At 33.4% G+C, this 72,089-nt stretch overlaps 4 protein-coding genes across 4 annotated transcripts; all 4 read right to left on the reverse strand.

The window, feature by feature from the left end:
- Window positions 1–2,455: 2,455 nt before the first annotated feature.
- LOC147071210 (zinc carboxypeptidase-like) lies at window positions 2,456–11,784 on the reverse strand. The gene is made up of 7 exons (XM_085948132.1): window positions 11,768–11,784; window positions 10,686–10,981; window positions 5,938–6,319; window positions 4,927–5,014; window positions 4,189–4,391; window positions 2,922–3,006; window positions 2,456–2,761 (listed from the first exon to the last, which is right to left on the reverse strand). The coding sequence occupies exons 2-7, from the start codon at window positions 10,976–10,978 to the stop codon at window positions 2,556–2,558; spliced, it is 1,257 nt and encodes a 418-aa protein (XP_085804258.1). The 5' UTR covers window positions 10,979–10,981; window positions 11,768–11,784; the 3' UTR covers window positions 2,456–2,555.
- Window positions 11,785–17,857: 6,073 nt separating this feature from the next.
- LOC147071211 (zinc carboxypeptidase-like) lies at window positions 17,858–25,328 on the reverse strand. Its single transcript, XM_085948205.1, has 5 exons — window positions 24,990–25,328; window positions 21,646–21,730; window positions 20,852–21,057; window positions 18,817–18,901; window positions 17,858–18,060 (listed from the first exon to the last, which is right to left on the reverse strand). The coding sequence occupies exons 1-5, from the start codon at window positions 25,326–25,328 to the stop codon at window positions 17,858–17,860; spliced, it is 918 nt and encodes a 305-aa protein (XP_085804331.1).
- An 8,187-nt stretch (window positions 25,329–33,515) lies between these two features.
- Window positions 33,516–42,361, reverse strand: LOC147071212 (zinc carboxypeptidase-like). The gene is made up of 7 exons (XM_085948545.1): window positions 42,284–42,361; window positions 41,690–41,985; window positions 40,131–40,515; window positions 39,567–39,651; window positions 37,937–38,142; window positions 35,501–35,585; window positions 33,516–33,718 (listed from the first exon to the last, which is right to left on the reverse strand). The coding sequence occupies exons 1-7, from the start codon at window positions 42,359–42,361 to the stop codon at window positions 33,516–33,518; spliced, it is 1,338 nt and encodes a 445-aa protein (XP_085804671.1).
- Window positions 42,362–49,091: 6,730 nt separating this feature from the next.
- Window positions 49,092–55,494, reverse strand: LOC147071213 (zinc carboxypeptidase-like). The gene is made up of 6 exons (XM_085948038.1): window positions 55,204–55,494; window positions 53,777–54,161; window positions 52,459–52,543; window positions 51,559–51,764; window positions 50,773–50,857; window positions 49,092–49,727 (listed from the first exon to the last, which is right to left on the reverse strand). Exons 1-6 carry the CDS (start codon window positions 55,401–55,403, stop codon window positions 49,525–49,527), a joined length of 1,164 nt encoding a protein of 387 aa, XP_085804164.1. The 5' UTR covers window positions 55,404–55,494; the 3' UTR covers window positions 49,092–49,524.
- Window positions 55,495–72,089: the final 16,595 nt, after the last annotated feature.

A 72,089-nucleotide genomic window follows, 5' to 3' on the forward strand; every position in this document is an offset into this window, starting at 1 on the left:
GAGCTGCTGTAGGTATTATTTACGGAGAGGTGAGCTATTTATATAACATGGCTTTGTATAAGACATGTGCTGAGATGACCGAAACACGCAACATTAATTTAATAATTAGTTAATATGATTTTTTTAAAGAATAAACAGCATACTTATGTCATTATTTGAAAATTTGGACAAAATTTACGCTTCGTATTGTGAAATGGGATATATTTATGTATGTTGAAGAAGATTTATTGACGATTATCTGAACAACGTATCGGTTGTTGTTGCAACTCGCAATCGAAACCGTATCCGGAAATTTGTACGTAAACAGTTCACCACAGGACACTTATTCGTGCGCCGCAGTGCGTGAAACATGAGTTCGTGTAACATTTAATCAAATGGCGAGTTCTTCGTTGAACATTTCACCGAGGAGTATATTTGTACGTATGCTACAATATGCGGCGAATTTTATGAGATGTCTTTACTAGGTTAAGTAAGGTTAGGGTTAATCTAATTGGAACAGTACTATTTGCAAACTATCGCCGCATTTTTTAAGATACGTACAAATGTATTCCACGGTGAAATGTTCAAATAAGTGCCCCACGATGAACTGCATACATACAAATTACATATAACCAATAGAAAAAGTGGATATACTATCATCCCCTATTTACTATGAATAACGTTTATTTGCGGTGTTTTTTTTTGTTTTAGAATTAGATAACCGTATCCTTGCTTTTTCGTACAGGGTGGTTGTTAGTAATTTTGAACAATCACAAACACCCAAGCTTTGAGAAGAATACATTAAAATTGTGTCCTCACCGGAAATCGAACCCAGAACTGTAGGGTAACTGCCATACACACTGCACCACTAGAGCCGCTCATATGCGGTGTTTGCATTAATATGCCTAACAATACACTTCAATTTATACATTACCAATTGAGAATGGCTTTTGCAATGAGCTCGAAATGTCGAGGAATGAAGAAGGAAGTCGCGATGACGACATAACGTATAACGATATTAATTTAATCGTTGAGTGGAACAACGTCACAAGTGCTAGTTAGGTTACATAAAAGGAGGAAATAAAGAGAGAAATAACGTTAATATTTCTAGATGTAAAACTATGACAAAATGACCAACATAATAAATGAAATATTATATGTTACTAGCTGAGCCAGCTAGCGGTCGCCAGTCTGTCTCGCTAGGTCTTGCAGACGGCTTGGCAGTGTTGGATATTAATATAATTGTGTAGCATGCATAGACGACGCCATAGTTTTCCCTTCGGAATCGATTTTCATTCACCTCAGACAGCTTGACATTTCGCTGATTTGTCAGTTTTACGATTTGCAAGTCGTCACTGCCAATATAAATTTGGGCTCATATGCGTAGTCTATTCTGGAGTCTGGCCTTCACAATATCGTTTGACACCACTTCAAGCTGATAGGCCTAGCAGAACAGCTGGCAATTGCCGATTGCTACCACTGACATTTTAATAGAATATAATATGTTTATATATTGCATTTTTTCGTTCATACTTATTTGTTTTCGTTGAACTAAGAATACATAATTATTACATTTGTTGGTTAGTTTTTTTTTTAATTCATTAAACTTAAAAATATGGCGATCGTATACGGTATGTAAGAAAATATCGGATATAAACATGAAATCATGGAAAATTTCGAAGTGAAGATGTAAAAAATACAATAAAATGTTCTTTAAATGAGCTGTTGGTGCGTTTTCCAAAATCTCTTAGGATAATAATATATAGCAGATGATTGACGAATTAATATAATTTTTTAACCATCACGAAACGATGGCTCGCAATACGTTTTAATTAACATATTATTATGTCTGTTTTGTTGCTTATAACTTTGTTCCAGCTGACATTTAAATAAATTATGAAATATTTATAATAAAATAGCCCAAACCGTGGTTAATGCATATTGATTTACTGTCGGGATCATTTAGTAGTGGGTTTATATTAGTTTATTTAAAAAAATTTCATTTATAGAAAATAATAAAAGTTTTATTTATTGTATAAAGACGTTTAAAACATTAAGGTAAAAATGTCATAAGTATAAAATTGATGCAATTAGAAAAGCGACAAAGGTATTTATGGATATATTACAAAACAAGTTTAATCAGATAAATCTATTTTCATAAACTTGGAAACCTATTTTTATATTAGAACATTGTAACTGAAGACATAATATAAACGAGAACTTCATTGCCATTTTTTTTTATAAATAATTATATCCAATGTATTTTAAGTGTAATAAAAAAAACAAGAAACTTTGTAGACACTCAATATGGGAGGTTTTTATATTCTCAGTAACACAATTTCTGACGGATGTGTATTTTTTTTAATAGTAATAATTTCTGAAAAATAATTGAACGAAGCTTTTTTTTAGCAGTGTATATGTATAGAAAATTGATATAGAATGATAATAGTAAAAACAAAAGAGTACGTATACCATAAACAATGAACTGTTTTTTTTCCTTCTTAATTTGATTTTTTTCAGAAAAATGGTTTTTAATGATTTTTGTCGTCTATAATTTAATTTTTTTTTCTCGCTTTTTAATTATTAAGAGTGAAGTATCCCAACTTCTCTGACTCATGGAAAATGGCGATTATCGAGTCCATCACCTCTTCACAGTTGGGGACGATCTGATCTGGTGGCAGAACGAATCCATGCTTTCCGGTATCGCGGAGTTCGTAGGTGAAAGCAATAGGAATCTTGAAGTTTGCTTTGGCCCAGTCCATGCTTCCACCGCTAGCCTTGTCTGAAAAAAGTTATTAATAGAATCGTCATTTTATGTATGTATCTATCCTTCTAGATATAATATACTGTTTTAATTACGTAATGCTTCTATATTTTGTACAACCTAAGAAAATCTCCTAAGTGTTGTATTAAACGTAAATCTAAATGATTGCAACACTTACAGATAGTTTCAGCAATGTTGCCAACTTTGTATTTAGTTCCGTATTTTGTAGAAAGGGCGTCTATCGCTGCTTTTCCGATTTTCAACTGTAAAAATATACATTAATATTCAGTATGTAAATATAATAATGAAAATACATCTTAAAACACTAAAAAAGAAAATAATAATCAACTATTTTTATAATAACTAAACAATGTTATTCACTCGTAAATTCACTAAGACAATGTTAATATACGTTGTATATTAAATTTAACCATGCAATTCCATATAGATTTTTATTTTTGATTTAGAATTTTATATTTTTTGTGAAAATCATTATAATAATATAGTCATATGGGTAGGTTAAACGCAAAAGGGTTGCTACTCTCCAATTTTTAATGCACAACTCTCTACAATGTTAAAGTTAGCTCAAATAACTTCGTTATTTTAATTTTAAACGATTGTAAAGTACCTCATTGCTAGTACCATTGACGAGGGGTGGAAGTAAACTGTTATAAATTGTGCACACTAAGCTTTGTCATTAATACTTATTTCTTTTCATTGAACTAGGCATAAAATTTGGAAGTGGTGCTGGTTAGTTTTTAAAATTCGATTAAACCTTGCCTAAACCAAAGTATGCTACTTTAAGTGTGCGATGGGTGATCTGATAGAAATAGTGCACACTTTTTCAGTCAAACTTATTAGTTTTCGTTGAATTAAGAATACATAGTACTTATAGATGATGTTGGTTAGTTTTTTTTTTTTTTTTTTAAACATAATTGATAAAAAATATTCTTCTATCTAGAAAATATCTAAAAATATGATGGATTGTTTTATGGCATAATTTTAGATATTTTATAGATAAACGAATATTTTTGTACTGTTATCATAATTCTAATATATGTTAGATTAGGCAGGGTTTAATTGAAATTTAAAAACGAACCAACACTATCCACACATTTTAGTTTTAGTTTAATGAAAACAAATACGTTTGATTGATAAAGTTTAGTGTGCATTATTTATGTCGGATCAATTCGTCAGAAAATAATATATATCTTACGAGAAACATTGGTTTTTATGATTTCTACCTCTATTCAATAACAAAAGTAGTTTATATGACAAATAAATAAACATTATGAAGTAAAGATGTATAAATCAACTCTTGAAAAAAATGGTAATATTAAAACAAAACCAGAGTTTTTGATATACATTAATAATTAATATACAAAAACAAAATTTTAAATATTCAATGACCGTGGGGTTAAAAAATTAAAAAACCAAACACTAACCACATCATCATAGTTGTCTAAATGATCAGTCGTGTGTCCATATGGCATCAGAAGAAGTTGAGAGTATGAGTGGAACGCCAAGTATACATCGATCTTATCTCCAATCGATGCAATGAACTCAGACAAGGTCTTGGTTTCGGATTCTGAGAAAGCCTTGGGTCCACCATAAGTTTGAGAGCATGCCAGACTGCTGGTTCCATGTTCTGGTGAAAGAAAAAAACATATATTATAATATTATATCAGTCATGCATATTGTTTTGGATAGTAGAAATTACATCACATAATATATTCTAAATGTATGTAGGTACATAGTGATGGGTATGATTTATACTTTTCACTTATTAAAAACACTGATTCAGGGACATTAAGTATATTTCGCTTGACAAGTAACAATTAATTACTAACAACATTTGTAAACGCACGCTTTGGCGCGAAAAAAGTAGCAAATTGTATTTTTGGAGGCGACGTTCAAGGCCCAGGGTAGGTTACCGACTGACCGTACCTACATTTGACCCTTTGTCCGCCCAGAAACAGATAACGGTACTTTCTTTTTGTTTGTTTCGCGGTGCATCCTGGTCTAGCCTTGACTCATTTACAGTTACAATAATATTATCATTATTTTCCTAACTCTGTCGATTAGAGGATTTTTGATGGGGAGTTTAGGCATTATGATATTTGGTATCAATAGGTGCCCGGTAAAGACGTGAAGAGGGATTATAAAATATATATTATATGTACCTCCCCAGTGAATATCCCAGTTCCTGTTGGGATCAGTTCCCTTACATAATATACCATGAGATGACCTTGTTTTACGCCATAGACGACTCTGTAAAATAAATTAAAGATTATGATATTATTAGATCTCACATATGCGACCGAAATCATCGTTCATACAACTGACTTGAGACATGTGAATCATTGGCTGCCCGTGAAACAGACGCACACCAGCTTTTATGCGCATAAAGTTGTGATCAAATTGAGATGCATGTCACATCACTGTCACACTGTCACGGTGACAAATTTAGTCTATGGTTTTTTTAGTGCAGAATATTTTGAACGATCACCACCTCTCTATATTCAATTATAGACAGTGTCAACTCTAATATTTAATAATTTTGAATTATTATCATTCGTGCTAATTTTAATTAATTTTAACAGCTTCTACGTGTGCGTACGTTAAAATTACTTGCAATATTTGATCCATAGATAATATTTTGAATACAACTCAATCTGCAGATCATAGATAATAGAAAATACATAGTGCCAACCACTAAAAACTAAAAACATGATTTTGACATGATTTGAAAAAGTGTTGACAATAATATGTAGAATATTATAAAAACGTTCAAAACGTCATGCAGGTATTGATGCAGTTCGGCTTAACGTAAGGTGACCTCATTGTTTTTTTGGTGATTTCTGCAGATTTTACCAACTGACGATGTTCGTTTAAAGGTTCAAAATGTGCTACGGGATAGGAGCATCATTAAACACCAAGAAAAACGACATTGCACACCTTTTCCCCATAGGCAGCTTACTGTGACGTCACGGGATAGTCCGTGACATGCACCATAATATATTTCGTCTACATTGCCTAGATCCGTAATTCACCAACCAGCATCTTTAATTTACAGTCCACTGCTAAAAGCGCCACCATTATATTGTATTGTTAATAAACGAATGCTATATTCCTAAATCTTGTAAATAATTCATTGAATAACAAATAGTTTAATTTAAAATTATAAAACTTACACTAGTGTGAGTGTATTCGAAGCCATCAGGGTTTGAAACAGGTACAATATACCAGTCAAAGCTTTCAGCAATTTTCCTGAAGATTGGATCGGTACTGGTCAAAATCTCGTTGATTAAGTAAGTTAAAGTGGCTGGTGAAATCCATTCACGGGCGTGGATACCTCCTTCCAGAAAGACAGCTCGTCTTTCTGGGCCGAAAGAAATCTTGACAGCTTTGATTTCACGTTGTTCGTAAGTTTCTCCTGCCTTCATGACTTTGATGACTGGAAATGATAGTGGGAGGCTGTCCATCCAGTCGTAAATTTCTTTGAGCTTGTAGTAGCTGGTCCATGTCATACCAGCACGACTCAGACCGTCTGATACCTTCTCTTTGGAAATGACTCTGTCAAAATATAAAATAGTTAGGTATATATTATTAACTATTATAAAATGCAGTTAAATAAATTGGATAATATTAAAGCATTTTTTGTGCATCGGTGAATGGTGGCTCGTATCGTTACGCGGTGCTCAATTTTATTCAATTTGCCTTTAAACGTCTGCCTCTTTAAGTCACACTACATACTTAATAAACATGAACTTAAAATATTTGTAATTTACCAATAGGTATAGCAAAACAATCAATGGAGCCGCAATGAAAGTAAATTGTATATGATACGAGGGTGGGTCAATAAGTCCTTAGAAAAGCCGACAGGTGGCGCGACTAGTACTGCAAGCGGTTTGTTTTCATGCAGCGGCACTACCGATTCAGTATGCTGCGAAGTTTCAATCAGATTGGTCGGGTTGTTGTGTGTTTCTCGTACATTTAAAAAAAAAATTTGCTTGTGGAAAATGGAAAAATGGAAAATGGAGAAAATTGAGTTTAGAGTTGTTATTAAACATTTTAATATAAAAGGGTTAACAGCAAAGGAAATAAAAAATGAGTTGGATTTAGTTCACGGCATATCTGATCCTTCACTTGCAACTATTTATAACTGGTTAAATGAATTTAAACGTGGTCGTACATCAACAAAGGATGAACCACGCTCAGGACGTCCTGTAGAGGTGACTACACCAGAAATGATCAATAAAATCCACGATATGGTGTTAAGTGACCGAAGATTAAAGTTGAGTGAGATAATTGAGGTTACAGGGATCTCAAAAGGTAGCGTCATTTCTATTTTACATGACAAATTGGGCATGAAAAATATTTCTGCAAGATGGGTGCCGCGTTTGCTCACAGTCGACAATAAACGCAGTAGGGTGGTGGCCTCTAAAGCCCTGTTGTCGCTCATGCAACGCAATCCGGATGAATTTTTTAGTCGCTTTGTGACTGTAGATGAAACATGGATACACCACTATACTCCCGAGACGAAAGAACAGTCAAAACAGTGGATTGCGAAGGCAAACCATGTCCCAGGAAGGCGAAAACCGTAAAATCAGCTGGTAGGGTTATGGCTACTGTATTTTGGGATGCACGTGAAATTATTTTCGTTGACTATTTGGAAAAAGGAAAAACAATAACAGGGAATTATTATGCATCTTTATTGGACCAGCTAAAAAACAAAATTGAAGAAAAACGGCCTCATTTAAACAGGAAAAAAATCCTCTTTCATCAGGACAATGCCCGTGTTCACACATGTTTACGATCAATGGCTAAAATTGAAGAATTGAAGTTCGAATTGGTCGACCACCCACCGTATTCGCCAGATTTAGCCCCCAGTGACTTTTTCCTTTTCCCAAACTTAAAAAAATGGCTAAGTGGACAACGTTTTTTTTCAAATGAAGAAGTCATCGATCGGACAAATGCTTATTTTGAGGACCTTCCGAAAACTTATTTTTCTGACGGTTTAAAAAAAATGAGAAACGTCTAACCAAGTGTATTGAGCTCCAAGGAAATTATGTTGAGAAATAAAAAAAAAATACAAAAATAAAACCTGTTTTAATGCTTTTTTCTAAGGAATTATTGACCCACCCTCGTAGCAATGGGAATATCATATTAGGTTTGAATTTAAAAAGTTGACAAAATATGTCCATGGAAATTTATGTCCATTTAAACGGAGTATAAGCCGGCTCTCACATCTAAACTCACCTCGTCTGCCGCAGATTCATAAATCAAACCGTCTAACCTAATGTAACCTCTCGAAACGTGGATATATTAGGATGCGGCAACCGGCGATCCGGAATAGGAATGACCAATTCGTAGGTGTGTGTATGCATTCTGGCGGCTTTATGATTACGGCATGCGATTTGTTACTAGCAGCAGTATATGTTTTTTTTTCAAACTAAAAATTCGCATTCCACCAATGGGCGGAGCTTCATTTTTGGCAACGTGCGTTTTTAAAAAAAATCGACACGTTGCAGATGGACGAGGCTAACTTTATAAAAATGAGTCTTAGATTGGATCAGTTATTTTGCAATACAGATGTATCTGTAACAAGTTTCACACTAATGTCTAGAGATAGGTATATTTTTTAGTGCTGTACAGTGATAAAAATGCCCCGAATTCGTATGGCAAGACTGATAAAGTTTATATGAAACATCGCGTTAGTGAATAAATAAGTCAAAACTGTATAAATCACTATAACTATAATACTAAAATCGATTTGGAATCACCACCAAAATATTGTTAAAAAACATAATTATTATACTAATCCTTCTAAGTTCGAGTATAGTACATACTCAACGAAGTTGACTTCAAAGTGTCTAAATTTTCGGTCTAATTATAGCAGCAAATTTTGGTGAAAAGCTGTTGTTACAACATGGACCTAGATATATAAACCAAGTACGTTATTAATCCTTAGCCTACAATAACCACATTTCTCATACATGCTTTTTGAGTTCAATATAATATTATATTATGAAACCTAATAATAATTGTAAACAAAATATGAGTGTTAAAATCATATTAAATTTTCTATATTGTGTACAAGGAATAATTAAATAACTTTTAATAGAAAGTTAATAATATGTATTTGGTTATATCCTCTGTCCTTTTTATCTGTTTATTTTGCATAATGAAATGCAATCACAACTTGTGGAGTTTGTGGGTTAAGGACTGAATACATTACACCCGGATTGTTAATGTTTTTCTAACAACGCAAAGTAGGTCCTACCTACATAGTATTTTACGTGACAGCCCGATTATCAAGTACATAACTGATAAATAATCGGTAAATTGTAATAGTTATTGATTAATCGATTAACCGACGTATTTTTGATAAATTAAACAAAAATACACTTGATTAACATTGATTCCAAGTAACGAGTATTGGGAAGGTATGGAGCCCGAAACGTCGAGTAAAGAAGGAAGAAGGATACACGGTAGAAACCCAAAAATCTACTACGATAAAAAACAACCGTGAAAGCCTCAAACATTATACTTAATAGCCTACCTCAAACATCGCCATATATACATACATACATACAAATGACGTGGACAAATATTTTTTTTTGTAGAACACAAAATTTTAATATTAAAGATATTATTTAAATAAGTGTTGAGGCAATTAAAAATTATTTTTATTTATATGGTAGGTTTTAAATTATCGCCCAGTATGAAGTCTCGTCACTGGGAAAGGTATGGCATCAATGAAGATATTGTATTTTATTTCTGAACTCATGCTCTTTTTGTACTCGAATAATTCCAAGCATTTTTTATTTATATTGTTTGTGAAGGATATTTCTGCCATCGATTGACATGGAAAACAAAAAGACTGCATAATGTATTTTCCTTTTTGTTTTAAATCGGATTAAATGATTCTGAGCCAAAAAGCGTTCTCGAACAAAAGTCAAGTATTTCTTTTGTTAAAAAAGTCAATAAAATATATTATTGCCATCCTTCAACCTACAGGTATCAAGCGATGTCTAAATAATAAAGAGAGCACAATCCATTGAAGACACGAATCAAAATTATTTAACATTTCGTCGCTGTAGATTGGTTTCCCGAATAGATCAAATGTTCAGGAGACGAAAAACAAATCCACAACATAAATCAACATAATCCTATATTTAAACACATGGAAATTTAAATTGTCATTTTTACAGCATATGAATGATGTTTTCATTACCATTACAAAGTAATTTAAAGAAAGGGATGGTTCTCGTCCAATTAAATACAAAAAATATTCTGCATTAAGAGCTCGATTTCGACAAAAACGGATATTCGGGAAACCAATCCTATAGCGACGATTTGTCTACCTACTTGTCGTATACTAGATAGTAAGTTATAGAGGTTCTCTCCATCACTAATTGGGCATAGCTATGCAGAAAATAGCCAGTCTACAAAAAATAAAAAAATGAGATAAGATATAGATCAGATGCGAGAAGGTTTATATAGGTACAATTTTAATATCATGTTGTTGCTAAAGTGCCATTATCTCAGCTCGCCATCATTGTGGACTGGCTACATTCTGCATAACTACGTTCAATTGCACATTGAAATATTGGCATAAAAATAATGACACAATTTTGAAGGGTTTTGAAGTACATTATAAGTTTTATAATTGACTTAATAGAGTATATTGAGCTACATTTAAATAAAAAAACAATGAAGCTATTTGGCTTCATTTGAACATTATAAAAACAGACAGTTTTATATTTCAATAGTGGAAAGTAGTCCTTTTAAATTTAATCATTACTAAGAATAATATTGTAACCAAAATTACCCATAATAAATAACTCTAATACTTGACGTATTTCAAACTAATAATTATTTTTATATACATATTATATAAACACTTATATACATAAATTCTATACTATGTACTCACTCTTGGACATCATCGATCATGACTTCAGTCTCCATATCAACGGTGGTCATCAGCCGCTTGAAATTTGGCTGATCTTTAGGAGAGACCATTACATCTACGGGAATATCGACGTTATTGGTTCCGGACCAGAAGTCAAGATCACCATCTCCACTTTCCAGCCGGTTGAGAAGGTCTGTCTGCTCTTGGGTAGTTGGCCTCATGCGGAAGACCTTGTAGCCCTCGAAGGTCTGGACCTCGGCGCTAGTGGCCGAGCACCAGGTGCCAATCAAGAGGAACACCACTAGGAACTTCATGGTCTGAAATCGAGAATATTAGAGTAATTATTCACCATAAAGTGAATACGACAAAGGATCTGATGATTTAAAAAATAAATTTGTATATCTAACTATTATGGAAATTGAAACATATTATAATGTTTAATAATAATAAATTGACGAAGGGAAATGTATGACATATAAAATTTGAAAACACTTCTGAGAAAAATATACTTAACTACAAGAAATTTGTTTTTTCTATGTTCTAAAAAAAGATTTCTATGTTTGCTATGTCATACTATATTTTCTGCTGTTTATACAATTCATTATTTGGAATATTAAGTCCAAAAGTTGGTCGTAAAACCATTATTATTTATTATTCATTTCAAACAATCATGATAATTATATATATACAAATAATAATTTTATTTGCTTAAGATAAGGGTAAATATCGTTGAAAAGTCACGTAGTTAAATTGAATTCAAATTCGAACAAACTGGATTCACTCAATTAAAAAAAAAATAAGAAAATCGATTAAAAATATGTTCAATGCTAGTCTAAATTAATTATTTGTATATTTAGGATTTTCTTTGATTAAGTCAAACAATAAAATTGTATACGCAGTGACGTCTATTTTATTATATAAGTACCCAGTTAATACTATTTATCCTCAGACGTCACCACTAAATAAAAGGTATTATAATATAACACATTCACTTTAAATATAAAAATAAACTAAATATCACTATAATCACATTGGTAAAATGTTAGGTACCAGGATACACTTTCGACAAATTTTATAGATGAGTGAGACCTCACAACACTCACCTTTATTTCAAAGAGCCAAGTAATGAACTCAGAAATTTTTGCTGTTTATATATTATATTCTACGCATTCCCCCACTTGAAAATAAAACGCACATTAAATTAAGATAAATAGATGATATGATGAATTTGCTTATTATGTACTGGTGGCATATTGAATAAATAGTTACAAACGTTAACCGATATATATTAAATATAATTATTTTATGAACTATTTCTTTTGTTCAACGAATAATTCTCAAGATTTGAGAATCTAACATTCATTATAATGAACATAATTATCTACATAATAATATGAAAACTCTTTAGATACAAACTATATATTTTTTAATAAAACTCAGGGTGTAGATAGAGTAGGTGATGTAGGTTGATTGAGGACAGCTGTAGCGTAGATATATGTAGGGTTTATTGTCTGGATACAGAGTATAAGTAAGGATATCAGTAAGTACAGTGCGATCGTGGTGACCTATGCTCAAACCGAGCCGCCATCCGATAGTGAGTAACACCGAACTCTTGATAAGATAGAAAGCTGGTGACGGAGTTCATGAGAGACTGAGATTAAGTGACCATGAGCAAGTGAGTAGTGGCTGTTTCCATCATCGTCTTTCTCTATATATACAAATGAATATTCAATACATTATAAGAGACATTTAGCAATTTAATAAATCATAATAGTCATTTTTGATCTAGGTTGTTATTGAAAAATCTGCTGACAGCTGCGTCTTGCAACTTCATGGTGTTTTGATGATAGAGCATGAGGTATTCGACCTGTAGAAAATACTAACTTGTAAGTGTGATGAATGTGGGATTGTTTAAATGACCTAATTAATTCTTACAGTGTCGAAATAATGCTGACAAGGTCTAAGGTCATTGATTGCTATACAACCCATGGCGAGACATAAACCTGTGACTATTCGCGCACAACTTCCTTTACCAATTAAGCTACGGGCGTCCTATTTAGTGGTTACAATTTGAATACATTTTCATTATAAATTATCCCAATGGTTATAAATATCTGAGGTGTTTTCAAAATATATTGAATGTTCAATATGAAGCGTTAATACAATAGAAGACCATTCACGATCAATTTGGATCATTTGATGTATTTATGGGTTATTAGCTTGTTCACAAAATTAACTAGGTGTCTACCTAGTTTGTTTATTCAAAATTCATTTTTACTATTTTTTTTGACTAACTTATTTGGGAAGCAAATAAAATACCAAGTAATTCTAAAATCAGTGCTGAAATAAATATTTTGTTTCACTTTGACTTACAGAAGTAAGCCATTTTATCTTAAATCGTGGAATGAAGTATTAATTTATTTACTCATCCACTCAATAATACCATCGAGATTACGAGGGCATCAATCAATGCTTTCCACTATCTAAAATGTTTATATTACACGATTTTTATCGCTCATTAATTTTATTAATAATTTCTGATAAAATACCATGTTAATCACATTACTATCTACAAGACAATCAATATATTCAGTACGTCTTCTTTCTTAATCTTTTCAGTAGGATTATGGATTTTCCTATATATGTTTATGTTATTGAGAGATATAATATATCTTATTATGTATAATCATTTATAATATAGAGATTATATAAATAATGTTAATCTTCTCCTTCTTCTTCGATGGCGCTACAGCTCAAGTCGAGCCCTGGCCTCCTCCACCGCCGTCCTCCAGCCGGAACGGTCCTCCGCACGTCTTTTCCAGTTCCTGATTTTTAGCAGCTGGTTGGCATCTTTTTCATATAACTTATCACCCCATTGTGTGCATGGCTTTCCCACTGGCCTTTTCCCCCTGGGTTTCCTTCGAGGATATTCTTCGGTATCTGTGACATAGGCATGCGCTGGACATGGCCTGCCCAGCTTAGCCTCTGGAGTTTTATGAAGGTGGAGAGTTTTGAATCTTGGTATAAGCGGTATAGTTCCGTGTTGTACCTTATTCTCTACTCTTCACCATCATTCATCGGTCCGTATATTCGCCTCAGAATCTTTTTTTAAAGCAGTCCACCATTTCAGCTGCTTTCATATTAAGCTTCCATGACTCGCACCCGTATGCAACGACTGTGCGTATGACGGTTTTATATATCTGGGTCTTAGTTTTTTTGTGGACATTTCTGGATTTGAATATGGGCAGCAATGAGAAGTACGATTTATTTGCAGCGGTTATTAGGGCTTTTATTTCTTCCAGTTCCCCGTTCTCTTTTGTAATATAGGAAAGGTATGTGAACCGGTTGACAACCTCAAATTGATGGTTTCCAAAACTGTAACTTTGGCCCAGCCTACTCTGATTTTGTCGGCTTTGTACCATGACTTTAGTTTTGTTTTCATTTACTCTTAAGCCAATCTATAGTGCGGCTGTTTGGAGGTGGTCAAATTCTTTCTTCACAATCTGTATGGATCTGCCCATCATGTTGATACAAGTAGATACAAGTTAATACATAATATTATTTATATATATATATATATATATATATATATATATATATATATATATATATATATATATATATATATATAAGAGAATAATACTTGATTGGTCTTAATGTGACCTACAACAATCTGTTCGTAAAAATATGTTTAAAGCAATTTGAAATTTATAATTATATTCATATAGTTTTTCGTGATCCAGGCTGGTTTTGTAAAGTAAAATTCAAAGTTTCGCGAGGGTTCTGGTTTATATAAAATAAGTACTATTTTGACATTGGGCTTAAAGAAGGTCACTTAAAACTATGCTAGACTGAGCGGTCTAAGTGTTTTGATTTAAAGTCAAACTTTATAGTTAAATGCTTCAAATTAAAATTTAAAGTGAGGATTTAGATAATACTAATTCGGTTCTGCTTTTGTAATCAAAAGTCCAGTGTAATGACAAGCTAAAGTCCTTGTTAGATGATTCAACTACGGCAAGAGTTGTTGGCATATTTTCTGTATCGTAGATTTCGATTAACAAACATTTCGTTTTTATCCAAAATTATTTAAATAAAGTACGTTTGTGTAAACAAAACAAAACGTATTTTAAAAAATTATAGAAAGAGATAACATACATAATAATATTGACTATATTCATCTAAGCTGCGGGAAAAGGGGCTAATTTGACGCAAAACTACGTTATTGTATTCGTAGGTAGGTCGTCAATCGATCTATAATGACACCCAAAAAAAGTTTTGAATAAAAATTGCTTATATCTTAGGAATAAATAACCACAGTAAAACAAACATAACACAAATTTACTGTATAGACAGAGGATTCTATCTTCTGACGGAAAATATCAGGTTTAAAACGGAAAGACGGGTCAATAAATATAGGGCACAATAACTGGGTTCCGGTTGCCATTTTATGAGAATGATTCCGTGAGACTTCAACTAATCAAAACTACAACGTTGTATTTTGTATCATAAATAAACAAAACAAATTTATTTCACTGACCTAAAGAAACTATTCCATTTCCTTGAATGAAAATTTGAATAAGTATCAAATTTGCAGGCACAACTTATATAATTTTATAAAAGAGGTCGCGGCTAATTAGTAATCGTTTTATTAAATTTATTCACATACTGTTTAGTTGAATTATTTGCCAATAATATTATGTTAACATATTTTTTTATGGTGAAAGTTTGTTTTTTTACGCATGCTAACAGTTTTAGCAAACTAAATTAGACTAATCATTATTCCATTTGCTCCGAATGTTTTATCGCTGAGTTAATTTTATTGTTATTTCTCTTTTGTTCCGTTTTTGGGTATACGGGTAATGCAAAAAAACATGTCGTGTTATAAATAATAATAGGCAATATTGTAATCTGGTATGGTGTTTTTACTTTAAATTCAAGTATTTTAAGTACTTTAAAATGACATTTTCACTCCATTGAATATTCAGAAAACCATGTAAGTTAGAACTTCAAGAAAGAATCGATTCTTTGTTAAAATTATTTTTGGTAATTCAATATTTCAAAGCACATCTATTTTCAAGGATTCAAAAAACCAGCGCTAAATTGGGATTTATCTATACTAAATCTAAAATGAAGTAAACGATTGCTGATCAAACTGACAAGCTTGTCCTCACGAGTAGGCTAATAGATTTCTTTTAACCGGTGGTCCGCGGACCCGCCGAATTCATTGCCGGTCCTCGAAAGCTTTCGCCACGCTTTCAATAGAATATACTGCTACATAGGGATTGCAATACCGAATGAATATATCGATACCGATATTTTATATTGAATACCGGTATTAATACCGGTATTCGTCAAAACATATTGTAGAAAAAATGAAGTACCTACATATCAATAAATATAAAAAAACACTATTTTATAGCAACCTTATGTACCTAACTATATTTATTATGTACACATTTATAAATAAAATAGATCGTATAAGTCCTGGCACAGGAAAATCTCTCTCAAATTCAACGTTTGTTGGATTTACTATCAACGTTGGATCAATAGTAAAGTTATAGAGTAATCGGAAATATTTGCCACGAATGTTTTCTTTTTCGAAATTGTTAATTCATCGTGGTTATTCTATAAGTATATGAGGGATTTTGTTTTATTATTATTTAACTTTTGTTAGTTTCACTCAATATATTTGTAATTTGGAAGCGTAGAACTTATACACTAAATAATATAATATAGTAGTAAGTAATGAAAAAATAACATTAAATTAATTTTCAAAAAACATAAACATAACGTGTATGCTTTCTTAATACCGAAATTACCAGTATTTTTGTTTTTTAAACCGGTTAATAATTAAATACCGGTTTTGAAATAAGTACCGGTATTGCAATCTTAACTGCTACACGATTTAGGATTTTCTACTAGATAAAATCACAAGCAAATTGCACTAAATTGATATTTAAAAAAAATATCTCTTATGGTTTCTTTCTAAGGATTTAATTAAATTTGAAAAACCAACTAGTAGTGACTGTAATATTTTTTAACGATGTGAATGTAGATTACATCTACTTTACAATACGTGATTATTTTTTTGGAAGTCAGAATCTTTTTTTCAACTATTCTTCTGTGCCCATATAATGCCCATATTATACTTTTCTGTTTGATACTTTTTTACATTTTCTCGACTCAATTCTTATGCGCACTATGGCACGTCAGCCAAATTTCACCCCACGATAGACATGTTGGATATGCCTGGTATTCAACGTTATTTACTAGATGTGGATACTTATTACCTACTCCAGAAGTCATACTAGCAACATTTACCTAATAACAATTAACAGTTAACACACTATTAAAGTTTCACGTCATGTGTTGGGACGTTCATATTTATTATTGTAATCAGAATTAAAAATAAACTTTATTAATCCTGCCTTGTTTTCATAACCAGTTAAATAACTTTCATGACAATAACTCATGGACACTCAATCATCAGGATATAACCTCACACAGACTCTGGAGGTGGATGGAAAATATTTTTAAATATGTATTCGACATTTTAAAATAATATAATTATGTACGTGTTATTATTAAATCTATATTTAACAATTTACTTACAATAATTAATAGTCAATACTAAAATAATTGTATAAACATAATATGAATAGCAGTAAAAAGAGATATTTTTTTTTGTTGATAATAATAATATAAACAATGCAAATTAAGATGAATAACGTAATAGACTAATAATTATTCGTGGGTCCTGGGTTCGAATCCTGGGTCTGGAAATTACACATATTGTTTTTCAATTTGTGTTTGGAGTCATAATATGGACCTAATAGGTTGAGCATGTGGCTAATATCCATTTCTCGTAAAAACGAAAATCTGTTGATACAAACCCACACTCTGTAGAGGTCCATATATGATCTATTAAGATCAGATATTGTCAAAAGAAGGAAAAAAAGAAAAATAATGACTGAAAAGGAACCTTTTTATATTATTATGAATTTAATTTCAGATTCTTTCACCGGTTAAATGATTTAAACTAAGATAATTGTTATGAATTTAAAAGTAATTCTCGCCAAAAACCAATAATGAATGAATCATATTTATAATAATAGGATAAAAAATAAACATTTTTTTAAAACAAAAAAAAATGAATTTTCATCGTAATAAAAAATTATTCCACCAATTAATTTTCAGTCGAGATTGAAGTAGTCCATCTTTGCTGCTTCTTGAAACATGGCAATCATTGAATCAACGACTTCTTCACAGTTGGGGATAATCTGCTCTGTTGGCAGGACAAATCCGTCCTTCCCGGTATCGCGGAATTCGTATGTGAACACAATTGGGACTTTAAAAGTTGCTTTGACCCAGTCCGCGCTGGTACCGGATGCCGGGTCTGAAAAATATATATTTTAATAACTAATTAGGTAAGCAATTAGGTTCTCAAAGAAGTAACTGAGCTACTGCATATTATGTTAATCTTTGGTGGGACTCATTCATGTTGACGAAGTGTGTAAAAAATAAATCACTAGACAATGCTATGCCTTGGTGTTTAGTTTGCTAGAGTCATGCCATAAAACTTTATTATTTCATATAAATAAATACAGTTGAAAGTAACAGAATATTTTAACCCCACTTGCATTTCTATATGGGCCAATTCCCTAACTATGTTAATTAGTTTTTAATGATTACAGATTTTTGTCAGATATCTACAATCTTTTCAGGAAATAATATAAGTACACATTTTTTTCAGGTATTTTGTATAGCCGGATACTCATTAGCGAGCCGTACCCGTTGTTCAAAATACTGTAACCAACTCTAAATGCGGAATAATTATTTGGCATCCATACTGGTTACTGTATCAGCTGCAACGGTCACAGTTACAGTTCGCTAATGAGTATTAATATGCGTATTAGTAAGTAATTAAATTTAGCAAAAAATAGCCAAAAAAAGATTAAATTAGCACTTAAAAACGAACCTAAAGAACATGAGTGAAACATCTAAGCACGGTAGTTAGTGAAATTGCTTAAATGTTCTACATGGAACAAAGAGATAAATTGTATTTTAGGTTATAGTCGCTATGACAATATCATTGGTACTCATAATCTATTGGTTACTATGTCGTTAGTGAATTCGATATGTAAATACTTACACAGAGTATCATGCCATGTCCCAAGTTTGTATTGGGTTCCATATCTCTCAGAAAGAGCATTTATAGCAGCTTTCCCAATTTGAAACTGTGAAAAAGAATTATAACTATTACAATTTATTACACAAGATTTTTCCGAACGAAGGTACACGAGAGTCGTGTTTGAGTACCTATAGGAAAATCAAAAAAAAATTGGAGGGTTGAACAGTTAAAGTTATGTAGGTGTTATCCTTCTGACGATGGAGAGGTCACCACTGTACTGTTCGGTGTCCCACTCGGGGTCACCACTGTACCTTGCTGAACTTGCCGGTAGAAGATTGCGGCAGAGATCACCACTGTAGTGTTCGACGTGTAGGTTATTATTCGTAATTTATACAGTCGAAAGTAATACCTAAACATTATATTCTAGTATATAATTATATTGAACAAGTCAGCGGTTTAAATACGAGTAGCTGTGAATTTTATTTATTATTACAGTCATACTATAATATGATACTATGGGAAAGGATATAAGACTAATTTTCCATTGCAAAATTGCCAATCAATCTGCTGACACAGGTAAACAGTTGTTTACCGGTATATGAGTCGCTGGGAATTTATTGTTGCGGTCGAATAATTTGATACATTAAAAATAGATATTTGATCAATAATATACTGACAGCTACAGTGCTTAAAAAATAATAAACGAGCTACGTAATGCATCAAATGTTGTAAAATTTATAAAAAAAAAAACCTCCATTGGGCAAGGAGCTTTAAAAGTATGGCTGATATTATATTATCATCATCGAAAGCTTTCCAAAGAAGAGGCGACATAGCTGGGAGTAATGGAAAAAGATTCACATCTGAACTCTTCTCGACTGCAACACGTCGAATATGTCAATGTGATTTTTTTGGTGTTTACAAAACACATGTACTCGTATAGACCTCCACACACTGCTGGAATGCAACAGTTTAGTTTGAAAAGAAAATGCTGTTGTCCACAGAACAGACTGAGTTTCCTGCTGTTGTCACATGCAACAAATTTTACCCAACATGCAGTGCAGGTCACACTTCGTCATTAATTTTGGGTGGGTTACTGTCCCGGTATGGCCTCGCCTATTCACGGAAAAAAGTTGCAATGTTGTGCCCAGTTTTGATTTATGACTATATCCCAGACGATACGGTTTTCAATGTCAGACGGGGCTTAGGTATAGACTCTTGCTTTGTCTAATTGACAATCAAATTGTGGATCAATATTAGCCAATGTCATCGATATTTAAGTTATTGTGAATGTATATTCCGAGTTTCTATTCAACCATCTATTGATAAAATTTAAAGATAAATCACATATCAAATTTATATAATAAGGCAAAAATACACATGACTAAAGACTTCACATGAGCGTCCCGGGTGATTTGTATTTGTTTGCGACAGGGCGCCACAGTAGCGGGGAAGATGGTCAAGTTTTGAGAATATCTTCTTAAATCCAAAATGTGCAGTATCTTGCGACAAGCGAGAACGTCTTTTCGCATGAAGACTAGATCTTAAGGCTATACTTCAGCTGGGGCACGGTCTAAAACGATCGTGACTACGCGACGCGAAGATTGTGCAAACGACGTGTGCAGAACAAAACATAATTTGTCATAAAAATTCAACATGCGTCCATTTAATATTATATTTTTTGGTCTATTAGTAATAATAATATATTCATTGACACGTTTTCTTTTTCAAGTAGGGCAACGTTTTTTAGTCATCTTTACACGATTTAAGAATTAATTCCTCCGTCGCCATCACAAAACAAATTTACGTGTTCACAGCTCGACTTTCGCTCTCCGATTGCCAGCGAGTCCAAAATTTCGTCGCACCTATAGTTGAAAATTATTTTCAGTTTCACTGAAGTATGCTCTTAATAGAAAATTCCTTAGTCAAAATGGTATTAAATACATTCTTATAAATGCACTACTTTCATAATAAGTTTTTTTGTATTTTTTTCATGAAACATTTTTACTTTTCAAACAATTATGACATAAAAATATATTTTTAATTAATTGATACTGACCACATCATCATAGTTGTCCAAATGTTCAGAAGTAAGCCCATATGGTATGAGAAGAAGTTGACCGTAAGAATGGAAAGACAAGTAGACGTCAATTTTATTTCCAAGTTTTGCAATGAACTCAGCTAAGCTCTTCGTCTCGACTTCTGAGAAAGGTTTGTATCCTCCATAATTTAAGGAGCATGGATGTTTGGTGGATCCCAATGGATCTGATTAGAAAACAATTTTATTAAGTACTTAATTCGTTTCTTATATCTTTTTATCTAAATAATTATTTGGCTCTACAATCCGAAGCGGATCTTGGCCACCTCAAATGTTTTGATACAGATTTATGTTTTACAAGAAATCAATGTTAAACCTTTACTTGACTTATTATGTCAATGCTCTGGGTACAAACGCTCGGCAATCGCGGACTCAAATATTTTTTTTCTCGCGTTACGGTCAATGTATATCGTTAGCGGACCATAATCAATTCCTTCAAGGTCGTGCAATTTAACTCCTTTGAATTATTTCCTGTGCAGCTTCGTATGCTGATAAACCAGCAACAATTTTATTGACACCGTTCAAGCCAACATTGTTCGTGTTATTCATGATATAAGACCAGCAGTGCTCGCCAGAACGCGCTTCGCTAAGAACAGCCGCGGTGGCCATATGCCCGAAATTATTTTCAAATAATAATGCCATGCATTAAATAATGAATTATTTAAAGTTAAATTTAATGCTTCATTTTTTACGATTTCAAATTATTTCATACTTTAAAAAAACTCCCTTATATTTTGATATAATATCAAATTTACCTCCCCAGCGATAGTTCCAGTTCCTGTTGGCGTCGACTCCTCTGCAGGAACCATAATAAGATCTTGTTTTACGCCAAAATCTTTCCTGCAAAATAAATACTTACCTACATTAAAAGTTATACTACATTTTTTATGTCCATATTAGTCGTTTTTGCGACAAGGTTTTCAGTATTTTTACACAAATTGTGATGATGTCTAAAAATGATAAACAACGTATATATTTTAATACTATTATTCATTTTAATCAAGTATTCTTAGTAAAAATATTTCAATACATTCATTTTGTATTAATTATTAATCTATTGGAGTACCTAACGCTAAAGTATGTAATTCATATTATAGTCTGTCTGTTCGACCACTCATCAATAGTAAATAAGTAAATTGCTCCTCAATTCAGGAAGTGTTCAGATATTAGCATTATGCGTTTTCTAATATTGATACAAAATACGTTCCAGGTTGACATCGTCAGAGACACAGATTTGTCTCTCCAGCATAACAAACTTAACCCCTTAGACAGTCATGCACAACATTTTCTTTTCAAGTGTTGTTGACTGCATCCACGGACTAGAACATACGTTAAAGTGCCCACCACCACTCGTCATATATGCACAGTCGTGGATATGCACGGCCGCTTTCCATGACGCTTTAAACGAGTCTGAAAGAAGTGATTTTAAGTGCTCATTCCGTCCCAAGACTGAGCCGCATGGAACTGATGCTACAACCATGCACCGTGGTGCTTAAAAAAGAAAGTAAAGGAAGAAATTCTTTTTGTTTTTGGACTGGCTCTGCTGTTCGCTGACATCAAGCGCCCTGTGTACCCGCATACTGAGTGTCTCGAATTGAAATGGGTGAGTCTACAGAGGATTCGGGACTATCCCGCTCCCCATACGATGCTGCAAATTTCTCGAATGCCGCAAAGTTGGCCTCGGTTGCTATCAGATCTCCATGTTCAATTGGGCCCGTATGAGGACGGATCCTGGCAAACAGCTCCGCTTGATTGAGTTCCATAAGCAGGCAATCCCAGAGGATGTGTTCAACATCTTGGTGGTCATGCCCGCAGGTACAACCCGGCCCATCTACTATCAAGCCAAACTCGTGGAGTTTGGCGGCGAAGTTGCCATGGCCGGTGAAGAACTGGCTAATTCAGTGTGAAGGTTGGAGTCTTCTAGTTTGGTGCCTGCAGAATACGTCTGGAAAAAATGATAAGTGTGCCACCCCTTGGGGGAGGCGGTCTATCTCGCCTGCCATGCCGCAAATGCGGTCTTGTACACAATGTCGCTTACAGTCTTCCTGTAAGGAACGTCCTCGGATCTCTGCGGTGGTGTCAGATGGACACCGGCGAGTGTTGTGTTGATCCCTCTCAAGAGGAGGGTGATCGATCCTCTGACTTGGACATGCAGATCGAGGGGTAGCACCCCCGCGAGTACGGCAAGCGCGTCAGTAGAAGTTGTGCGGTAGGCTTTGGTAAGCGAGATCAGCGCAAGTCGCTGCCCGCTTAGTAGTGCGCGTCTCACGTGAGCTAAGGAGTTTACTCGGAAATGCCAAATGCTGGAAGCGGAACCGGCAATTCCCATGAAAATTGCGCCGTGCAACCTTAAGGGCTTTAGGCTTAAGCCCCCAATTGCTGCCCGCCATTCGGGCCATTCTCTGATAGGCCGAATTGGCCTTAGAGACGGCCGTCTTGGCGTGGTGAACGAAAGACAGCTTGTCATCAAGAATTACTCCCAGATACGTAAAATTTCGGAAAAACGCACTGAGGTCTGGCCAAAACAATCCGTGAGTGGCCGTCGAGTTATGTTGACCCGAGAACTACCCCTGAGAAGGACATCTTCCGTTTTGCTCGGGGCAAAGGTCAGCTTGTTCAGCAACCCCCAATTTAGGATTTTGCCTAAGGCATTCGTGGCTGCACGCTCAAGTGCCGGTCGGCCCGTCGCCCCAACAAGCAGGAGCAAATCGTCGGCGTACGTATCGACCGTACAGCCCGGAGGCAGTGGCAGGGACAGAACGTCGTCAAACAGTATGTTCCACAAAAGAGGACCCAGGACGGAGCCCTGGGGAGACTCCATGGTGGTCTTCCTGTGAATCAGGCTGGGGCCGGAGTCGTACGTTATCTCCTTATTGCTGAAGTAGCTTTGAACCAACGCAAAGAGGTCCCCGGGGATCTGTCTCAGCCGAAGATTTTCCAGAGCCAAGGGCCACCACGCAGTATCAAACGCGCCCGCGATGTCGATAAACATCCTAGCAACGAGGTCCTTGCCAGAGCTCTCCACAGAATCGATCACAAAGTGAATCGCATCCTCAGTGGACTTTCCGGGTCTAAACCCAAATTGTCTTTGCGAGATTGGACAGTTTTCCGATAGGTGGGACTCAACCCTGCTGTTTATTAATCTTTCGACTATGAAATGTCGTTAGCCTTTGATGGTTGATATCACCAGGCAAGTAAAAAATTCCGCGGTTCATGTCAGAAAGTCAACTACACGCAGCATTAAGATCGTCGAATACTGGTAATACTAGTACAGTTCTAAAGAAATTGTATACTGTCACCAGATGAAGACATTAAATTACCCCTTCAGTTTTAAAAAGTCATATCAGTAAAGATACATGTTTGTGTCGAAGCATGTCTTCCAAGAACTCGGAAACGCGACGGGTTTTTCTTTTTGCTATATGAATCCTTCTTTTTGTCACCAAATACATGGGATTTTTAAGTTAATTTTAGTTGGACAAATTCCTTATTGTGGTCGAAACACCTTAATAATTAAACACAGTTATTGCCATGTGAACTTGTAAACTATAATCGTTAATGTCTCAATAAAGTGGAATATGGAATTTCTGTTTGTAATCTGACTATGTTTTTATTTCTACAAAGCCGAGTATCTCATGTTCCATTAATACTACTTTTTCGAAGAGTTTCGGAGAGGCTTAGTTAATAGTATATACTAATTTAGTACTTACTGTTATAAGTGTGTACTCAAAACCATCAGGGTTTGTAATTGGTACAATATACCAGTCAAAGCTTTCAGCAATCTGTCTAAAAGCTGGATCAGTACTAGTCAAAAGCTCGTTAATGAGGTAAGTCACAGTGGCCGATGAAATCCATTACCTCCTTCATTGAACACTTTAGTGCCGAGGTCAAGTGACAATTATTGCCATGTGTAGCCTTGGTAAATATGTAAACCATGATAATTATGAATGTCTCAATACAGTGGGCCATGGACTGATAATATTATAATCTGTCAATATTTTTATTTTTACAAGAGTCCAGTCTCTCGTGTTCTATTAATACTACTTTTTCGAAGTGTTTTGGTGAAGCTGAGTTAATAATAGAATATAAATTTACTACTTACTGTTGAATGAGTGTACTCAAAACCATCAGGGTTTGTAATCGGTACAATATACCAGTCAAAACTCTCAGCAATTTGTCGAAAAGCTTGATCAGTACTGGTCAAAAGCTCGTTAATGAGATAAGTCACAGTGGCAGATGAAATCCATTCGCGGGCATGGATACCCCCTTCAATGAACACCACGCGTTTTCCAGGCTTGAAGGAAATCTTCACGCCTTTGATTTCACGCCTTTCGTACGTCACTCCTGCTTTCACGACGGTTACTATCCTTGGGAACGAAAGTGCGAGACTGTCCATCCAATTGTAAATTTCTCTGAGCTGGTAATAGTTCGTCCAAGTCATTCCAGAGCGGCCTAAGCCATTAGAGACTATTTCCTGGGAGATACGCCTTAAAAGATAAAAATATAAAAGCTCCCGTTACGAAAAGAGACTGACTATATCACTAGTATTAAGCATCATCGTCATAGATCTGGGTTGGTTTTATAAATGACATAATCTTTTTTCATACTATTTTTTAGCCTTTTTTAAATTTCTATCTAGATGTTATTTTAGGTTTTCATCTAAGGAAGTAGATTGATGTAAGTTTTAGATATTTTATGAACAGTATTAATAATATAAGTTCGTTGGAAGAACACTGTATGAGGAAAAAAATATTAATCCCCCCCCCTCCAAGGAATTGTATATACCGGGGGGTTCATAGAAAATTTGAATGAAGTGAATTTCATAATAAAATATTTGTAAATATCACGCCAATGATAGCCGAGCGATTACAATGTCGTTTTATAATGTCAAAGGTCCCGGGCTCAGATTCCAAATCTAGAAAAACTCGTATATTGTATTTAAATGTTGTGTTTAGACCGATGGTATGGACCTAATAGATAGAGCAAGTGGCTAACATCCATTTATCGTCAATTTTTTTTAACGAAAATTGAAGGAGTGCAGTGCATTACTATAAGAAGCCGACAATAAGGATATAAGTATCAACAAAAATGTTATTAATACTATGTTGTTTGATACCAATTGATAATATCTGATAATAAATTTAATATAGTTATAATAATTATAGAAACAAGTACTTTACAATATGTAATAAGTTTATTATTTATAATTCGGAACTATTGTTATATACTAGTTAGATATATGGAAAAACCAAACTTACTCTTGTACATTTTCAATCATCACTTCTGGGTTGATATTCGTCGTGTTCATCAAACTCTTGAAATAGTTCTGATATTTAGGAGAGACCATGACATCTACAGGAAGATCGCCGTTATTGGGCCCAGACCAGAAGTCTAATTTATTATTTTCACTCTCCAGTTTCATGAGATAGTCTGTCTGCTCTTGATTGGTCGGTTTCATGCGGTAGACTTTGTAGCCTTCGAAGGATTGGACATCGGCGCTGCCAGCCGAGCAACACGCGCCGACCAGGAGAAATGCCGCGAGGATATTCATCGTCTGAAATATAACTAATCGAAAGATAATATTATTATTACCTCGACTCTGTATCATTCAAATTTATTGCCCGCACATTTATGTACTGAAATATGACTATATTCTAAAACATTAGAGCGAGAGGTTTAAAAGAATACTATTTTATGTAATAAAAATACTTTATGCAGTCATGAAATGTTTAAAATAAATATAAAGGATAATAAGGCTTCAAAATTATATAAATAGATTATCTACAACGTTTAAGGAATGTCCAGGATCATGCTTTGAAAATAGAAAAAAAGCTCCATTGTGACCCACGCTGAGCACATCCGCCCTTAAGCTGATCATGTTTATTGTGTTAATTGTTTTTTATTCGAAAGACACTTACCTTTGTTTGATAACATTCAGTAGTGTTACATATAAAAAATGGTTTTCCGTTTATATATAGAGGTAAATTTTATACAAGCCCCCCACTCAACGTAAAAACAAGGAGATAATAATAATACTTTAGAATTTAGATAATATTAATTATACTAGAATGACAATCAACATTGCCAAATTGTACAACATAAATTTTATTTAACATAGACAATTTGGATTATTTCAGCAAAACACCGACTACAAATAATTTACTACATTAATTATAAGATATCAGCCAATGTATTTTACCATTAAAGCAAACTGTGCCATACATAATTACGACAAAATAACTATGGAATCCAATCCCGGACAATTTTCGGGATTAGTAAACATAATCCCTAAACTTTCGGGATTGATTTTTTTGCCAATCACAATAATTGGTACCTATGTGTATGGTGTATATACAAAATCATTATGCTAGTGACGTGTATGTACAAGGGGAATTGCCGGATGCTCACTGGTAATATGTATCCATTTTTGCTGCTATACGCAATCGTGACAATATCAGGAAAATAATAAATCCGTTTATCCAGTTAGACGCCATATACGTGCTGTCACGCCAACGGCATCTAACCGCCAGTGCCATGGACGTGCATGCACGCACTTGTTTCTACGCAGAATTTTATGAATGTTTGTTTTAATTTTCTCATTGAATTCTATTTGAAAACACATCCACGAATGAATAGCAATTATTAGTAGGTATGTCGGAATATTTGTGAATTTTATTAAATTATGTTTTGTATTTATTGTCAACACAATATTATGTTTCTTTTTTAATTTCAATTGAACTTGTATTTGTTATCTTTTCCTAAATAAATAAATAAATAAGACTGTTTTACTTTCACATTGTTATTTATATTACAATATTATTTACTCCATTAAACCCATGTATTTCCATGATTGAACATACATACTATTAATAATTACAAGATAAAAAGAACTTTTTTATATACAACGTTTTTAAATTTTCTGTTGAATCATATAAACTTGACTTGACTAGCATTTTAGTAAAAAATTTGTACTAGATAGAAATATTATTGAATAAATATAGAATACTGAAATGTCATTTTGACATTTCATATTGATTTCCATAGTAACGCACGTATATATTGGTAATTTAGTTACTAAGACCCCAGACCCCCTAGCAACTAATAATAGTGTTTTACTTTTAACGGATTTATTCCGAAATAACTTTTCATAAAAAACAGAATTAACTGAAAATGAATTCAATTCTACTTAAAGATGGCTAAAAATATTAAAAGAATGCATTGGCATTTTGTTCTGATATATTTTAAATGATTTAAATGTCTAGCTAGTCGGGAAGTTAGTTAAAAATCGATTGCAAAATTTGTACTGGATAAACAACCACCGGACAAAATATAAGAATACGACCTAATAAAAACGTTGTAAAAATAATTAATGTCTTAAAATAGTATAAATTACTCTAGACATTTTTGACCGATTTTTTTCAATTTGTATATTATAAAAATTAAATAATAACTAACAAAAAAAATCTAATCCTGGGATCGTCAATTTTTAATCCTCAAATCCCGGGGTCAAAATTTTGGCTCAGGATTGGATTCCCTAAAAATACCTAATCACATGTTACGTAATTATTTCGTTCAACGCATACCTGTATGATATTATGATTCCTTGATGTCCTGTTACCGTGTATTTCGACGCAATTTTACTATCTCGTCGATTCACTGAATGACTAGGTGTGTCAAGTGATTACCTTTTATTTGAACTAAGTGCCGCGTCCATTGAATTTTGTCAGTAAACTCTTTAAACTAATATTTATCATTATTTTCTTTATTCGCTAAAGACGCGCCCAGCACGTAACGATTAAGGTGGCCATTCGATATAATTAGCATGCTATTTAAATGTGGTAAGTAATTGAAAAGTAATTATCTAGTCAGCAGTCAATGTGACACCATAATAGACCGTGAAGTCCAATAATAGTGGTAATCCCAGGCTTGAGGAATTTACATATTGGATTATGTAAATATATTCTGACCTCATCGAATCGAACCCAGAACTCAGTGATGGAAGGCCAGTGCCTTGCGCACTGCACCACGAGATTATTCGATTGTTTTCTTGTCTTGACGCGTTATTCCCAGCATGCACCTCAGCGCATCCATTCTATATACAAGACTGCTATAGGCCGCTGTCGGCAGCTATCGATGGTAGTTTGTCATTTTTTGTATCGAAGTATTAGCACTTATTGTAACAATTACAACTAACTTAATGTAATTGTTATAATAAGTGCTAATATTTCGATACAAAAAATGAAAAACTACCCTCGGGCCTCGATAGCTGCTGATAGCGGCCTATAGCAGTTTTGTGTATAGACAAGATGAGCTGGAGCGGTGAAGTGCGGGAGTATAGCTCGCGCCTGTGTCCAACTGTTGTCGAAAACTGTTGCATTTTATGGTGTAGGTAACTGAAATTTAATCATAAACCGAAACAGACTTCAAAGCCTTGGTCTATAGCGAATTACTTGCGTTGCTAGTCTGATTTGTAAGCGCGTCCCTGCACCTATATTTGTCATCTAAAATATCTTTAGACACGAACGTCAGTATCACACTCGACTGAGAGCAGCACGAGTCTTCCTACGCATCGACAACGATTGGACATATTGGTTATTTTAGGGTGCATATTGGGAATAATGCGTCCGGAAAAAAACAATCGGATAATGAGATAAACAAGGATATGCAATGTAACATACTTTATTAATCCTATCGACCGAGGGTACTTGATGGAATTTAAATTTAAATTCTAATTAATTTGAGTTTTGTACTATATTAGAGTATTTTTGTGTTTTGCCTTTCGTCATCTTGAGGCACTAATTTATTTACTACGAGTTATTACAAACACTTTAATTATTCGTTTTTTTAGCTTATCCTTGATTTAGGTAATAAAGGCTTTACCTTCGTTTATTATGTTAAATTGCTATATAAACAATAATTAACCGTATTCGTTGTCAGTATGTAATTGTCATTAGTGAGTGCCTGAAAATGCCGACAGGTGAAACCCGGATTGCAAAAAAATACTCAAATGGAATAGTAGAAAACTCAAATTAATTAAAATGTCCATAAAAAATGTAATGGGCTAGACACATAATAAGTTCAAAGAAAAGATAGACACATATGGTGATTCAATAAATCTTGCGTAGAAATACATGGCAGCAGGACATGTACGAATGGAGCCAGCTTGGAGATGTCTTCCTCCAGTAATATATTGATTCAGGTTGATGTAGTAAAAAACACGATTTTTCAAAACTTCCTTTAATTAAAAAAGACTGCTTAAACTTATTCGTTTATATATTATATTTCAATAATTTCTCCCGCTACCAAATAGTGTAAAATGCATACTCGGTTAGAATATTTTACATTCTTCTTTTTAAACTACTTTTGAACAAGAATTTGCGTAATGTATAGTAATGGCATTTATATTCAGATATTTAATTCCTTTGATTTGAACTTGGAACATGACTACCTGCAATACTACACGAGCAACGCATTATATATTGATTTCAATGCTATACAACCGTCTTTTTCCGGTAAGACAACTCATATTAAACTGTGATACAGCGAAGTGTATTAATATTAGCTTCCACAAATCCTGGATACTTCGAAATACTTATAGTGTTCTTTCGTCATCTACCGTTTCATAATATTGTGTCCATACATTTGTATGTAAAAATAGAGATGATTCACGCAAATTAGTTGAACCGAAACATGAGAGTAAAATTTTACTGAACCTTCTCAAATTTCCATTTTTATTTTTGCCTAGGCACAAACTTTCAAAATGATTCTCCTACCATGCGGGGCTTCAGATAAATGCCATTATACAGAATTAATATATCATAATTTGTTCAATGAGTAATTTTCACTGGTAGTGACTGCGACATCTTTAATATCGAAATCAGATTTCAATGGAAATTATGTTATATACTGGAACTCAGAATTCTTTATTCAAATTCTGAAAGGCCATATCATACTTGTGTTTGATACTTTTTGGCGCCGCTGCCGATGTAACACGTTTGGCGTGTGACGGAAGTTGCGCGCGCCGATGCAACACAATGTATTATTATAATTATATTCACTTCGGTCTCGAGGGTACATGTGCATGCGCATAGTGTCATTTAGTTAATCGTTCAATACAACCAAGTAAACAGCACGTGTTGTAAACCGTGACCGGACAAAAAAAAACAGCCAGGGGAAAATGAAACATTAATTTTTGTGGAATCCATTTGTTAATTAAATTTTAAACGAAATACATATACTTATATATAAATGTTTAATATTGAAAAAAACTTAATTTCAAGTGAAATCATCAAGGTATAAAACCTATATGCTTTTATTTTTTTTATAATACCGTTATTTTGAAAATAGTGCATTTTTTTTTATATAATATAGAGTATATAAAATTGTATAATGTAATCACTGCATGTTGGCCATTTGGCGTAAATACTTCAATTTATCTGTTTGATTTTGATAATCATGCACAACTATTGCAAACACAAATATTAAAATTCCGTTTTTTATCTCTGCAGAATTATTATACTGATAATTTCGTTGTATCTAGTCACCCAATCATTTTGAACAATATATTATATTGATTAAGATGAGATATCCTAAGCTTACTGGCAACACCGAGTTAAGTTTATTTGAGGCTTTCTAGCGATTAGTAATGCAGAAATTAGGTATATAATTTGATTTATTATGGCGTATTGAAAATGTGTGCTATTAAAAATCAATCAACATAATAGAGATAGGACAATATCAATATTAAATTTATATTTTTCCTGAAAGGATATAGTTATATTTATCGTTGTTTTGTTTTGTCACTGTTCTGTTTTGTCATGGAACCGTTGTAAACATAACCAATATTTCTACACTGTTAATTTATATTCATAAAACTTTATTTATATTGGAGTGTATATTTATTTTACATTACATTGTAAAGATTGTGTATCAAGATATTAGGCTATATTTATTATTTATGAGTAAAATTATAATATATCAATAAATAAATAAATTTTGTGAATGTTGAGTTGGTAAATAATTAAAAAAATATATTAAAATATGATTTTTTTTATTAATTCATCATGGGCACTTCTGAATCGATTACAATCGCTGTATGGCAAAGATGAGTTTTGGTCCAATACAATAATTAAATTACAATTATCATATTGTGCTTTATAAGACACAGATGAATCGCCTTTATTTGCATCACCCTAATCCACTGTAATATTAATAGACTCTGGTAACGGCTTATTTTGTTTTGTTATGCCAAAAATGTATAACTTCTAATGCGCGTACATAAGTAGGTACACACACCGATTTTTTATATTATCACGACTCAATTCATATGCGCATACTATGCTGGTCTGCTAAGTAAACAGACAGTGTTTTTGGTTAAAGTAACATTTCTGTAGGAGATTAAAACTAATTTTTCGCTTCTATTATGTAAAATTATTGGATCGTTTTGACATAATTTCTAAATAGACAAGTGTCTTAGGAGTAAAGTATGGCTATATAATACGATCGACCAAAATCCAGCTCGCGATCAACGCGTTGGATAAACCTGGTATTCGAAATCATTTAAGTACAAAAAAAGCTCACTAACAAATAACTAACTTCATCTGATGTATATAATGTACGAATTTATTATTTTCAGCCCAAAACTCATACCAGCAACATTGACGTCATGTTTCGGGCTGTTCAAATCCATACAAGTATTTCTAGCGTGAGCATATTATAATCAGAATCAGGGGAAACTCAATTAATATAATAAGGCTTTTACTATACATCCTGCCATGTCTTCATATTTTTATTATTGGTGTATAGCTTTTTACATTTGGATGGAGCTCCGGGGCTGGGCCCCCTATATCCTTCATCTCTTGATCGTTGATATGAAAGCTTTGGCTGTTAGTAGTATTAGTTAACAAGTGGTAGAACAGATGTACATGATGATAATAAAAATATTATCTTCCTCCGATGACCGATTGTATCACCCGAGCAGTATTTTATTTTTTATACATTACATCCCCCTAAAAAGTCAGGGGAGGAAAGTTCCTTCCGTCCGCGCAATAGCGACGGGCGGCAGGTTGCCCTTCATCTAATGTCTTCATAACTACTTAAATTACATTAAAGACAATAACTAGATGAGAACCAATCATCAGGATGTAATCTGACACAGCTTCTGGGGGTGGATTGAAAAATATTTTTAAATAGGTAATCGATATTTTAAAATAATATACGTGTTTTTATTAAATCAATGTTTAAAAATTAACTTACAATACTCAATACTAAACTAACTGTATAAACTGATAAATAATAGTAAAAAGAGATATTTAATAGGTATTGATAATAATATAATAAACAATTCAAATTAAGATGAAAAATGTAATAGTCTAATAATAAGTTGTAGGTAATAATGATTTTGAATAGGTACAGTTCACGTTGAAATTATTATTAATTTAATTTCTGATTAGTTTTCCGGTTAAATGATTTAAATTAGGATGAATGTTATAAATTTAAAACCAATTTTTGTCAAACACAAATTATAAATGAATAATATTTATAAAAAATAATATAAAATTAAACATTTTTTTAAAAGAAATAAAAGATGATTTTTTTATCGTATTACAAAAACTATTCCGCCAAATTTTCAGTCGAGATTGAAGTAATTCATCGTTGCGGCTTTTTGGAACATGGCAACCATTGAATCAACGACTTCTTCACAGTTAGGGATTATCTGATCTGTTGGCAGGACAAATCCGTCCTTCCCGGCATCGCGAAGTTCGTAGACGTACACAATTGGGACCTTGAAGTTTCCTTTGACCCAGTCCGCGCTGGTACCGAATGACGGGTCTGAAAAATATATACTAATTAGTTAGACAAGTACTCATTGAGCTACAGTATAGTGTATACGCCAGCTTTGGCGGGACTTTCTATATATAGCATTAATGTATTGTGTGTAAAAATGAAATAACTACACAACTTTACTCTGATTTGGTGATTTATATGCCAGAGCTATTTGATAATAAACAGATAGATACAGATGAAATTGACGAAAAAATTACTTCTAGTTGCATTTCAATAAGGGCAATTTTTCAAACTGTGTTAATTTTTTTTTTTTAATTACAGATTTTTGGCAAATGTCAATATTTTTAAAACTCATTTGTCAACAGAGCCAAATATCAACAGTACAACGACTGAGATTTTTTTGAGAGCCAAATTTCTTAAACTTACTATATAGGTAGGTTGTAGTGCTATAGTATATTGTTAACGTGATATCATTCTTAATACATAATGATCTTATTTATTGATAAAAATTAAATTGTAGGTAAGGTATCTATAAAATTAAATCATGACAATGACTTAATGTGAACAATGACCTTGCATCTCCTTGAAAAGTTTGGGTAAGTCAGGTTTGTATGTTGTCTTTAATTTTAGGCACGATTCCAGGTTCTCATGAATAAAATGACTTCTCAATTTACTCTAGATAAGGTTCATGCTTGAAAAAGATTGTTCGCATGAATATGTAGAACCGGAAAGGGAAAGAACAGCAAACGCTAGTTTTTTCAACTGATCATATGAGTCAGGAATACTATTCCAGGTATTAAAAATCATCATGTCTTCCTTCTCCAGGTCTTTCAAAGCAAACTACTAAACTTGTGCTGTGAAACATGTTCACATTTGTTGTTCTCTAACATGTCCACATCAGCACAGAGATGTTGAAATTTTGAGCTCCATAATTTTTTATCCATAAGCTTTATCTATAATAGAGTTTATAATCTTAATCACCAATTCCATAAATTTGCAAATGTCTGCGCACAAAGCTCTTCTTGACGAATGGTGCAATGGTAAGCAAATATCTCGTGATTTTTTTTTCTTTAAAATAGCAACAACCCCTTTTCTTATGCCGGTCATACTTAATGCCCGTCTGTTGAAATGACACAATTTTATAGAGTGGAATATTATGTTTTTCCATACACTCAATTACAGCATTTGCAATATCCTCTCCACGTGTTTGATATTTGAGTGGCAATAATCTTACAAGTTCTTCTTTTCGACCTATAGATGAAATAAATCGTACAAAACGTGAAACTTGTGCTGTATCATTTATGTCACAAGACACGTTAACTTCTATTGATAAAGCTGAAACCAATTTAAGATCTTCGACTTGCTAGTTGGTTATTTTCGAAGACATTTTGACTTTTACATCTTTCACTGCTTTAGCTCGTACGTGATCATTTGTGGCAGAGCCACACCCAAGGAGCCAATGAGCCACATATGGCTCGCGAGCCGTGGTTTGCCGACCACTGATGTATCTCATTAATATATAAATATAATGATATCCTTTCAGCGTTATTGATTTCAGTCATTTCAACCACATCTTCTAATGGCATAATATGTACCGATGTACACAAATTAATGTTATTGAAAATAAATAAAAGTAAACATTAAATTGTTATTTAACCAAAAAAGGTTGGTACATAAAGACGAGCCTAAAGAAAAAGGAAAACACTGTAGTAAGCGAAAATACTTAAATTTTCTACGTGGAACAGAGGAATAATTTGTATATTTTGATATCATAATTGTAATCTATTTGTTTATCATGAGTGAATTCAATAATATGTAGATACTTACACAAGGTCTCAGCAATATTCCCAACTTTGTATTGGGTTCCGTATCTCTCAGCAAGAGCATTTATCGCAGCTTTCCCAATTTGTAACTGTGAAAAAATCTAATTATTAGACAAGATTTTTCCAAATTAAGGTTAACAAACTATGTATTGTATTAAAAGTTGTCAACTTTCAGTCAAATTAAAATCAGTTTATAACATTATTAACATAATATGTGAAAAAATGTGAAATAAATATACATAAAATATTATTTATGTTATTGTAAATGTATGTTTTGAGTGTATCAATAACCATTGTTAATTTTAAAGCTGTTACTATGGCAAAATTGCACAATATGTCTAAATACGTCATATGACCGTCCACGGTGCTTAACATTTGGTTGCGACAGGACAGCAATGGTTGGTCAAGTGTTAAGGGGGGACATGCTCGTCGAAGGTCAAAATTGAGTTTTTATTGTATATTCAAACCATGATCCTGGACACTCCTTAAACGTTGTAGATGATCTATTTATATAATTTTGAAGCCTTATTATCCTTTATAGTTATTTTAAACATTTGATGACTGCATGAAGTATTTTTGTTACATAAAATAGTATTCTTTTAAACCTCTCGCTCTAATGTTTTAGAATATAGTCATATTTCGGTACATAACTGTGCAGTGGTGTTAAGATTTTTTACATTTATTAATTTTTAAACGCATTTATAAAACCATTAGCATAATTTATTACGAGATAATTTTTGTAAAATATTCACGATAAAAAATTATATTGATAATCTCTGTGATCCCAAATTTGACAAGAATTAGGCATTTTATTATTCAAAAAATCGGCAAGATTAACACATTTCAAGATGATTCTAAAGATATTTATTATAAGCTATGTCTTTGACCATTCAAGTGTGATAAACATCTTATGAATAATGATTGCTTTATAATAATTATTGACCTAAGAATAAGGTAGTGTTTTTTTGAAATACGCCATTTCTTTTGTCATTCCCTAGTGGTTAAGCTACAACATACGGCCGTAGCCATAAATTGACAAACTATAATTGAAGTAGGGAGTAAAATGATATTGACGCGCGTGTTTGAACATGTACCGTTTAAAAAAAAATAAAAAAAAATTCGGTTAGGTACATGTTCAAACACGCGCGTTAACATAATTTTACTCCTTACTTTAATTATAGTTTGTCGTTTTATGGCTACGGCCGTATGTTGTAGCTTAACTACTAGGGAATGACAAAAGAAATGGCGTATTTCAAAAAAACACTACCTTATTCTTAGGTCAATAATTCTTATAAAGCAATCATTATTCATAAGATTTTTATCACACTTGAATGGTCAAAGACATAGCTTATAATAAATATCTTTAGAATCATCTTCAAATGTGTTAATCTTGCCGATTTTTTGAATAATAAAATGCCTAATTCTTGTCAAATTTGGGATCACAGAGATTATCAAAATAATTTTTTATCGTGAATATTTTACAAAAATTATCTCGTATTAAATTATACTAATGGTTTTATAAATGCGTTTAAAAATTAATAAATGTAAAAAATCTTAACACCACTGCACAGTTTTGTACCGAAATATGACTATATTCTAAAACATTAGAGCGAGAGGTTTAAAAGAATACTATTTTATGTAACAAAAATACTTCATGCAGTCATCAAATGTTTAAAATAACAATAAAGGATAATAAGGCTTCAAAATTATATAAATAGATTATCTACAACGTTTAAGGAGTGTCCAGGATCATGGTTTGAAAATACAATAAAAACTCAATTTTGACCTTCGACGAGCATGTCCCCCCTTAAGTAAATTTCCTTAAATCCAGAAAAGAAAGAAAGAAAGTGCAAACGTCTTTCCATATGAAGACTTGATATTAATAGCAAAAGGCTTGGTCAAAATAGAATACATGCATGGTGCCAAATGCTTTGTATTTCTTGGACGGAGCACAGGACGAACCAGTCAATCATCCAGAGACTGAAGATAAAAGAATGGCTCTCGACAATATGTCGAAGACAAATTCTACAGTTTTTTGGACATATTGTCAGGCGCGGACCGGACAACCTGGAGAGACTAGTAGTATTGGGTGGCCTAGGGATCTAGGGAAGCCGAAGATCGAGAAGGATGGAAAGTCATGGTCGCTCAAAGGATGACGAAATTCAAATGTGTTCACCATTCTCAGCCATGAGTGTACGACCAAGAAGAAGAAGTAATATGAACTACATTAATGATAAGATTTTTTTAAATTCTTTATGAAGCGTTTTGACTGGTCTAAGGGTTTGCTATTGTTTATATATATACTTATATGTATATATTCTGAGGGATCGATCAAAATTCTGAAAAAAACTCCCAAAAGTTTAAATCTTGACGTTCGAGTATTATAACATGTAATGGGTGTAACCTAAAAAATATTTTTAACTAATTGATAGGTACTGACCATATCATCATGGTTCTCCAAATGTTCAGAAGTATGCGCATATGGTATGAGAAGATATTGCCCGTAGGAATGGAAGGACAAGTAGACGTCAATTTTGTTTCCAATTTTTGCAATGAAATCAGCTAAGCTTTTCGTTTCGACTTCTGAGAAAGCTCTGTATCCTGCATACATCTCGTGGCATGGATGTCTGTTGGATCCTGATGGATCTGATGGAAAAACAATTAATCACTTAATTCGTTTCTTATGATATCTCTTTATCTAAATAATATATAGTGACACCGTCAAAAGGGTGTCATCCCCCAAGGATCCAATATTCAAAGAACCCAACTGAGTCCTGAACCAGCATTAAGCTCCAGCTAGTATTCAATTTTATTTATTGTAAATTAGAGTAAGATTCTTAAGTTAAAATGTCTGTGAAATATTTTTTTTTATATACATTTTCTTAAATTTAATGTATTCATTCAATTTGACATTACAATCCGATGTAAATCTTGTTACCACTATGTTTTTTTACACCATCAGCTATGTTTTACGAGAAATCAATATTAGCCCCTTACTCGATATATTAATTATTAAGTCCATGATCTGGGTTCAAACATATTGAAAAAACAACGTGTGAAATTGGTAAGCCCGGGATTTGGACCCGGGATCCATATTTTATAAACCGACATGTCACCGCTCGGCCATCGGGGAACTCATATAATGTTTTTTTATATACTATATACCTATATATTAAGGCATACCTATGTTATTTTAATTATATAATTATAACAAATACTACCTACCTCCTAATAGACTTTAAGACGGATGGCTTTTGACAGCGTAAATCATTTCAAATTTCAACGATTTTTTTTTTAATTTGCCCATTTCTATTTGTTTTTTTTTAATTGCATCGCCCAGTTTTGCATTTTGGCATATTCAGGCACTGTGCACAGTGCTAAAAGCAAACTTTCTCACTCAAAATATAGTTATTATGAATATAAGAATATAGAATATAATTTATGAAACCTGTCTAACGGATACTATGCTCGCTTTTTATAAGTATAGTCTGGTAAATCATCATAAATAAGTTCATACTTGGAGAACGCTATCACATTGTCCAAACTTACTTTGAAAATCAATCGTTGATTTGCACAACTTATAGACGTTGTTTTGCAGTAAACTAAACTTAATTATCGTCACTGTTCTGGCAGAAGACACTAATTCGAAAAAATGACATATTGAGTTAGTTGTACCAAAATGTTCCTTATTTCAAACTTTACCGTCTGGAAACCTCCTTAACAAATAAACCGTTTTTATTTTAAAGTCATCCTTTTAAGGATTACTTAATAAACTCACATGATAGACCATTTCAAACATTTTAACAACTTCAAAGTCAAATTACTCAAAACTAGTATTCTCCAGTTAGTGTGTTCTGACAGAACAGAGACGTTACGTTCAGCAATAAGGCTCCCTATTAAGCAAAATTGCTACATACATACTTCAATATATCCATATAATGCAACGTTTATAGTGGTTTACATTCTAGCGAATGATTTATTTTTTTAACTAATCAAGTTCTATCAGACTTAAAAAACACTTTTAGAAACAAAAGAAATATGTTTAACCATTGAAAAAATATTAAATTTACTTCCAAAGCGATAGCTCCAGTTCCTGTTGGGGTCAGTTCCTCTACAGGGACCATTAAAAGATCTTGTTTTACGCCAAAATCTCTCCTGAAAAATAAATACTTATAATAACATTTATATTGCATTTTTATATCGTTATTAGTCGTTTTTGCGACCAAGATTTTCAGTATTTTTACAGAAATCTAAAAGTTTAAAAAAAAACACAGACAAGTAGGCAAATCAGGCAAGTAAATGATCCCACGGTTCAGGTCAAAGGGTCAAAAATACACGCGGCATAAATATCGTCAAAAATACTTGTAATACTGGCAAGTCTTTAATTTTTGCTTTATGAATCCTTTCTTATGTCACACGGCTATTGTCACGTCTAGCCTTGGTGAATGTGAAAAACTGTAAACTATAAAACTCAATGCTCCAATTAAGTTAGCTATGGAGTGACTGTATAATTATTAGGTATACCTATACATATATATTTATTTCTATAAAAACCCAATCTTTCATGTTCGTATAATATTACTTAAGAGTTTCGGAGAAGCTGTGTTATTAATACATACTAACTTAATACTTACTGTCGAATGAGAGAACTCAAAACCATCAGGATTTGTGATTGGTACAAGATACCAGTCAAAACTCTCAGCAATCTGTCGAAAAGCTTGATCAGTACTGGTCAAAAGCTCGTTAATGAGGTAAGTGACAGTGGCTGATGAAATCCATTCGCGGGCATGCATACCTCCTTCAATGAACACTACGCGTTTTCCAGGCTTAAAAGAAATCTTCACGCCTTTGATTTCACGCCTTTCGAAAGTCACTCCTGCCTTCACGATAGTTACTATTCTCGGGAATGAGAGTGCGAGGCTGTCCATCCAGTTGTAAATTTCTTTGAGATTGTAATAGTTTGTCCAAGTCATGCCAGAGCGACCTAAGCCATTAGAGACTGTTTCTTTAGAAATGAGCCTAAACAGTGAGGGAAAAAAGTTGCTACGTTAAAAATTGAGAAATCGTACACATAAACAGTACTGATCATGACACTATTATTAATCAACTCTTCATAGATGTGTGTTGGTTTTTTTCTCATTGAATCAGTCACATAATATTTTGCATAATATTTACTAGAGTTTTAACATGGAACCTGTTTTACTCATGATCTGTGACGCAAAAACGTTACGAAAAATAGACGTAGAATAAACTATAGACGCGCAGCCCGCCCGCGCCCCGCGCCCCGCCCCGATTACTTACGCGCGCCGAGTATTTTCATTTTACTTTCAGTATTGGTTCAGTAGCCTACATTCTGTGCGACGTATTATTCGCCTGTTATTATTACTTATTTAGTTTTATTATTGTAATAACATAATTTTCAGAAAAGTAAAATTGTTTGAATCCTTTGGATTCGGTTACTTTGACAAATAAATTTTCTTTCGATTTTGGACAACAGCATTCAGAGAATCAGTAGGCAAAGCATGTTCTATATTTAATAATGTTAGCCATCAGGGCTTAAGTAACAGTCATCTGAGTGGCCAATTGTAATTTCTTTCTAGATGTCATTCTAGATTTCCATGGTTTAGAAGTAGATGTGTGTTTTGACATGTTTTTTATGAATAGTAACTATTGATAATATGAGTTCCTAACCTCCCCCACCTCCCAATTTAAAAAGTATTGTGAATACCCAGAATACCTACTAAATGTGATCCATATCTTCTTAAGGATCGAACATGGTATAATATAATAATAATAATAATAGATAATAAATATGATAAAAAGTCTGCAGATAAGAAAGAGTACACGATGTAATAATATATGTCGCCAAACTGATGTAAGAAAAGAGGTTCAACCAATTAACTGATTAAGGTAAATATTCCTATGAAAATAGAAGGAGTGCAGTGCATTAACATTAGCAGCCGCCACTGTTAATAAGTATATAGTATTTATAAATATTTCAACTATATGAAGATGTGCGTATCAAGAAAAATGGTATTCATACTGTTTTGTAAAACTATTAGATACCAATTATTGATATATGAATATATATTCATAATAATTATATAAACAAGTTCAAAAACAAGTTTACTATCTATAATAATTCGTAGCTACTTTTATATACTAATTAGCTATATAGAAAAAACAAACTCACTCCTGTACATTCTCAATCATCACTTCAGGGTTGATATTCGTCGTGTTCATCAAACTCTTGAAGTAGTTCTGATATTTAGGAGAGACCATGACATCTACGGGATTATCGCCGTTATTGGGCCCAGACCAAAAGTCTAAATTGTTATTTTCATTTTCCAGTTTGATGAGATAATTTGTCTGCTCCTGATTGGTCGGTTTCATTCGGTAGACTTTGTAGCCCTCGAAGGATTGGACATCGGCGCTGCTGGCTGAGCACCACGCGCCGACCAAGACAAATACCGCGAGGAAATTCATCGTCTGAAACATAATTTAACAAAACATAATTATTATTCTCTATAGACACAGAGATCATTGCTCATTTTTTATACATGCTACTATTTTGACTACCGTTTCCGAGTCCAATTTACAATCTATGTGCCTTTATATGGATCTTATGGGTTGAAAAAATGATTAACTATCATTCTTATTAATAATTTTATAAATTATCTATTTGAATTACTTTTTTAAAATAATTTTACTGAGACTATGACTACTATAAATAATATTATTGCTCATATTATATTTTCTCAAATTATTAAAAAAAAAAAAAAAATACAATTTTATCAAAATCTTCCGTCTTCGCTAATGCCAAGTCACATTTGAGCTCCCTGACTGTCATTAAAATGTAGGGCATTGTACCACTTTGTGTTCAGTATCCCCCTGAACATGACATTCATCGTAAAACTTAAAATCGATTCTGTCTATAATGACATCAAATCTTTTAACCATTGCGTGTACTGAACTTAGTCTTAATATTAACTTGAGCTCTTTTCTGTTCAAATGACTCTAAAAACATATAGATGGTAGTACCTACGGAATCACTCCAATACTATTGTCTACGGTCCTATCATTTGGTCGTAATTAAATAATATACTTGGGCATATTTTTTCATTGGAATCGTTCCAATATATGCATTCTATGATCTATTAGTATGACAAACCGAATTGGAGAGACTATTATATTTTTATAACAAATTAAATCAAATGAAAGTAATATAGTAGTAGCGAGAAGTAATACAATCACAGAAACACTCGGTGATAAAAAAATATATTTTATAACGTTTGTGATCCCAAATTTGACAAGAATTAGGCATTTTATTATTATAAAATATAATTATTTATCGTAAATATGTCACTATATAATGTTAACATTAATTTTACTAATGGTTTTGTAAATGCGTTTAAAAATTAATAAATCTAAAAAATGTTAACACCGCTTCACATGGACGTACTGAAATGTGACTATATTCTAAAACATTAGAGCGAGAGGTTTAAAAGAATACTATGTTATGTAATAAAAATACTTTATGCAGTCATCAAATATTTAAAATAAATATAAAGGATAATAAGGCTTCAAAATTATATAAATAGATTATCTACAACGTTTAAGAAATGTCCAGGGTTATGCTCTGAAAATACCCTAAAAGCTCCATTTTGACCTACGCTGAGCATGAGGGCCGTTAATACCGCTTAAAAATAAATCAGACTAGACTTATTAACCAAGTTCTTTCAACGATCGGATGCTAAATTTTGCGAGTTTTGATTTGAAAGATTACGTTGTAAATGTATGAATGCAGGTTAATGTAATTATTAAAAATGGTATAGTAACAACAAGTATTATAGTATGCCAACAAGTTGAGAGCTTTACCTTCAGATAACTTTAGTTACACTTAGCTGTGTTGTAGTTAATTGTATTTTATTTGAAAAACACTTACCTTTGTTTGAGATAACGTTCAGTAGTGGTACATATAAAAAAATGGTTTTCGTTTAAATATAGGCAAATTTAATGAAAGCCCCTCACTTCCCACAGTAAAAACAAGAATACATTAATAAGACTTTAGAATCAGTGTTTCACAAACTTTTTACATCTGTGGACCACTGCAAATATGAGAAACGTTTTGCGGACTAGGTACTATTGAAACAAAAAATATTATTTATATAGTAACGTATAATGATATCTGATCGCGGTTGATTTCGTCATTTTTTTGACCATGTCTGATCCTCATAGGATCATATAGACCTCCATAGAGTAGAGGATTGTATTAACAGATTTTTATTTATTTTTTTATTTTTTATTTATTTTAAGGACAAAAACACAGTGCACAAACACTTGGCATGGGTTTTGAAGATTTTATAGGAATTTTTAGTATAGGCATTTAGACGCCAAAAATTCGCGGACCACATGTTGAGAAAAACTGCTTTAGATAATAATAATCATACATGCCAATTAACATCGCCGAATTGTACAACATACATTTTATTAAACATACATTATTTGGAACAATTCAGCAAAACACCGATTAGAAATAATTTATATGCTGTAGATAATAATTAATATTAGTACCCATTGGGACTGAATCCATAAGATTTCGGAAAAAATTGTGGTTTACTAATAAAGCAAACTGTACCACACATAATAACGACAAAATGAACTAATTACCTGTATGTGATTATTCCATTCAATGGACGTCTTGTCAGCTTCACCAACGTATTAAAGTTGGTTATATATATATATATATATATATAACGCCGGAATGTTTGCATATATGTAATAAAGGTCTAAAATTAAATTTACTCGAACAGTTGGAAATTAATCGCGAATTATCCAAAAGAAATCACATTATTAATGAAAATTTGGTAATGCATTCGTCGCCAGTATTAAATAGAATTTAAACACACGATTAAGACAATTATACTAATAAGATTTTGAACATTATATTATTTAGAAGAACACTAACTGAGAGAGTATATCACAACCAATAGAAAAAACTTTTTTGAAAAAAGTAAGCCAACCGGTCGGGAATCGAACCCGGCATCTCCAACGGGTAAACGCCCCAAACTAGTCGCATTCAGCCATTATGCTACGGAAGACATACTAATGACGACAAATATTTAAGCTATTGGCTATTAAATACCTACCACTCAGCGCTCTTCGAAATCATGTTACTTCGGCAATCGATTTTTGTTTATTAAATCAAAGTAGGTAGTTATTTTACTATTACAACGATTACTAACCTAATTACCTACTAATTTACTATTACCCGATTACTAAACTAAAAAAAGTTTTTTCTATTGGTTGTGATATACTCTCTCAGTTAGTGTTCTTCTAAATAATATAATGTTCAATAATCAGAATGATATATTCTTAAATCTTGTGAATTATTCGTTTGAATAAAAGAAATAGTTAATTAAATAATAAGATTTTAATTGATTAATAATGTCAATAAACAACCAAAGTACTCAAACACTGTAATTTTGATAAATTTTGTAAATTTTGATATCCATTTAAAAAAATAAAAAAAACCCACTTAGGGTTTTCAAAGTATTAATAATATTACAATTAATAATAAGTGTACAAATTCATAATATTGCTGGAACGAATAAGAAAATGTATTCTGTCTCTATCTATACACGTATAGTATTTAAGCAAAGGCAAACGGCCTATCTGAATAGTCTTGATAATGGTGTTACAACCGAAATAGCTATCGACAAACCTTTTTTAAAAACCTGTAGAATTTAATATTATTTATATTTTCATTTCTTGTCAAATGGAATTCTACCAAGTAAATGCTAACTCAATTAATATAAATTGTACGTATTACATTTTACCGTAGCACAGTTTGCCGTGAGCTTTCTTATCGGAAAGAGATGACTGTATAGTCACGTATAGCGTATAGTATACGGTCATTTCTATAGCACCGAGATGAAAAAAATACGCGTTGTTCTGTGTTTCATTAATTACATATCTATTTTCTACTATCTTTCCCTTGTATTTCGGTAGTTTTTATTACGTATTTTAGGTATAAGTCGATTTACAGGAAGCCAGGTGGGAACCGCGTCAATTTTCATGGCCGATTTTGGCAAAATTAATGAATTCAAGAATGAAAACCTAACTTAACCTAACCTTACCACTGTCTTCCTATAAACCGACAATATCCGTGTCTTAATTAATCATGAATTTTATCTCAGTAAGTAGGCACTACGTTAAACTTCCCACAACCACCCGTCATATATGCACAGCCATGGATATGCACCGCCGCTTTCTATGACGCTTTAATACTATTATATTTTAACACTATTATTCATTTTAATCAAGTATTCTTAGTAAACAATATTTCAATACATTCATTTTGTATTAATTATTAATCTATTGGAGTACCTAACGCTAAAGTATGTAATTCATATGATAGTCTGTCTGTTCGACCACCCATCAATAGTAAATAAGTAAATTGCTCCTCAATTCAGGAAGTGTTCAGATATTAGCATTATGCGTTTTCTAATATTGATACAAAATACGTTCCAGGTCGACATCGTCAGAGACACAGATTTGTCTCTTCAGCATAACAAACTTAGCCCCTTAGACAGTCATGCACAACATTTTCTTTTCAAGTGTTGTTCACTGCATCCACGGACTAGAACATACGTTAAAGTGCCCACCACCACTCGTCATATATGCACAGTCGTGGATATGCACGGCCGCTTTCCATGACGCTTTAAACGTGTCTGAAAGAAGTAATTTTAAGTGCTCATTTCGTCCCGAGACGGAGCCGCACGGGACTGATGCTTCAACCATGCACCGTAGTGCTTAAAGAAGAAAGTCAAGAAAGATTTTTTTTGTTTTTTGGACTGGCTCTGCTGTCCGCTGACGTTAAACGCCCTGTGTACCCGTATACTGAATGTCACGAATTGAAGTGGATGAGTCTACAGAGGAGTCGGAATTATCTCGCTCCCCATATGAAGCTGAAAATTTCTCGAATGCCGCAAAGTTGACCTCGGTTGCTATCAGATCTCCATGTCCAATTGGGCCCGTGTGAGGACGGACCCTGGCAAACAGCTCCACTCGTTCGAGTTCCATAAGCGGGCAATCCCAGAGGATATGTTCAACATCTTCGTGGTCATGCCCGCAAGTACAACCCGGCTCATCTACTATCAAGCCAAACTCGTGGAGTCTGGTGGCGAAGTTGCCATGATACGACCCAAAGAGGTTGGATAGTCTTTAATATCAACGTCAACAATATTTGAGCTGGACGGCGGAAACCAAAGGATTAACATGAGCATGTCATAATATTTCATACCACAATATTCTTAATTTCTGGAGTTTATGTTTATCTTTTACACCTTTAAAGACATTTTTCTCAACGTTTATTTCGCCTACAATTTTTCATGATTTTTTTATCACAGGTTAAGTCATTTTAATTTTAATTTAATTGCTAATAAAATACGAACTTGCGCTCTGATGCATCATAGTCTTGACCAATATAATCTGTCCTTAAACAACGACGGGCAAAAAATCGAGAGCGTTGACAGTTTCAAATAAATATCTAGGAGTACACATCACTGAAGATAGCATTTTGTGAAGAAAGCTCGTTATCCGAATGGGAATAGCTGGAGCAACATTCAACTCGATACCGAGTGGCTGGGACTCACGATTTTACTTGATCAAAACCAAATGCCGCCTATTCAACACTTGTATTCTGATAGAGCTGCTTTACGGTATCGAATCATGGCTTCTTACGAAACTATTCAGAGAGCAATCATATACTGAGCAGATTTTTGCGATGTATACTGAGTATGCGGTGGTATGACTTCAGGAGTGATGATAAGATAAGAGAACGTACCAAACAGACTTGCATTACGCTGAGAATGAGGCGACATTGGACCTGACTTAGCCACGTGCTGCGGATGCCAGAAAAGAACCTCAACCTAGTTTGCCTGTTCTTCAAGCCAACAGGATTCCCGATATGTCCGCTTAATACTACCTGTATAGTGTATCTCTCTGTAATTAAAGGAGAAGCTCTCCGGCGCCAGGATTAAGACCAACCTGGTAAAGACTGCACCCCTTTTATACAATCAATTCGGATTCAGAAGAGACAAGTCAACAGAAGACGTCATAAGAAAAAAACTTGCGATCACTGAAAATTTCGAGCACAAGTACGTCCTTGTACGTATTCATGGATATTGCTTGTGTATTTGATAGGGCATATTTGGCTTCTTGTTCTTCAGAAGCTACGGCGAAAAGATTTCCCGGATTTTTTTGGCTTTAATTCAGAGATATTTTAGCAACAGATCGATCGAATTTTGAGTTGGATTCTCTTCTGTATGTAAATAGGCACAGCAGCATGGGATGCCCTCAGAGCTCTGTCCTCGGGTCGCTTTTTTGGAACGTCCTCTCCGATAATATGCCTAGGATACCAACTCCAGTATCGCCGCCTACGCAGATGATGCGATGCTGCTGGTCGAAGCCAAAAGCAGGGCAAATATTGAGGCTGCTATCGGCAAAACCTTACTATCTATTTTGGCTTGGGAGAAATCAGCATAAAATTTAACTGAAGCCATTGTCCCGAAGAATCCTGGAAGATTAAGGAAACAGACACCCATAGTCCGCTTGGGAGTTACTAACATTAATGTATCCAATAAAGTTACCTATTTCGGCGTTGAAATAGATAATAAGCTAAAATTCGATGGTCATGTCAAAACAGTGGTCCACAAGGCCGAGACGAATATCCAGAGAGTCGGCCATATTATGACTGGCGATGGATGGGGTCTAAGAATACGGATGCTATTTTATGGGGATCGCTGTGTATGGTAGAAGCTTATCCGAAAAAGTGTAGTTATCGGTGGATCTGTTTTAAGTGGTCAACGCAGTGTGGTGTTGTCAATCAAAAATGTCTACCGTACAACTTCAACGGACGCGCTCTATCCGTCTCGATCTGTATATTATACAGTTACGCGGCGCATCCACTATCCTCATCAAAGGCGAGGAGGCGGATATCAGCGACTTTGATCTTACGCTGCCTCCCTGCCTTGATAATGAAATACTATTCATGAAAAATCGGACTACCAACGTAAAGATCTCTTCACTTAGATTTTTCGGCAGTTTTGTATTATTTGGTTTTTGTTCCTTTGCAATTTTATTTTTTCTCTACGTGACCTTCTCTTCAGTGGGTACCCACTCTTAATTAAAATTCATGTAAATTCAGTAAAAATATATTTGATTGCATGGCGACCTCAGTCCTGGGTAACTGGTCCTGAGACATTTTTAGACATGAAAAAATGATGCCTTACATCAGACCATGTAGATACTTATTACTTATACTTTACTTATACTAGAGACATGTAATAAGTTTTTGACACACTATTAAAGTTTCACGTCTTGCTTCGGGCGTTCAAATCCTTACTAATATTTTCATGATATACATTAATGTAAACCTAATTAATGTAATAAGGCCATTATTATAAACTCTGCCTTGTTTCCATAAACAGTTATAACAAGATAATAACTCGATTATACACAATCATTAGGATGTAATCTCACACACAGCCTCTGGGGATAGATAGATTTTTTTTTAATTATTCAATATATTTAAATAAAATCCGTATCTTTATTAAATCAATTTTTTTAAAAGATACTGACAATAATCAATATTAAACTAAAACAACTCTATAAACTCATCACAGATAGTAACGATAGATATTTAATATAGATATGATAAACAATACAAAGTAATATGAAACTTTCCAAAGACTAGGTAATTAATTGTAATAATTATTAGTTGTCGGTATAATGATTTTGAATAAGAACAGTTCAATTCTATAATATAAATTTAATTTCACATTCTTTGTCCATATAAAATGATTTAAATTGAACGTGTATTTATTATTATAAAACAATTCTCGCGAATACCAATATTAACAAAGAATCATATTTATAACAATAGGATAGAAAATTAAACATTTTTTGAAAAAAAAATAAAAGATGATTTTTTCATCGTATTTAAAAAAAGTGTTCCGCCAATTTTTAATCAAGATTGAAGTAGTCCATCTTTGCTGCTTCTTGGAACATGGCAATCATTGAATCAACGACTTCTTCACAGTTGGGGATGATCTGCTCTGCTGGCAGGGCAAATCCATCCTTCCCGGTATCGCGGAGTTCATAGGTGTACACAATTGGAATCTTGAAGGTTGCTTTCACCCAGTCCGTGCTGGTACCAGATACTGGGTCTGAAAAATATATTTTTTGCATAAATAATCAGGTAAGCAAGCATATACGATAGTCTTTGGCGGAACTTTCCAAATATGGATTAAATGTATTGTGTGTACATTAAGGCGGACAGTGCCATTCTACGAAACAATAATATTTCATCATAAATAGATGAAAGTGATGGAAAATAACTCTATCTGCATTTCAATAAGGGCCAATTCTCAAACTGTGTTATTTTTTCTTTTAACAGATGTCTATAACCTTTCCTGGAAAACTACCTATTTTTTACAACGTTTTTCTTAGCTCGTCTTCTTATTTGTCCGGTGATTCTTTGTCCGGTAAAAATCTTGTAATCGATTTTTAACTAACTTCCCAACCAGCTAAACATTTGAAACTTTTAGAATATATAAGAACACGATGCCAATGCAGTTTTTAATGCTTTTAGCCATCTTTAAGTAGAATTGAATTCATTTTCAGTTAATTCTGTTTTGTATGAAAAGTTATTTCGACACCACTATTGGTTGCTAGAGATCTGGGGTCCTAGCAACTAAATTATTAATATATACGTGCGTTACTATGGAAATCCATATCACATTTCAGTATTATTTCTATCAAGTACAAATTTATTTGATCGTTTAGGCTAGTCAAGTCAAGTTTATATGATTCAACAGAAAATTTAAAAATGTTGTATATAAAAAGTTCTTTTTATCTTGTAATTATTTCAGATATGACATCGACACATATTTATTAATTTCAGGCATTTCAACCATATTTTTAATTGTACCTATAGATATTGTAAGATTATTGAAAATAACTAACTATAGTAAACATTAAATTGGTATAACATTAAGCCAAAAAAGATTAAATTGATACAATATCAAGACGAGCCTAAAGGATATGAGTGTAACATCGAAACACTGTAGTTAGTGAAATTGCTTAAATATTCTGCGTGGAACAGTGAGCTACGTCGGATTTTTATATTGGAAGGGATGGTCGCTATGATGTCATGTTCGTAACCTATTGGTATTTTTATTATTTGTGAATTCAATATGTAGATAAACTTACACAATGTCTCAGCAATTGGCCCAATTTTGTATTGGGTTCCGTATCTCGCAGCAAGAGCATTTATCGCAGCTTTTCCAATTTGTAACTGTAAAAAAAGTTCTAATTATTATGATTATTAGATAAGATTTTTCTAATTTCAGATAAATGAGAGGGGTGTTTGAGTATCTACAGAATATTTGTAAAAAAATGTTGGACGGTGATGCAGGTTTAATCAGTTAGTGTTTAAAAATTAATCACCGAGCTACGTAATGTGTTGCGTTGGGAAAGAAGCTTTGAAAGTATGGCTGGTATTATATCCTTATCGAAAGGTTACCAAAGATAAAAAGGCTGGAGTAGCTGGACGCAATGGTAAAGGATTTGGAAGGATCCCATATCAAAACTCGTCTCGATGTGCAACACGTCGAATATGTTAATGTGATTTTTTTGGTATTGACAAAAAAAATCTAACTGATTACTGTTTAGAATTGATTAATTTAAAACAGCTGGTGGTGCATATAACAAATTTCAACCGACATTATTTGGCGCAGAACTAATCCCAAAATGTCACTCTTCATCAGTAATTTTGGTGGCCGTATGAAATACTATTTTCAATGTGCGATGAACTCTCAGTTTGTCTAATTAACGATTGAATTACTAGGAAAGTAAATCAAGATTAATCAACGAGTTTCTATTCAGCCATATTATGTTTATAAATAATTTTAAAGTTAAAATCAAATATCTTCAAATTTCTATTGTTTGGAAAAAGTGTACGACGTAAAACTATATATTTAACTAATTGATACTGACCACATCATCATAGTTGTCCAAGTGTTCATTAGTATGCCCATACGGTATTAGAAGAAGTTGAGAATAAGAATGGAAAGACAAGTAGACGTCAATTTTATTTCCAATTTTTGCAATGAAATCAGCTAAGCTCTTTGTCTCAAGTTCTGAGAAAGCTCTGTATCCTCCATACATCTCGTGACATGGATTTCTGCTGGACCCTAACGGATCTGATGAGAAAACAATTTAATCACTTAATTCGTTTCTTATGATACCTATCTTTTAATCTAGATATTATATAATGACACCGTCAAAAGGATGTCATCCCCTAGTGACCTGATTTTTATAGAACCCAACGGGATCTTAAACCTGTATCAATCTACCTCACAGCCAATATAATGAATGCTGTCTGCAAAATTAGTATAAATAGCGTAAATTGTAATTAGGTACTGTAAAATTATAGAAAGTTTCTTGAGCTAAGCTGTCTGAAAATAATTTTTAACGTAATAGTTATGCTCTATCAAATTTAATGTTTTCATTAAATTTAGCCCTACAATCCGATGTGATTCTAGGTAGCCTCATTTGTTTCGTTACAGATTTATGTTCTACACTAGTGAATAATCGGATCTTATTTCTTCCAAAACGATGCCGGAAGTCACGTTACGTTCGTTACCAGACCATGTTTAATGATTTTTTTTGTTGAAAATATGGATGACATTAATGAGATGTGGTTTCAGCAGGATAGCGCTACGTATCATACGGCGACCGCAACCATCGACTTATTGAAATCAAAATTTGGCGATAAGTCGATTTTGAAAAATGGAATGAATAATATCTCTGGATTATTTCCTGTGTAGCTTTAATGTGAAGAACTTTATAAGCAAAATGAACATTTTTGACAATTAAAAAAAATATTGAAATTACCTCCCCAGCGATAGTTCCAGTTCCTGTTGGGATCGGCTCCTCTGCAGGAACCATAATAAGATCTTGTTTTACGCCAAAATCTTTCCTGCAAAATAAATACATACATTACAATTTATACTTCATTTTATTTATTTCCATATTAGTCGTTTTTGCGACAAGGTTTTCAGTACTTTTACACATATCCTGATGATGCCTAAAATTATAAAAAAAACTATATCTTTGAATACAATGTTTCATTTCCATCAATTTTATTGTTCTCAGTGGACAATATTTTTAATACCTTAATTTTGTATTATTTAAGGGCGGACGTGCTCAGCGTGGGTCAAAATGGAGCTTTTATTCTAATTTCAAAGCATTATCCTGGACATTCCTTAAGCGTTGTAGATAATCTATTTATATAATTTTAAAGCCTTATTATCCTTTATATTTATTTTAAACATTTCATGACTGCATAAAGTATTTTTATTACATAAAATAGTATTCTTTTAAACCTCTCGCTCTAATGTTTTAGAATATAGTCATATTTCAGTACATAAATGTGCAGTGGTGATAATGTATGAAATAAGTGGTGAAGATGATTCTAAAGACACTAATTATAAGCTATGTCTTTGACCATTCAAATGTGATAAACATCTTACGAATAATGATTGCTTTATAATAATTATTGACCTTAGAATAAGGTAGTGTTTTTTTGAAATACGCCATTTCTTTTGGCATTCCCCAGTGGTTAAGCTACAACATACGGCCGTAGCCATAAATTGACAAACTAAAACTGATGTAGGGAGTAAGAACATGTTAACGCGGTGTTTGAACATGTACCGTTTAAAAAAAACATTTTTTTTTCGGTTAGGTACGTAAGTACTGTTGCCAGATAAGGATATTCTATAATTAGCCCTTCCGGTTTAAAAAGTGATATCAGTAAAGCTACGTGTTTGTGTTGAAGGATATCTTCCAAGAACTTAAAGATGCGATGGACTTTTCTTTTTGCTCTTCTTTATATGACTTAAGGCTAGGGGTATTTTATATTTATCGCTTGTGGATGTTGGGTTGGCTCACTTATTTTAATAGACGGACCTTATAGTGGTTAAAACACTTTAGTGCCGAGGCCAAGTGATAATTATTGCCATGTTTAGCCTTAGTTAATATGTAAACCATAACAATAAATGTCTCAATACAGTGGGCTATGGACTGATAATATTATATTCTGTCAATATTTTTATTTTTACAAGAGTCCAGTCTCTCCTGTTCTATTATTACTACTTTTTTGAAGTGTTTTGGTGAAGCTGAGTTAATAATATAATATAAATTTACTACTTACTGTTGAATGAGTGTACTCAAAACCATCAGGGTTTGTAATCGGTACAATATACCAGTCAAAACTCTCAGCAATTTGTCGAAAAGCTTGATCAGTACTGGTCAAAAGCTCGTTAATGAGATAAGTCACAGTGGCTGATGAAATCCATTCGCGGGCATGGATACCCCCTTCAATGAACACCACGCGTTTTCCAGGCTTGAAGGAAATCTTCACGCCTTTGATTTCACGTCTTTCGTACGTCACTCCTGCCTTCACGATGGTTACTATTCTCGGGAATGAGAGTGCGAGGCTGTCCATCCAGTTGTAAATTTCTCTGAGCTGGTAATAGTTCGTCCAAGTCATGCCAGAGCGGCCTAAGCCATTGGAGACTATTTCTTTGGAGATAAGCCTAAAAAGTGAAAAAAAGTTTCCGCTTTGAATTAAATAAACAAAAATAGAACTAATAGATAAACAATGCTTATGACAGTATTAATAATCATCATCGTCATAGATGCGGGTAAAGAATCAACCCGCATTAAATAGTATCGTTAAATCCGTCTCGTGATATCTACTTTAATTTATATAATATTCTAGGTTTCAATTTGTGAAGTAGATTGATGTAACCTTATATTAGAGCTTATGAAAATTGCCCACTTATAATGTGAGTTATTTGGAAAAGTAATGTAAAAGAAATTTTCAAATAATAAAGCACTCCTAGATTTTAAAGGAGGTATGTATACATGAAATGCCTAATAAGTATAAAAAGTGACACAGAGTACAAATAATGGTCATCATATGATTTTAAAAATCAAGCATCTGTTTATAATGTTGAGGGTCTCGGGTTTGAATTCAGGGTCTAAAAAATTCACATGTAATTTTTTAAAGTGTTTTTGAACTCAGAGTATTGATCTAATAGATTCATCAAGTGGTTTGTATGCATCTTTCATAAATAAAACAAAAATCAAATAATACAATCTTTAGGTACCTGCTCTGTGGATCTCTATGATATGATCCTCTTAGGATCCAATCTGGTATATAATAATAATAGATGGATATTTTTTTTCAAATGAAAAATCTGCAGATATAAGTACATGATGTGATATATGTCGCCAAAAAGATAGAAGGAATGAGGTTGTTCAATATTCTTACGAAAATGGAAGGAGTGCAGTGCATTACCATAAGCAGCTGCCACTGTTAACAAGTACATAATTATAAATAGGTAGTTAAACTATATGAAAATGTACGTGACAACGCAAATGCTATTAGTTACTTTTATGTTACAAAACTACTTGATACAAACATTGAAATAGGTACCTATATAATGCATACTATAAATATATTTAAATTAATAAAATTATAGAAACAAGAACATACAATAGCACGTTTATTATTTCTAATAATTCGAAACTATTGTTATACACTAGTTAGATATATATTAAAAGAAAACTCACTCTTGAACATTCTCAATCATCACTTCGGGATTGATATTCGTCGTGTTCATCAAACTCTTGAAGTAGTTCTGATATTTAGGGGATACCATGACATCCACGGGAATATCGCCGTTATTGGGCCCAGACCAAAAGTCTAAATTGTTATCTTCACTCTCCAGTTTTATGAGATAGTCTGCCTGCTCTTGATTGGTCGGTTTCATTCGGTAGACCTTGTAGCCCTCAAAAGATTGGACATCGGCGCCGCCAACCGAGTACCACGTGCCGACCAGGAGAAATACCGCGAGGATATGCATAGTCTGAAACATAATTGAACAAATCATATTATTCTCCACCTACATCGATGAGGTTAGTTTATAATGCATTACTTGATTGCTATAAGAATACAATAGCGTACGCCTAAATTGGAACAATTTCTGCATATATTATCACTGCTTACTTTATAACACACATTGCTGATTTGACTCACGTGGCCTAGTTGTTGTTCATGCATTGTATGTGTCTTTATAATATATCTAATATGTAGAGAAAATGCCTAAATACTATTTTTCATAATAATTCTGTAAAATTATTTGTTTGATATACTTTTTTTTTTAATTTGAGACTGAATTTTATTAATACTACCCGTCATATCTCATCTTCTCCTCTGCGTGAAGATCCGTTGCTCAGGCTCTTTCTCCAATTATCTATAGAACTTTAAAACCTTATCGATATCTTCAGTCCTGGTTACATTTGAGCTCCTCAACGTTCTCAATGACATCTGAACATCTACTCTGTATCATTCTTAAATAAGACATTGTCATCGTAAAGCTGCAAATCGTTTCTCCCCATAATGACATAAAATCTCAACATTAGCTTCAGCTCTTTTTTTTCAAATATATCTCAACAATCCAAAGCACTGGTTATTGAAAAGGTAGTACGGACTTACTGCAATTGTCTAGACTCTAGATATATCCTGTGGTGGGAATTTATCTACTTACATGCTTTGGCATAATTTCTTAATGCACTCATTAGAATCTAAGTACTCTACGTACGATTTATATGACATGCTAGATTGACCATACATTTATATTTCTAACTTTGCCAAGAAGTCAAATAACAGTAATTTAGTAGTAGCAGTGACACAATCACTGAAAGACTCAGTATTTGAGAAAATCATTATCAAATCAAATTTATTTATTTTACATATAATGAACATAACAAATTATAAATGCAAAGCGTTCACGACATAGCATAAAATAACTGTTAATAATTAAAAAAAATATAAAGGTGTAAGTTAATAATACAATTAGTAAGAGAATAAGATATAAAATAAGAAAATAAATAAAATAAAATAACATAAATAACAAAATAAAAGTAGATGGAAGCACACAGAGTGAACTTTGATAGACCCTATCTTAAAAACTTATAAAACAACGTCCAACTAAATTCACCATCACGTAAGTGGAATATATCAATATCCAAAGCGATTTCATTAAACATGGTTATTGCCCTCCCTTGGCATTACTAATGGCAGGTTAGTTCAGCACCGTGGGAGAACAAACAACGGATGCCCTCGATTCCTAAGGTAATTATCAGAGACACACAAGCCAACACCATCAAGAATGCCAGAGTTCAAATTTACGCCGCGTATAAGTCTGAAAAAATATGTAGCTAAATAAAAATCCCTTCTAAATTTTAAGCTACAGTATGTAAGCATCCCTAACAGAAAATCAGTCGGATAGAGCCACGGATAATATCCATACAGCCGAAAGTAAAGGAGTCTCAAAAATTTCTTTTTGACTCTCTCCACCATAAGGCTGTAGGTACTTCAAGTAGATGTATTGACATCTCATGATAAATCAAACCCGGAATCCCAAACAAGAAGATTGTGTCTTACGCATTTGAATACGAAGGAATTAACAGATGACCTTTTTAATTATGGTCAAATCCACTTTGAGACAAATGGAAACAATGCGATATAGATAGTTTATGTAGAGTAGCAATAAAACAAATATGTTATCTCTCTGATCACTTTCATAATTTTTATCATTTGGAGAGATGGCGTCTGCCTGTGTTATGACAAAATTGGTAGAAATGGATTTGATAGCGCTTGAAAATAAAATACCCCATATTTATTCACCATCAAAAATTAGTCATTTAAGTTGCTTTAGCGATCAGATATTAAATTTGGCGAGTTTTTAAAATCATATAGCAAACTCAGTAAAATGTTTTTTTTGGAATTGATCACTTTTAAAAATGAAATAAGTACTATAATGTCATTCTAACAAGTATTGCAGGTTAATACGATATAAAAGAAAGTATGGTATAAACACATATTTTTAGTATGCCGACAAATAGAGAACTTTAACTTTTAGGTACTAAACAAAAATGTTCATTGTGTTAGAATTTTTTTATTTGAAAAACACTCACCTTTGCTTGATAACGTTCAGTAGTGGTACTTATCAATAATGGTTTTCCGTTTATATAATACTATAGTAAATTTAGTATCCCCCCACTCCAAGTGAAAACAAGAAGACATTAATAACACTTTAGTTAGATAATATTAATTATACTGGCATGACAATCAACATTGCCAAATTGTTTAACATAAATTTTATTTAACATAGGTACTTACGTACTTTGGAATAACTCAGGAAAATACCAATTAAAAATAGTTTTCATAGAATATTGATAGGTACCCTTTTTACTATAAATTGTTTTTAATGGGTTGTTGAAGTAACAATTAAATTCCTTATTTAAAAGTAGTATAGCATTGTTAATTGAAGATCTGGCAGAAATTAATTCATATACTAAAACTAGCTTCAAAGTCGTGGTCTATGGCGACTTTCTTTCGTATATTATTATTAATCCGTTATGTAAGCCTGATTCTCTACCTAGCCTTTGTTTGTATAAATGTCCAGTTAGTGTCTTTAGATACGAACGTAAGTATCACACTAGATTGGGAGCTTGACTTTTCCCACGTGAACAACAACGGTTGGTGCGTGCTCTCTTCCAGGATTTCACCACTGTGGAGGTGCATGCTGGGAATAACGGTTCAGGAAAATGAGATAAATATGCAATGTTATAGAGTTTATTAAAACTTAATTATTGTTTACAATAATTTGAATTTAAATTCTAATTGATTTTATTTTTGTACTATTCCACTAGTCATTTTTTGCGACCCGTGTTTTGCTTTTCAGGTTTTAATAAAGTTGGCTTTCGATTTTTGTATATTAAGTTAAGATAGGTGTAAATTGAATGCCTTAATTACTAACCGACTATTATCATATCGACTATAGAAAGGAAAAAGGGCGTAACCCGCAATTTTTTCAAAATAGGTTTTATTGCATAATAATGTTGTAAACGACTAAATACACGTTGTGTCCAAAGGATGTAAGTTGCAAATGCCGATATATGAGGCGTCTAATTACAAAAAGCGACAAGTCCACAATTCAATATTTTCGGGAAACCACGTTTTTATGTTTCAAGCTTCAATTATTTGTTTAAACGTGAGATTATTTTTTCCTTTGTATTCTATGTCGAAATTAGAACCAAATGGCAAAATGTTTCAACCGATAAAGTCTTAAATGTAATAAATATAGACAAAATAAAATTGGACGTAGCGCTATTTGTTCCTCACTTTTTAATTTACTCCGCATAAGGCACATATTTCCGTGGCACTTTCATGAGTTTACCAGATGTAACAGCATGGGAGACGCCCTTTTCAATATTGAACGTTCCCTTATTGGTTGACTTAAACACGCGCGAAATCAACCAAGCTTTAAATAATATGAAACACGGACTTGGCGCTTTTTGTAATAAATCAAGACTTAAAATATTTTTTTTTGTAGGGTTGTGTCGCGTTTTGGAATTTATAGATCAATACATATTTTGTAAAATTATACAAAGAATACGTGCGTATTTTTTTCTCGATTTCGACCAAATGTGGACTTATCGCTTTTTGGAATTAGACGCCTCATATTATCTAAATTTAGCTAGCAATTAAAAAATGAAGGAAGTGACGTGGGAAAACGACTTTACCATCATTGTTGTTGTTTTTTTTTTTAAATTAACTCAATAATTAATATCAGATCAGGAATATAAAAACCAAATTATTAATTAATTATCATGCACTTTAAGGTTATTTATATCTTGTATTTTAACTTTGACCAAAAACAATAACAAAAACGTTTTTGTGCCTTTGTAAAATTTGATTTGTGTGGGTTTTTTTCTTTCCACAGTCGATATTAAATTTGATACCAGCTAATATCAAAGTAATGTTTTTATTGGATCAAATAAACTTGGAAGTCTGAAATACTCCATGAATAATGCATCATTTTTGTATTTCAATGCTATACGGCCACATATTTCCAGTAAAACATTCAATAGTAAACTGTGCTACGCCATAATATACATTAAACATACAATTAAAAAAAAAAGAATACGTCATGTACCAAAAAATATTACTTTCCATATAGCTTCCTCAAATTGGCATTTTTTTTTGCCTAGACACAAACTTCCAAAATGATTCTTCTCCTGCGCGGGCCTTCAGAAAAATGCCATTATATTAAAAAAAAATTGTTCGATGAGTAATTTTCACTGAGAGTGACTTTAATATTTTTAATATCGAAATTGGATTTCAATGGAAATTACATGTAGGTATGATAATTGCTTACTGATTAATTTTTTTGGAAGTCAGAATCTCTTTTTAAACTTCTGAAAAACCAAAATATTATAATATATTTCACGACTCAATCCATATGCGCATACAATGCTTCTATGACTCGATCGACGAAAATCTATCCACGCGTTGGATACGCGTGGTATTCAACGTCTTCTTCTTCGGCCATAACCGCGGCCCTTAGTTGGAGCATATCGCACCCGGGGAATAATAGTGGCACAGGTCCAAATTTATCATTTTTGAGTTAAATATGCAGAAATGTTCCAAGATATCATTTCTATCCGCACGAATAGCGGCATAATTCTTAAAATTTATAATGGTGGCCTTAAAAGCATTTTTGTCATTATCATATTATAACATTTTATTTGAATTCAAGCAGAAATAGTGGCACAATTATCATTGTGTCATTGTTATTGCGGATAACATTAAAAATAAGATGACTTAAGTGTGCCAACTTCACGCTATTATAAAGTAAATTTAAAAAAAAACTGATTTAACACACCAAAATAAAATATTCAAACTGCTCTCCTGCAAAAAGTAAGTTTTTCAAGTTGTGCCACTATTATTCCCCGGGTGCGATATGGACACCACACGTCGCCTCTAAGAATCCCTGTCGCGAGCCAGTCTTCTTGCATCGTTTCAGATCATACCAGAATCCTGTACCTCCACAGTATACACTCTATAGATAATATTTAGCGGCCTTTCAGGATGCCGGAATTCAGTTGACTTGAAAAACAGGCAAACCAGGTTGAGGTTCTCTTCTGGCATCCTCAACACATGGCCGAGCCAAGTCTAACGTCACCTTTTCACTCTCAGTGTGATGAGAGGCTGTTTGGTGCGTTCTCTTATTTCCTCGTTAGGCACCTACTCGTAAAGTCATACCGCACACACACCGCAATCTCACACACAGCCTTAATTATTAATATTTAAATAATTACAAGATAAAAAGAGCTTTTTATATACAACGTTTTAAAATTTTCTGTTGAATCATATAAACTTGACACGACTAACTTAAACGATCAAAAAAAATTGTACTTGATAGAAATAATACTGAAATGCCATTTTGACATTTCATATTGATTTCTATAGTAGCATAGACCATTTCGCTAGTGCTCGCACTAGACGCTCAGTATTAAAATATAATTTTCTATTTTTTTTCGTTATATAGTATTTTTAAGTGATCAAAATGCAACCATTAGGTAAAGATATCCATAATTTAAGTTATTTTAAAGAAACACTAGGTCACTGATATTAAAATATATAATAATAAACCAATAAATTATCACGAACATGTATCAACTTACCTATGAAACGTAATACCATCTTCTTGCTTATCAGTATGGCTACCATATTTTAATACAACACACAGAACCATCTTTTCTACTTAATTAACTAAAAATATTTACCACTGACTTTATGTTTAACACAAGAAATAACAATTTTAGCAACACGGTTAACGACGCTTAGTTATGCAATAAGCGAAGATTTGCCGGCTACACCGTAGCAAAACATCACCCAGATCTGTAAACCTTTTATCTTACTCTAGCGCAGGGGAGGGCAAACTGCGGCCTGCGGGCCGCATGTGGCCCGCCGGGTATTTTTTTGCGGCCCGCCATCATTAATTGTACTTCTGATTACGAATAACATTTTTTATATTTTTTTAAAAAATATTGACAATAGATTAAAATTTGAAGAATTTGTTGTTTCGTTAATGTATTATCTCAGTACGTCTTACTTGCGTCTCTATGAAACTATGTAACCACTATTTTCTATGTTGAATATCGTGACACATTTAAATACTTTTAACTCTGCGTTGCAAGGGAAAAAAATATATGCCCACGATATGGTGAAGAGTTTGAATGGATTTCAGTTAAAACTCAAGTTGTTCCTTCGACAAATATCGAATAAGAACGTGGACCACTTTCCAACTTTGAAGTTGCTGAATATACCAGAATATAAATTTGAAGAATATGGTAAAATTATTAAAGCTCTGAATGACGATTTTTTACAAAGATTCGGTGACTTCCGAAAAATTGAGACAAGCTTAGCAACAGTACGCGATCCATTTTCAATAGATATTGATAGTGTACTGACAGAGCTACAACTTGAGATTATTGGTCTGCAGTGTGACACTGATTTAAGAGAATTGCATCGTCGTGAAGATATATCCAAATTTTACTATGCCCTTAATTCAGACAAATTCGAACAACTTAAAGATTATGAAAGAAAAATGTTCGTTGTTTTTGGATCAACCTATATATGTGAACAAACATTTTCGATCATGAACTTCAATAAAAATTCTTTACGATCAAATATCTCCGATGCCCATTTACAAGCAGTTTTGAAAATATCAACCACAAAATTAACACCTGAGTTTGAAAAAAATGTACAACACTTTCATTCTTCTCATTAATTTTTTTGTAATGTTTATTTTTCGTGATAATAAATAGTGTATATCTAAAAATGGTATTTTCCTTGCGGCCCGCCGCTCATTTTGAATTCTTGAATTTGGCCCTCCATCCAAAAAGTTTGCCCTCCCCTGCTCTAGCGCATGTCGCAGAGATTATAAGGGTACCGAATACTTTCTCACTCGCACTTATGCATCAGTTTTGTTCAGGCCTTGGGTATTAAGCTAAAAAAGTATTTAAATCTGAAATCGGCACACTGGTATTATACGTACTTATAATTTTTAACAAGAAATAAATAGAACATTTCCTTACTAATAACTACGAAAATATTATAATCTGACAACACGACACTATTTGTACTTATCTGTCAAACTAATAGGAGAATGATTTTCATTTGTTTTCTTTCGCGACCCACTTATATAAAATATGATTAGTAAACAGACCTACAAACTTATCTGTAGAATTGCCAAAAATGGTACTACGAACTACAATAGGACGCCATTTTGAAAATGTCATTCGAATATCAGATTTTGTCCAGTTACGAGTCTTGATTGGGTAGTTTTCGACAGTAGCTCCCCCATCCCATTCTTCAGATAAGAGTTGTAGGTCTGTACTTTCAATATATTTTCAAATATAGAATTTGCTGAAATCGGAAAAAACATGTGATGTGACATTTTGATCTAATCACTATTATAAATTACTCTAAAATATATTGGATAACACACCAATTTCTTATTTAAATGCCTTTTTATTTAATGTGTAACGTTACTTCAATAAGAACACTATATTTTTAGTAATTTCATAATCAGAGATACGCCATCTTCTAAATCGTGGTTCCTATACACTTCGGTGGTTTTCTCGACATTTAAATCCGCGTTATCAAAATTCCCTATCGCGTCGCTTATTACGTTCAATATACTTTATCTCTTCCCAATATTCGTTGGGTTTATTTAAATCTAATAAAACCATATTGGCATTCAACGACTATTATAGGGCGGTAATGATTAAAACTCCAAACAAAACTGCATTGAACAATCAAATTCTTTGCACTAAAATGATACTTCTTTTTTTGCATTGTTTGATAGACTATACCGATTTCGTTTGTTTTTTCAGGCGTAATATTTTCATTTTCAAATATCGAATCATTTGAGCTGTCAGAATAATTCATAGATAATGTAATACATTTAGGTAGGTAAATGAAATTAACTCCGCCTATAGTAATAGAGAACGTCTCTACCTACGCTATGGCCGGTCCCAAGCCCGGATAAAAGAGGAGGGTTCGTCGTAGGGCTAATCACCCAACACGGTAAAAAAAACCCCTGATTACGAACACCAAAACAACTGCCTTGGACCCCGGACTCCCCATAAACCAACGACCCAAGCAAAGAATTAAGGACAAACGATTATATATACAATGTGGCACATGGAACGTACGTACTATGTTGCATCCGGGCAAGATGGAGGAGGTTGCAATTGAATTGCATAAGTATAAAATGAGCGTGACTGCATTGCAGGAAATAAGATGGAAGGGCGCAGGTTTCATAAACAAGAGAAACTATAACAGTGGATCTGCAGGTACGCAGGGTCGCAATGGAACTGGGTTCTTAATAAGCTCTGATATCCGCAGGGCAGTACTAGGATTTGAGCCAATTAGTGAGAGGTTATGTAAACTTAAACTGAAAGGTACACTTTACAATATTACGTTCATCAACGTTTATGCCTCAACTGAGGATGCGACCGAGGAAATTAAGGATAGATTCTATGAAGATCTACAGAGAGCCTGTAAAAAAGGCTCCCCACATGATGCTCTAATTATCTTGGGAGACTTCAATGCAAAAATTGGAAAAGAGGAAGCATTTAAAGAAGTAGCTGGGCAGCACAGTTTGCATGAAACCACAAGCGATAATGGTGAACGTCTATGCTTTTTAGCGGCTGCAAATAATTTAATAATTAGTAGTACATGGTTTAAACATAAAAATATCCACAAAGGAACCTAGAAAATACCTGGAAGTAATACATGCAACCAAATAGATCATATTCTTATATCGAAAAGAAGAGCGACAACAGTTGAGGATGTGCGCGTCTGCAGAGGAGCCAATTGCGATTCTGATCACTTCCTGGTAAGAGAAAAATTACAACAAAAAATCTCCTTAATACTGAAAAAAGAAGGCCAGAGAAGAACTAAATGGAAAGCTGAAAAATTGAGGGATGAAGAAATTTTGGATAAATACCAGAAATCTATAGAAACAAACTTAAAAATGACTTTAATAACCAATGATGTGAATGTGGACTGGGAAAATACAAAAAGTTGTATTATCACAAGTAGCACAGATATTCTGGGGGAAAACAAAGCAAAAATTGATGCAAGATGGTTTGATGACGGTTGCAGGTAAGCACTGTTTGAAAAAAATGACGCAAGGAAAAAATGCCTACAAAGTGAAACGCGCCAAAATTACGAAACTTATAAAGAAAAAAGAAAAACTGCAACAAAGCTCCGTCGAGAGAAAAAGCGAATGATGCTCAAGAGAATACTCCAAGACATGGAATGTCAAAGAAGAAACAATGATCCCAGAAAATTTTACAAGACTCTTTGAAATCTAACGAAATCCTATCAACCCAGATTAAACTCCTGTAAGGATAGTGAAGGACAAATGCTGATCGAAAAGGAGGACATTATGGAAAGATGGAAAGGCTATTTTACAACACTTTTAAATCAGGCTTATGGTAATGGTCATGAGGAAACGGAAGAAGTATTGTACTACACTGCCGAGGAATTTATTGATGAGCCTACTCTGCCTGAAGTAAGAAGAGCATTAAGAACGCTGAAAAACAATAAAGCACCTGGAACCGACCGGATAACAGCCGAGCTGATAAAGAGTGGTAGCCCAACACTGGAAGCAAATATCCACAAGATAATTCTCAATATTTGGGAAAAAGAAATTCTACCTGAGGAATGGAAGATGGGTATAATCGTGCCTATTCTGAAAAAGGGAGACAAAACAATGTGCGATAACTACAGAGGGATCACAATTCTAAACACAGCGTATAAAGTTTTCTCATCTGTACTGTATAGCAGGTTAATGATTTATGGTGAGGGAATCCTGGAAGAATACCAATGCGGCTTTCGACCAAATAGATCCACCATAGATCACATCCATCTCATGAGGCAAACTATGGAGAAAGCGCACGAATACAACCTTACACTCCACCACCTGTTTATTGATTTTAAACAAGCTTTCGACAGCGTGAATAGGGGTAAGATGCTGCAAAGCCTAAAAATACTAGGAATTCCCATAAAACTAGTAAGGCTAATAAAGACCACACTGACGGATACTCAAGCAGTTGTCGCTGTGAAAAATGAGCAAACTGAAAGCTTCAAAATCGAATCAGCTGTGAGTCAAGGGGATGCGCTGTCCACTATGGTATTTAACCTTGTGGTGGAATCCATAGCTCGTAAAACCAACATAAGAGGATGGGTAGATAACAATACAACGCAGATGTGCGCTTATGATGACGACAATATAGTAATTACAAGCAGATCCAAACAGAGGATGATCGACCATGGTGGCACTATGAAAATAAAAGCAGAAAACGCTGGGCTGCAAATAAGCCCGTCTAAAACTAAATATATGGTCAGCACACGCGATCAGGTACCGCTGCAGAATATAAACATAAGACAGCATGCATATGAAGGGGTGGACAAGTTTACGTATCTCGGATCCAGCCTAAATACACAAAATAAGACAGCAGAGGAGATAAAAATCCGCCTTATCTCCGGAAATAAATGCTGGCATGCCTGCAAGCGACTGGTGGGGTCGAAAATTCTAGGCCAAAGAAGTAAACTTCTAATTTATAAAACAAATATAAGGCCAGTGGTCACTTATGGCTGTGAAACTTGGTGCTTAACTCAAAACGAGGAAAACAAATTAGCTGTCTTCGAGCGCAAAATACTCCGCAAAATCTTTGGACCCACGTTGGAAAATGAGAACTACAGAATAAAAATGAACCACGAGTTGGAAGATCTGATTGAACAGCAAACAATCATAAGATACTGTAAGTCCCAAAGACTACGATGGGCGGGACATTTGGAGAGAATGCCTGAAGTTAGAGCGCCAAGGATCATGATGAAGTGGCTACCCCAACGGAAGAGACCCAGAGGCCGTCCAAGAAGAAGATGGGCTGACGCCCCGGTAACTGGAGAAGTGTGGCGAGAGACCGGAGTGAGTGGAGAGCGGTTGTAGAGGAGGCCAAATCCCACCCCGGGATATAGCGCCGTAGAAGAAGAAGAAGAAGAGGTAAATGAAATTAAAGCTTAACCCACATTGAGGTGCATGTCGCCTACAGTCACGCGCTGCCGCTACGGGAAAAAAAGTGTGTAATGTCATTGATCTTGGTGTTTAAAAAATTATCAGACTGATGCTCTCTTCCCGTAGCATATTTTGAACCTTTAAACGAACATAGTCAATTGGCAAAATCTGCCGCAATCACTAAAACAACAATGAGATTACTTCACGTTGAACTGGACTGCATCGGCACCTGCATGACGTTTTGAACGTTTTTATCATATTCCACATGTCTGCACTTTTTGAATGTCAGGTCAAAATCACAATTTTTTGTTTTTAGCGGTTGGCACTATGAATTTTCTATGAGAATGTTGTCAATTATCTATGGTCTGCAAGTTGGGTTCTATTAAAAATATTATCTATGAATATCATGTCAAACGTAATTTTAACGTACACACACGTAGAAACTGTTAAAATTAATTGAAATTAGCATGAATAATTATTAATTCAAATTACTAATATACTATAGTAGGCACTTTTCATCGGTGTCATTCTTCAGTGAATTTACGGAGACCATCTCCGTTCAAAATATTCTGCGAAATGACGAAACCATAGACTAAATTTTCACCACGACAGCGTGACAGTAGGCGACATGCATCGTGATATGCACATCAATGTAGGTTAAGCTTAATACACACTATTTATATTATTTTATTATTAATAATTATATATGTTTCTTCTTATTTTATATTTTATTAACTATTAATACTCCAAACATAATTATTTTACTTAACTAATCATTATTCGTAAATTTTTTATCAAATTTGAATGATCAAAAACGTAGCTTATAATCAGTATCTTTAGAATTATCTTCAAATTTGTTAATCGTGCCCATTTTTTTGAATAATAAAATGCCAAATTCTTGTCAAATTTGGGATCACAGAGATTATAAAATATATTTTTTTATCGTGAATATTTCACTATATAATATTAACATTAATTTAACTAATGGTTTTGTAAATGCGTTTAAAAATTAATAAATCTTAACACCACTGCACATAGATGTACTGAAATATGACTATTATTCAAAAACATTGGATCTGTTGGGTCGCTAGTGTGGTGTTCGATGTGTAGATTGAGGATGATGATGATGAAGTCTACGATGTAGCAGGGTGAGATTTATTAGCAGCGTATCGGTTCAATAGTATATTATACATGATAGTTACGAGCTAAGTACTTGGATTCGAGTGACATCTAGATAAATTATTCTTCGTTATTTATTCATTCATTAAATTCTGGTACATAATCATATTAGACTAATTATAGAATCAGCGTTTTAAATTGAGTAGCGAAAAGAAATATTATTTGTTATTACAGTCGTCAGAAAATATAATACTATGAAAACTGATTATTCGGCTAATACACCGTAATGGTATAATGTGCTGTGATATGATGTAATAACACACCGTCTCTAATTTCGCCAATCGACTTGCTGGTCTAGCTAAGTTGTTTACTGGAAATGGATTCGCTGGGAATATATTACTGCAGAGTAATTTGATATAATAGATATTTGATCACTTATTATTCTGCAGCTACAGATCGAGAGGTTTAAAAGAATACTATTTTATGTAATAAAAATACTTTATGCAGTCATCAATTGTTTAAAATAAATATAAAGGATAATAAGGCTTCAAAATTATATAAATAGATTATCTACAACTTTTAAAGAATGTTCAGGCTAATGCTTTGAAAATACCATAAAATCTCCATTTTGACCTACGTTGGCCATGTGGGCCGTTAAAGACGTTATGTGTTTACAAAAGACCGCGCCTTAATTTCCACTTTGTGAGTGACCTGACCCTTCCAAAGGCTGTGGAGTCTTTTGTTTTTCTTTATAAGAAGTGTACTTGATTCCAAAAAAAATTCGGGAAAATGTTCATTTAAAATTCAATTAAGATTTTCTACCACCTCTCCTTTGCCTGTCAAGCAAATCAGTCTTGAGTCCAGAAAATGAACCTTTTCCGAATTAGCTCGTTTTGGTGTCAAACGAAAGGTGGCGGAAATTCAAAAAGACGCTCACATACACCAGGAAAATGAAGAGCTAGCAGCATTATAAGCTATATGAAAGCAGTTTTCGCTCCATTTCCGTACAACGACCTATATAGTACATTCCCAGTTATAATCTTAATCCTAAACAAGGTCCTAAATTCGGCATGGTTCGGCTACTTGCAAGAAAACCTCGGATACACCATGCGTGAATTTTTTCGAAGTAATTTCCCCGGAAAAGGAAAATCATTTTCGCGGTTTCCCAATGCATGAATTGAAGTGTCTATCGCGTAGGCCATACATCACCTATTTAATTTAGTTGAAACCTGAATCTCATATCTCGCATAGGGACTGAGTAACTATTTTTTTTTGAAGTCGCTTCCCCGTTCTTGGTGAGGTCGTGAAAACGATGTCAAAACCGTGAAACGCCGTTTATTCGGCGACCTTTGAAGGACAATTACCGGGAATGCTTTTAAATTACTAAACATTGTCAAACCAACTGAAGGTTACTCCAACCAATGTGTATATTCTTAAGTTAACTTAATATTAGGACATTTTGTGCCGACAATCTTCCGTCCCTTTCGCAATGCCACATATTCCTGTTTGTATTCCTCTCTGGTGTTCCGGTACAAACTTATATTTTACATTCTTAGTTGCTAAATCTTACATATAAAATTGATACTAAAGATAATTTAAAATCTAATTACACGTTCCGCTCTTCCCTTATACACAGCACAACCTTCCATAAATCCCAGTACATATAAATTTATAATGGTTCTTAGGCCAGGGGGGGCAAACTGCGGCCCGCCATCATTAATTGTACCTACTTCTGATTACGAATAACTTTTAAAAAAAATATTGACAATAGATTAAAATTTTAAGAATTTGTTGTTTCGTAAATGTATTATCTCAGTACGTCTTCATTGCGTCTCGTCTTATACTATGTAACCACTATTTTCTACGTTGAACATCGTTTGGGAATGAATGAAAAGAAATTTCGAATTGTAATCTCGCTCTGGATGTACATTTCGGAACACATCAGTGATGAACCATGGCGTGAACTTATTTTCTAATATCGCATTTTCTGACCTGTCAACACTCGCCATTACTTGATGCCACAATAGGCTGAAACTTATAAACAATCGGGGCCTCATGACGTCACATTGCTCTTGGTTGGAATAGTAGGTCTTTACAAGTTTAGACTTGTCAAGCTTCAAGTCGACCAAATCCCGATACAGTCATCCTGCAGTTGATTATTTCACGTTGAGTTGGGTGCTCGTGTTTGCATTAGTAGGGATACGAATAATATTTACACCCTTTTATAAAATGAATAAAAAGCGAAAAATTACCGATGAGCATCGCGTGTTCAATGAAGAGTGGAAAACGAAATTTTTTTTTGCTAACGTAAATAAAATGGCTATTTGTCTTATTTTCCAGGAGAGTGTATCAGTAATGAAAGAGTACAATGTTAAAAGGCATTTCATTACTAAACATTGCGAATATGGTGTTAATTTAACTCAGGAAGCAAAAATGACAAAAGCTGATGGATTGATTAAAAAAAAACAGTCAACAAAATGTGTTTACCCGACAAAAAAAATGAAGAAGAAGCTACTACAGAGGCAGGTTTTGTTATGTCACATATATTTGCAAAAAGCAACAAACTGTTTTGTGATGAAGACTATATTAAAGAATGTATGATTGAAGCTTGTGAAATTATATGCCCTGACATTAAACACAAATTTGAGAAGATAAGCTTATCTCGGCGAACCGTAGAAAGAAGAATTGAAGATATCGATAAAAATTTAAACGAGCAATTACAATCAATACTAGAATCGATAAATGGTACTCGATAGCTCTCGACGAAAGCAACGATCGAAAGGATACTGCACAGTTATTGATTTTCATACGTACTCGTATTTCGTACTCTAAATTTGAAATTTATGAAGAGCTTCTTTCGATGGAATGTCTTAAAGGCCAAACAACAGGAGCCGATATATTTAAAAAATTTGAAAAATGTTTAACAAAATATAATTTACCATGGAAAAAGATGGTAAGCGTAACAACTGATGGAGCGCCAAGTTTGACGGGTAAAAATATAGGAGCGTTAAAGTAAATTCGGGATAAAATTTGCGAAAACTATCCAGATTATAATTCAATTACAATTCATTGTATTATACATCAACAAATATTGTGTAAAAATGTTTTAAAAGTTGAACACGTCTCATCTTGCGTTATAAAACTCGTAAATTTAATACGATCGAGGGGCCTGAACCACAGACAATTCATTAGTTTTCTTCAAGATATTGAGTCTGAGTATACAGATATTCATTATCATAGTCAAATTCGTTGGCTTAGCTTGGGAAAAGTGCTTCGGAGAGTTTGGGATATAAAAGCGAATATTATTTAATTTTTTGAAATGAAGAATATTACAGATTTCCCCGAATTAGCTGATAATGACTGGATTTGTGATATTGCATTTTCTCTGGACATCGTGACACATTTAAATACTTTTAACTCCGCGTTGCAAGGAAAAAAAATACAAGCCCATGATATGGTAAAAAGTTTGATTGGATTTCAATTAAAACTGAAGTTATTCCTTCGACAAATATCGAATAACAACGTGGATCACTTTCCAACTTTGAAGTTGCTGAATATACCAGAATATAAATTTTAAGAATATGGTAAAATTATTAAAGCTCTGAATGACGATTTTTCACAAAGATTTGGTGACTTCCGAAAAATTGAGACAAGTTTAGCAATAGTACGCGATCCATTTTCAATAGATATTGATGATTCAATAGATATAAATGTTGATGTGTACCGACAGAGCTACAACTTGAGATTATTGATCTGCAGTGTGACACTGATTTAAGAGAATTGTATCGTCGTGAAGAAATCTCCAAATTTTATGCCCTTAATTCAGAAAAACTCGACCAACTTACAGATTATGCAAGAAAAAAGTTCGTTGTTTTTGGATCAACCTATTATGTGAACAAACATTTTCGATCATGAACCTCAATAAAAATTCTTGACGATCAAATATCTCCGATGCCCATTTACAAGCAGTTTTGAGAATATCAACTACAAAATTAACACCTCAATTTAAAAAAATGTACAACAGTTTCATTTTTCTCATTAATTTTTTTGTAATGTTTATTTTTCGTGATAATAATTAGTGCATATCTAAAAATGTTATTTTACTTGCGGCCCGCCGCTTATTTTGAATTCTTGAATTTGGCTCTCCATCCAAATAGTTTGGCCCACCTGTCTTAGGCGATACTTTACACTTGAAATCACATACATTAATTTATAACATTTTACATTTTTATCCAGTTAAACAAGAGACAAAAGCCGAATACCATTCTTCATCTATCATACTATTCCTTTACCATTCAACCACGTGTCATGTTCCTAGTCTCAAGAACACAAACGGGGGGTTTATTCTGAAGCAGAAAACAAAATATCCCGCTAGATAACCAAGTGATACGT

The sequence above is a fragment of the Rhyacophila brunnea genome, unplaced genomic scaffold (assembly GCF_057557595.1).
Source record: "Rhyacophila brunnea isolate RB1 unplaced genomic scaffold, BYU_Rbru_1.0 scaffold_20, whole genome shotgun sequence".
NCBI lineage: Eukaryota > Metazoa > Arthropoda > Insecta > Trichoptera > Rhyacophilidae > Rhyacophila > Rhyacophila brunnea.

Coding starts and splice junctions, on each gene's coding strand:
- LOC147071210 (XM_085948132.1), bottom strand. CDS start 10,978: ATGAAGTTCCTAGTGGTGTTCCTCTTGATTGGCACCTGGTGCTCGGCC. Junction 6,320..10,685: donor ATGATCGATGATGTCCAAGA/GTGAGTACATAG, acceptor ATATTTTGACAG/AGTCATTTCCAAAGAGAAGG. Junction 5,015..5,937: donor TCGAATACACTCACACTAGT/GTAAGTTTTATA, acceptor TTTATTTTACAG/AGTCGTCTATGGCGTAAAAC.
- LOC147071211 (XM_085948205.1), bottom strand. CDS start 25,328: ATGACTTGGACGAACTATTACCAGCTCAGAGAAATTTACAATTGGATG. Junction 21,731..24,989: donor TTGAGTACACTCATTCAACA/GTAAGTAGTAAA, acceptor TTTATTTTGCAG/GAAAGATTTTGGCGTAAAAC. Junction 18,902..20,851: donor TGGACAACTATGATGATGTG/GTCAGTATCAAT, acceptor TCTTTTTCACAG/TTTCAAATTGGGAAAGCTGC.
- LOC147071212 (XM_085948545.1), bottom strand. CDS start 42,361: ATGCCCTACATTTTAATGACAGTCAGGGAGCTCAAATGTGACTTGGCA. Junction 40,516..41,689: donor ATGATTGAGAATGTACAGGA/GTGAGTTTGTTT, acceptor CTCACTGTTTAG/GCTCATTTCTAAAGAAACAG. Junction 35,586..37,936: donor TGGAGAACCATGATGATATG/GTCAGTACCTAT, acceptor ATTTTTTCACAG/TTACAAATTGGGAAAGCTGC.
- LOC147071213 (XM_085948038.1), bottom strand. CDS start 55,403: ATGAAACCGACCAATCAAGAGCAGGCAGACTATCTCATAAAACTGGAG. Junction 52,544..53,776: donor TTGAGTACACTCATTCAACA/GTAAGTAGTAAA, acceptor TTTATTTTGCAG/GAAAGATTTTGGCGTAAAAC. Junction 49,728..50,772: donor GCCAATTGCTGAGACATTGT/GTAAGTTTATCT, acceptor TATATTTTTCAG/ACCCAGTATCTGGTACCAGC.